Genomic DNA, 72,089 nt, shown 5'->3' with positions numbered 1-72,089 from the left:
AGATGTATGTTCATGTGTCAATCCCATTCTCTCCCTGTTAAGCAGACCTATCAGAAATACCTGGAACCTTTGAATAATTCAGGAAAATAGTCAGAGCTATGCACACAAATATTTACATGTGCAAATGTTACAGTGTAATTTGTGATAGAAACAAAACAATTAAACACCCTGCAGTGAGGGGATCAGTTGAATAAATTATGGTAGAGCCAAATAATGAACTAGCAGGCAATGATTTAAAATTATATTGATAATTAATGTGCAAAATACAGGCAATATATTCACTTAACAAAGCAGATTGAAAAAGTATGTCATCATTGAATGTGTGTGCACAAAGAGGAGAGAGGCTAGAGTAAAACATTACATTTTTGACATTTATTCCACAGTGATCGTCCTTGTATTTGCTTGAATTTTCCATTTACTCCTAAGGAACATTTACCATGTTTACATTTAAAGTATGTTTATATGTATGCTTACATATCACATATCAACATATGACATGGCTGTAGAAGAAGTTTCAGACAGCAGAGTATCCTAGCAGGAACCTTTTGGAGTCAGGCAGATCTGTCTGAAATCAAGACTGCCAATTTCTAGCTTTTAGAGCTTAGGTTTTAAAGAAAGATAATTTACCTTTCTTTGCATTTGTTTATTCAAAATGAGGATAAATGGGAACTACCTTATATGATTTTTGTGAGCTAAAATGTAAAGCATTTAGTATATCATGAGTGCTCAAATGAGGGAACTATTTTTATTATTGTGAAAGGAGAAGATGACTCAGTTTTCTTCCATACAGGGGCTCTTGCAGATGTGATTTTGTGACTCAGAGCAGAGGCTGCTGATTGGATGGTTCGACATTTTCCTGGCTTCAGGGCATGCAGCTGCGAGTGTCCTTGGGGTGAAGGCAGCTGGGCCCAGGGCAGCTCTTGCTGGGCACCACCAAAGTTGGCCTTGATGACCTTCCTTTCTTTCTGTTCTCCATGGACTGACCTGTCCTGCTCCAGAGTGTCTGTGTTTTCGTATATTAATGACATTAGTCTGGGCAAGGATGGTCATAGGTCATCCCTTCTCCTTAGGAAGAACAGGGACGTCTCTGCTCATCCTCTTTTGTCTCTCTGATGACCTCAGAATTAATTTATGACCACAAAGCACAGACAGGTATAAATACGGCGCCTCCTATGAACCCCCTGCACACACAGCATGTGTCTTGCTTCCAGTACTGATAGACGACAAGGACAACAACACAGGTTCTGGAACTTCTAAGCCCAGGCCTCACTGACACTCTTGCAGTTGGGTTTTTTTTTTTTTTTTTTTTTTAAGAAATGTTTAAATTCAAGCTCTGCCTAGTCTTTCTAGCTGTATGATTTGGGGTGAGTCACTTCCTCTCTCTGGGCCTCTGCCAATTTCAGATCTCCCACCTGAAAGGGCCTTTATGCCTCATCATGTCCAACCTCCTCATTTTTTTTTTTCTGGTGAACAAACAATCACTCCACCCCCATCCCAAGCACTCTGTGGCCTCATTGATCAGCCTTGGCTCACCCTCACCCCCTTCTCCAGAACAGTGGAGGCTTGGAGTCACAGAAGAGAGGACCTTAGGAAGGAGGAGGGAGCTGATGACTCATGGAGGGGATTTGACAGCCGCCTCCTTTGCGGAACCAGGAAATTCATTAGGATGGAGTCTCATGCCCCGAGGAATTGCATTTCTGATTTTAGTTTTCCGTTATCGACCTTTATTTTGCTAATTACAGCTATGACTATGATGTGTTGGGTCCCTGTTATAAGCAAGTGCAAGGTATACAAATGTTTTCTATCTAATTCTTATGTCAATGCTTCAAGGACATTAATGTTATCCCTATTTCCAAGATGAGGATATTGCATATTAGAGATTAGATTTAGAGATGACTGGCTGTCAGACAGCTAGTAGTGAGCTGTATAATGAAATTGGTGATTATTAAAACAGGAATAAGCTGGAAAGCTTATTAAATCTTTCTCTTTTACAAGTGAGGAGAATGAGGCTTAGAGATGATGGGGAGCAGGTTCAAGTTCACACGGCTGAATGGTATTTCAAGGACTCAGACCTCCCTGTCTCTTCCACGGCCTTCATGCAGCCTCTCCTTGCATCCACCATTGGCTCTAAGATATTTCTTGATGTCTGTGTCACTGGGCTGCCTCTGCTAGGTTCATTTTGGAAACAAGCCCTCTCTCCAGTATTTAGAGATGTCCATGGATTCAGGCATATCCATCCACAGTTGTAAGTCCTTTTGGAGAAAATCTGACTCAGCGTTTTAATACAAGATAAAAGAGTATCCCCAAAGAGCCACCTGCAGCCTGATCAAGAGTGGAAAGAGGAGGGCATAGATCCAGATGGCCTTGGTGAGAGAGAGGAACTGAGAACAGTACTAAATAGTCTCCCATTTTGTATTATCCTGGTAATTTTGGTCACCTCATTACCTGTCTTTTGGAATCACTGTCTTCTTGGTTCCTGAATAGTGTGCTTAGAACAATCCTGGGGTGATATTTACCATAGTTCAGGGTCAGACTCCATATCAAATTATATTGCATGTATAGTCAGAGTGTGTGAGTATACAGTAGGTGCTTAATAATTACTTGTTGAATAAATGAGCAAAAGAATGAGAGTCTGACTTTCATATATCCAGGTTGTGGACTCGAAGTGATCAGAGAACCAGAATGGCTCAATTCAGCAGAAGGACCACAGACTGATGCCAAACAGATGTGACTTCACATGCTGGGGTTGACAGACTGATGCCAAACAGACGTGACTTCACATGCTGGTGTTAACGTGTATTCATGACATTTGAGACTCAGTTCTCTTTTTTCTAAAAGAGGATGGCAAGTTCTTACCTGTGTGGTTGTTGGGAGGATTAAAATTTTGGGCCTAGTGCCTAACAAAGTACTGAGCAAATGTTAGCTATTGCTGATGCTGTCCTACTGTAACTGTGAGTTTTAACTTATGAAGATGATGGCAGTGATAAAGTCTGGCCAATAGTCCTGGGCTGAGTGGGCCAAGTCCATCAGACGGGCAAAGGCTGGGGCCAGGGATGCAAGGAGCTCCAGCGGACCCTTTCCAGGCGTTTAGCCTTCGATTCTAGGAAATGCAATAAAGTAAGCCCAGGACAGATGCTGGCGTCGGGCTGCCGTAGGTGAGCAGACGAGTCATCCTGGCTTAGAGGGATGTGGAGGGTGGATTCCACTGGGCTATAAAATCTATGAGTAGAAAGAGGCGTGGGCTGGTTTTGTTGCCTTTTCTAAATTGTGCTGTTTGCACTGAGTTCTGTTTCAGTGAATCCTGAGAGAGCCTCTGTCTAGAGACCAGAGTGAGACGATGGAGGAGGTGGGAGGTAGAGGCCCCGCGGCCGCCTCTTCCTGGGCCTGCAGCGCCCTCTTGTGGCTCAGAGCCCGAGCATCCACTCCAGGATTCTGCAGGTGCCGCTGCAGAAGGGGGTGCTCCTGGGCTTCCCACCCTCCTAGGGGCTGTGCTGTGCTGCTTCTCTTTGGAACCCGGAGCCCTGAGAGAGAAGGAAGAGGAGGGAAGACCTCCCGTCGTGTTCCAAGATGGGCGCCTGTGATGGACCTCAGGTGTGCTAACTGGCCAGATGACCTGCAATTATCTGCCTAGGCTCTTTGAGCCTGGGTCCTCATAGCTGTGTTATGAGATGAAAGAAGGCAGACAGTGTACCTGGAAGCACCTTGTTTTCTGACACCCAGTAGTTTCACATTAAAAATTAGTTATCTTGCCTTCAATATTTTCCTTTCTCTGCTAGATAAAATTGCTAAAATCCAGAGAAGTGAGCCTTCTGTTCTTTTAATAGATGTTAGTCAAATGCTAAAGGGTGATGCATTCACCAATCTCTAAAACCTATGTCCTAGATTCAAATTTGCCTATCTTGCTGTTTGACCTGGGAAGTTACCTAAACCCTTTGTGACTCAGTGTCCTCATTGGTAAAGTTAGAATAATAGGATCTGTCTTGCAGACACCTTATGAGAATTATGTTAGTATTTGGGAAGAGTTTGAATACTACGTGGAGCTAGTATTTTTGATGTCTTCTCATTATAGTCTCATCACCATCCTTGTTGTAGTTAGTGCTGTGTGAGAGAGGGGGAGAACCTTCTAGTGGAGACTAGGAAGGGCCTGGAGATACGATGATGTTAGATCCCGAGCAGTTCCAATTTCCTTGGAGTAGAAAGCAGATAATGTTATGAGGCAAAACTGAGGAAGGGTCTGGGTACTCATGGAGTTTGGATTTTATTCTAGAGGGACCTTGAAGACTTATAAGGGAAGATGTGGGGACAAGCGTCATGTCCCACAAAAACATGCTTATGTCTGTGGTCGAAAACTCATAGGTTTGGTTGGGGGCTGCCATTACTAAGAAATTATTTCTTCAGTATTTCAGAATGCATATGGCAACAAATAAAAGTTCATATAGATTTTATGCTCCAATGTCATGCTTGTGACACTGGAGGATTTCAGCAGGCAAATAAAAGAAATTCAGCTGAGTTCTAGTGAGTAATAGTCGACTCAGCAGCAGACAATTTCAGATTGCACAAGTAGGAATCCATTGTCTTGTATGGTTTTCTTCCATTTTCACCAGAGCCATAAACCTGATAGGGGATGAGCATAGTGAGAGAAGTCTGAGCTGAAAAAGTAGCCAAGGCTATCCTGTGTCCCACAGGGTGCTGCTTCCCTATGGCTTTTCTGGATGCTCCCAAACAGAATGTCAGCTACCCTCTGCAGCACAGATGGTACCTGTGCATTCAGCAGAGAACCAGATGCTCTGTGCAGTGCTCACTAGGCAGGTGAGCAAGTCAGGAGCCAATGAGATGCTAGAGAAAGCAAGCCCAAGACCCACATAAAGGAAAGTATTACAACACACTGGTTTCTATCAATCAACTGAGGGTATGCGGTGGCTCCCGACAGGGCCTCGAACAAGTACTGTTCTAAGTATTTGTTCTAAATGCAGGCCCACTGAGGCCCCTTTAAAACTTCCTTGTCTTATTCCCAAGAGTTGTTCAATGTCTTCAAGTCAGAGGCAAGCGGAGCCTTCCCACTCTTCCCTGGACCTTGAGGCAGGTGACCTTTCAGAGATTGTGTGACTCCAGTAAAGCCATTGGCATAAATATTGAGAAGCCTCGGGTTCCCATCTGGCTTAGCCCTGCCAAAAAAACCCCATTCCTCACAGTGAGCCAGGGACCTGCATTTCCCATGGTGCCCAGTGCCTTTGTTAGTTTTATTTTCCATGCTAAGTGGTTGTAGCAGGAAGGCAAAAGCGATTTATAATCTCCAGACATATTACTGATTGGAGAGATACTTATTGAATATCCACTGTGTGTCAAACTGTTGTTACATGCTGCATGGGAAGATAAGTTCTATTAATTATTTGGTATAAAAAATCTCCATGCTCTGCACCTGAGGCTACAAACAGTAAAAAGGAACTGGTCTTCATTCTTGCCTGGAAAGACCTCCTCCTGGTCTAGCAGAGGGCATATACAGTGACCAGATAACTGTAATTAAATGAATGTAACAGTGTAGGTGCCCTCTGTATTATCTAGGCTACCTCTATGGAAGCCCAAAGGCAACTAAGTCCCCTTGGAGAAGAGGATGCAGGTACAGAATGCTTCTTGAAAGAGGCAACATTTGAGCTCAGAATTTAATTCAGGGTTTCTCAATCTCAGTGGTATTGACATTTTTGGCTGGATAATTCTTTGCTGTGGGGGCTGTCCTGTGCTTTCTTGGCCTCTACCAAATTGTGAAAATCAAAAGTGTCTCCATACACTGCCAAATATCCCTGGAGGCAGGGCAAAAGTCCCAGTCCCTCACTCGAGAACCACTGACTTAGCTCAAGGAAGGCTGGCGGGAAACTGTCTGGAGAACTTGAGAACCTTGGCTTTGGTTGCAGGTAGTAAGGTGTTCCATCAGGCTTTTTCCAGAAGAACTGTGCTTTAGAAAGGTCATCCCATTGCTGTGTGACAGACAGGGCAGAGGCAGTAGCTAGTGGCATTGTCTCCATGCCACTCGCCTTCTAATTAGACAGGAGACCTTGGGCCAGCCACTGGTCTGATCCTGCTCCAGGCAGCCTACTTACAAAACAGCTGCCGTGATGCCTCTGGTCTTCCTGCAGGCCCTACGGGGAGAGGTGCGATCTATGATAATAACTTCTCCTCCTATAGGGAGAACAGCCCATGAGCTAAGGGACTTTGAATCAGAACCTGGATCTTTCTGATGTTTTTCAGTGTAAGGCTACTCGAAATTCTGAGATTCAAAGATGTTTTGGAGCCAGAAGTGGACAGGGGAGGTCATCTGGTCCATGATTAGTGGGTGAGTCTGATAAGTAAATATTTTCCTCCAAGATCCTCTGTACTTCCACAGTGAATGGGTGGGCTCCATACACTGTTAGAGGATTTATCCTTTGCTGGGTGATGGTACAGGTGAAATAGATGGTGCGGAGTGGACAACAGGCACATTGTATTCCACTCATTCTTTCTGAATGCAGATAATGGAGGCAGTATCAATAACAGGACAAAGACTCGTGGGTCACAAGGAATTGGTTGGCCAACACCGTCCACCTTCCACTTTTTTTTTTTTTTTTGAGACAGAGTTTTACTCTTGTTGCCCAGGCTGGAGTGCAATGGCATGATCTCGGCTCACTGCAACCTCTGCCTCCCAGGTTCTAGCAATTCTCCTGTCTCAACCTTCCAAGTAACTGGGATTACAGGTGCCCACAATCATGCCCGGCTAGTGTTTGTATTTTTTAGTAGAGATAGGGTTTCACCATGTTGGCCAGGCTGGTCCTGAACTCCTGATCTCAAGTAATCCTCCTGCCTCAGCCTCCCAAAGTGCTGGGATTACAGGCGTGAGCCACTGCGCCCAGCCCACCTTCCACTCTTAATCACTGCACTGGCCAACACAGGCTTTTTCTCCTTCCTCTGAGACATTTTCTAGTTCTGATGAAGTTATTCACCTGTGAAGTCAGTTTTGAAATAAAACCATGGTTCTTAACTAAAGCATCAAAATCACCTAGAGCACTTGTTTAACACACAGATTGCTGGGCTCCAGCCCCAGAATTTCATGCCAGGTGATGTTGGCGCTGCTGGTCTGGGTATTTTAAGCAGCCTGTTTAGTGTATCATGCGGCATCTGCCTCTGAAAGTATAGATAATATAGTGTGTGGGCAAATACTTCTTGGAAGTTTCATACATACCACTTACCCCAATCCTGGTTGCTCACGGCTGGCACCCCCATCTCCTATTCTTAGCCTGTGCATTAATGTGCATTATTTATGGTTATAGAATTGGATAACTGAGTGACTTCTATTTTTACAATAATTAAAGGGTTTGGGAGAAAATGAGTTTAGCTGTTTATGTGCCCTCAAACAGCCTTGTAGGTTAGGGCCAAAATGATGAGAGAACAAATAAAAGTGCTGTCGGCTTTGTCCATGGTGCTGAAGGACACACTGGAGAAGGTCCGAGTTCATAGGATTGCATAGCCCCAGACAGAGCTGGGATAGGAGTCTGTACTTTTCCTCCAGCTCCAACATGCAGGTACTTGAAAAGTCTAATGGACCAAGGAGAGAAAAGAGGAAAGGGATTCGGCATATACCCCAGGATGCAGCAGGCTCAGTTTTTCAGCTTCAAAGCCAATGTACGCAATGAAAAAAAAAAAAAAAAGTGCAGGACAGAGATGACCCAGAGCTCCCAGGACTGAGGCCAGCACATGGTCATTGGCCATTGCTCCCTACTGTGGAGGTCCCTCTGCTTCTGTCATTGTTGTCAGATTGCTGAACTGGGAAGGAAGGATATTCAATCCTGTGGAGTCTGAACACAATAGGTCTGTTCAAACCTAACTGGGTTATCTGTAAAACCATGACCCAACCTCATAATCCTTGGCTTCCTTGGCAATTATGACAGTCCCTGTCTCTGAGAGTTAAAGTGAGGATTAAACAATACAAAGGACTGTAACATGTGAAAATACTCAGGAAACCGTAGCTGTATTTCCTGTTACTCCAATGAACTACTAAAAGTTTCGTGCACAAAGTGGCATCCTTTGCACCTTCTGAGTCAATGCCGTATTCCCAGAGGTTGTTCCACAGCCAACAGTGTCAAAGCTCTTAGAGTCACCCTAAATGATTTCTCTTTAATGACCACAACTTCTTGATATAGTATAGAGCTTCTCAAACTACAATATGTATTCAGATCACATTTGTATCCCATTAAAGTGCCTTTGCTAAAGTATGGTCCACGGATCAGGAGCATTGGCATCACCTGAGTGTTAAAAATACAGAATCTTGGGTTACACCCCAGACCATATCAAATTAGAATCCCTCAACATGTGATTTGTATGCACATTAAAGAACGCAAAGCACTGGCCCAGAGAATACTGTCAGATACTATGCTGCTGTTGGGATGTTTAATCATTCTTTGGTTCATGCTTTGTCGTATCTTCTTTCCTCTATGATCGTTTACTTTCTAATAGAAAATTCTAGCTATTTGCCCTTACCATCAGGAATAAGTGCTAAGACATGTATTTAATCCTTGTAGCAACTCCATGAGGTAGATGTTGCATTCTATAGAAGAGTAAATTGAGGATTAGTAAACTATGTGACCTTGTGCAAGCAACATTAATGTTCAAATGGCAGGGCCAGGATTTGACCCCAGACCTTTCCTGCTGCCAATGATGTGCATTCATGCTTTGTTACACAGCACATACCAAGTGAAGGGCCTTAACCTCTGTACAGATAACCACCCAGATGGCCTACTTTGTATCTTCTTCCAAACAGAAAAAACAAATTCTAGCATAATAATTACATACTAACAATCTCTGAACATTCAGTTATGAGAACTGATGTCTAACTGAAGGAGACTGACATGGTTTGGCCATGTCCCCACCCAAATTTCCACATGTTGTGGGAGGGACTCTGTGGGAGGTAATTGAATCATGGGGGCAGGTCTTTCCTGTGCTGTTTTTGTGATAGTGAATAAGTCTCACAAGATATGATGGCTTTATAAGGCAGAGTTTCCCCGCACAAGCTCTCTCTCTTTGCCTGCTGCCATCCACGTAAGATGCAACTTGCTCCTCCTTGCCTTCTGCCATGCTTGTGAGGCCTCCCCAGCCACGTAGAACTGTAAGTCCATGTCCACTAAACCGCTTTCTTGTATAAATTGTCCAGTCTCATGTATGTCTTTATCAGTAGCATGAAAATGGGTTAATACAGAAACCAAGTCTCCACCTAGCTCTTCTCTCTTGCCTGTGATGTATCTGTGGGCATAGATAGTCCGTGGAACCCCAGGTACTGAGAAGTGGGGTGAATGGTGAAGTTCTTGATCTGAGCCCTCCATGGGGCAGGGAGAGCATTTAGATGGGATCTCAGAATGAGAGGGCATCTGGAAAGGTCAGCAGTATGGACAGGAAGGCAGCGAAGTTCTAAACATGGACCATAGCTGGCTGTGAGACACTGATGAAGAGGCTATGAGCATCTCTCTGCCTTTCTAAGATATTTCTCTGATCCCTTCAACTCTCTGGTTTACAATCCTTCAAAGGCTTCTCATTCCCGAATGGCTAAAATCCATCTCCCTTGCCTGATGTCTGAATGTCGCTTGCCTCTCCAAATCCTTCCTACCCTGTCCTTTGACACCAGCTGTACAGAGCCCTAGTGGCCCCGAAAGGTGCCCAGCTATTCCTCACCTTTGCTCATAGTGCCTTGGACACCTCTCTCAACCTTGGCTTCCTGCCCAACTTGTTTGCACGTGCACCACCTCCTCTGGGAGCCCTGTCCTCTGTACTCACAGCATACCCTGCCCATGTGTCTATTGCCATCACTGCACACAGGATTACATATATATCCACATATTACAGATATGGGCTCCTCACTAGACTGAGCTCCTTGAAGACAAACACAGCAGAGCCAAAAACAGCGGATATGGCACATGCTTCTTTTTGTTGATATACAATTTCAGAAGAATTGGGAATAAATTCTATTCATTTTCAGGAGAATAAACAGACTCAAAAGAGAAGTGTGACTTCTCCCAGATTATCCAGGTCTGAGCTGGGACTGAACCCAGTCCTCCCAGCTTCAGAAGTGATATAGTCACTGGTTCCACGTGTAGCTGCCCATTAGAGCTGATAGACTTTGTCCCATACCCTCATGAATTTGCTCTGTCCATGACCTGCTGGATGGACATGGGCCTCAGGGGATGGAGTAGGATGGGCCTGGGAATCTGCATTTTCAGGTTGCCATGAATCAACTTCCAGGTGATTTTGCCAGGTTAACACTATGTCAGGTTAGAAAACTTTGGGTTATGCCATTGTTCATTGTTTATAATCATTTCAGATCCTGATGTTGAGTTCAAGTAGAGAACATGGATAGCAAACCATTGGGGTGATCCATAGAGTGATGTTGACATTAGTTGTCCCTGAGGTGATATTAACACATAAACATCTTGGTCAGGTGGACTATTCTTGAGAACACAGTTTGGATGAGGGTAGGAAGAAATTCCTTTAAGTATCAATATCTCATTATGACTTGAACACTGAATTTTGGCAGTCTTGTGTTTACCTGAAGAGCAGGACTGGCTAGTCATGTAAAAGATTCAGAATGAGATGTCACATTCTGAAAACAATAGAATTAAGCTACAAATCAATAACAGGTCTAGAATATTTTTACATGTTTGGAAGCTAAAAAAAGTATCTAAACAACCCATGAGTCTAAAAATAACTGAAAAGGGATATTTAAAAATAGAAACTGAATGAAAATGAAAACACAGCATATCAAATATCCATGTGTGTATCTCTATTTGTGGGATAGGTGTGGGAACTGTAACAAACTACTTCTGTTTGTTTCAGCTCAGTCTCAGTTTCTTCTCAATTTTAGGCAGAGTGCAGAAGTTGAGGGTATGCATGTATTACATTCCTTAAACAGACTTCAGTTCATTTAATCCTAGTTTCTCCATCTGTAAAGTGAATGCAGTAATAGGGCCATTTCACTGACTGCTCTGACCATTAGAAAGGCAGGGCCTGATACACAGTAAGCATTTTATGGCATTAGTGAATTCATACATTACATATTTCAAAGATGAGATGAACAAAGTGACTTGCTCAGGCTTACAGAAATTACTGGAAAGGGGTATAAGCTTAATCTTTGGAGTCTTTGATTACGTGGTGCTGTGCCAGGAGCTGGAAGGAATCATGACTGACTTTGAACTGTGTACCCTGAGCCCCTTCTGGGGTGATGTGACCTAGCAAGGAAGACTGACAGCTGAGGTCTGGGTGCCCTCCTTCTCTCTCCCAGCTTTGTTTATGTGCTTCTCCCTGTGACTTTCTTTGAACCAAAGTATTGACTTAAAAAAAAAAAGAAAGAAAGAAAAAAAGAAAAAAAAGAAAGCAAAGCACCTCTTAACCCAAACACCTTTTTACACTTAGGAAACAGAGCCAGAGAGGACAGCCCTCCCCAAGGCAGACATAGAATTCCAGCAGAGTCGTGTTTATAACATTGAGGCCCTATTTGCCCACTATGTTTTTCACTGCACTAACATTCCCATAGCTTTTATTGATAGTTCTTATTGATGGATTCTTTTCTCTCATTTTGGCATTTAATGTCCTCCTGGGAGGAAACAATATGCTCTGTTTCTATCCTCCTTTCTCAAGGGAAGCTCAAGGGAAGCTCAGGGGCAGGAGAACATTGGCCAGAGTCCTCTGTCTATGCAGGAATGGTCATTTCCAGAGCCAAGACAGGGGCTAATGGCCTCTGAGCTCCCTCTCCCTATGGTCTCAGAGAGGTTATATAATTTCCCCAAAGTTACACCATGAATACATGGAGAGAGTGGAGTTCGAATGAAATGTGTGACTGTGAACCTGTGCTCCCCTGGCCTCTCCTTCTGAGCTTGGCAACCTCTGGCAACAAGGGTGAGTGCCAGCAGAGAAAACACCTGCTGGGAAGCTCAGATCCAGGGCTTGCAGAAAACCCTTGCAGGGCAGGCCCGGGCACTGATCATGATTCCTCACATTCTTTCAGGGCTGAGGGTTTCTTGAGACTTCCAGACCACTGATGGCCATGGGATTCTGCAGCAGAGCAGGTGTGTCCAGCATAGGTTACCCGGGCCCTGTGTGGCTGTGGTCCCAGCTCATTTTGTGCAGAGGTTGCCAGGAGAGCCAGAGAACTGAGGCTGCTCAGCTAGTTCAGCCTGGAGGTCAGCATTTCTGAGAATGGCCTGCCTTTGACAATCATCTGGGCAGCTTTGGCCATCAGATGAATCCCACGGAGAACCTACTTCAAGCGGGCAGTAAGTGAGGACCATGCGTCCTATCCTACTTCTCAGAAAACTGTGGGCACGTCTCATCGCCTGCATGTGGGTTTTTCTCTGTCTTTGGAAACAGAAGCTGCCTATATACAAGTTACTCTGCAAATTGTTCTTTGCATTTAGCAGATCACTGCCATCCTTTCAAGTTCGTACAGATAAAGAGAATGGGTTGGATGTAACAGAGGTCTTGATACAGGGCAAACAAGCAAACCCCGAAACAGACTTGTGTGCACACCCATGCATGTATCCTTATGTAATCCTACTTTTCTGAAAGCAGGAACCCTGTTCAGCACTTTTAACAGGTAAGCTAGTTAGCTTTCCTAAAAGGTTACAGTAATCAATGGCCCCAGAGAAGCTTCTGAGCAGTCGATGGGATCCCCAGGGCCTGCTGCATTCTACTTGGATCCTTGGTCACAATTTCCTCTACAGTCAACTCTGCCCCAGGAAAAGGTAAGTAACAGGATTAGAGGATGCAGAGACCAAGTCCAGCAGGTACCCAGCACAACAGGAAGGCTGAGGTGGGCAGGGGACAAGAAGAAATAGGAAACAGTACCTGTATCCCACTGTGGCTCAGAGACAAGTCTTTGGCTACTTGAGATGGGCAAACCTGGTGTGAATTCCCAGGCAAGACATGACATGGGCTCTGATGTGTGGGGGTTGGGGGGTTGGGGGATTGGGGCAGGGATGAAGAGACTAGGGTAGGACGTGGTGGGAAGGCTAGCTGCATATTTGGTCATCAATAGTGTTCTTTCACTGGTATCCCTCATCTCCACCCCGCATACCCATTGCTGTTGGAAGCAGGCCCCCCAAAATCTGGCCATAAACTGGCCCCAAAACTGGTCATAAACAAAATCTCTGCAGCCCTATAACATGTTCATAATGGCCCTAACACCCACGCTGGAAGGTTGCGGGTTTATGGGAATGAGGGCAAGGAATACCTGGCCCACCCAGAGCAGAAAGCCAATTAAAGGCATTCTTAAGCCACAAACAATAGCATGAGTGATCTGTGCCTTAAGGACATGCTCCTGCTGCAGTTAACTAGCCCAATCTATTCCTTTAATTCGGCCCATCCCTTTGTTTCCCATAAGGGATACTTTTAGTTAATTTAATATCTATAGAAACAATGCTAATGACTGGTTTGCTGTTAATAAATATGTGGGTAAATCTCTGTTTGGGGCTTTCAGCTCTGAAGGCTGTGAGACCCCTGATTTCCCACCTCACACCTCTATATTTCTGTGTGTGTGTCTTTAATTCCTCCAGTGCCACTGGGTTAGGGTCTCCCTGACTGAGCTGGTCTCGGCACATTGCTAATCTTTTTCTCAATTGACCTTTGTTACTGAGGCCTGAATGACCATCTGGGCTTCTAAGAGCCACCAGACCTGTTAGCAATTCTGAAGTAAAAGGGCTTCTCTGGGGAAGACAGTCTAAGGAGGAATCCTGGGAGAGATAGCATTCATAGCTGACAGAAAACTGCATCCTTCTAGAAGCCCTTTTATGGAACTACCCCCCGGGGATCCTCTCTTTGGCAAACATCACACTGCATTGCTGTGCTAGACACAGACTGGAAGGAGCATGAGCATACCCCAAGAATGTGTTCAAATGCATCTTCCTGGGGCCCACCCCTTCAGAGAGTCCAAAGTGTTGTGAGCTACGTGGTTTGGGAGTCTGCATGTTAGCCAGCACTCCAGGTGAGTCTGTTGTGGGAGGCTCAAGAAACATACTGAGAAAATCTGATGTAACTGGTCAGCTCTTTAGGAAGCAGGAATGGTGTTCCCCTGCCCCTCGTGGTGTGCGTATGATAGGAGAACCAAGCAGAGAACCTACTTGGGATGGGCTTCCACATACACAGTGCTATCTCCAAAACAGGAATTTAGGTGGTGGTGATATAGCTTGGACGTGTGTTCCCTCCAAATCTCATGCTGAAATGGAATCCCTGGTGTTGGAGGTGGGGCCTGGTGGGAGGTGTTTTGTTCATGGGAGTGGATCCCTCATGAATAGCTTGGTGCTCTCCTTGAAGTCATGAGTTTTTGTTCTGTTACTTCACAAGAGCTGGTGGTTTAAAGATCCTGGAACCTCCCTTCTTTTTTTCTTGCTCCCTCTCTCTTGCCAGGTGATGTGCCTGCTCCCCCCTTCACCTTCCACCATAAGTGGAAGCTTTCTGAGGCCTCACCGGAAGCAGAAGCCAGCACTATGCTTCTTGCACAGCCTGCACAACTGTGAGCCCATTAAACCTCTCTTCTTTATAAGTTACCCAGCCTCAGGTATTCCTCTGTAGCAATGCAAGTGGACTAATATGTGTGGTTAAGTTAAAGCAAAGCAACCAGCAATGCTACTCTGTGGTCAGGCCTCTCATCTGTGTGTTTGCCAAATGTGTATAAGGAAGGCAGAAGCACATTTATATACAGATTCCTCAGTTTGGAATGTTTAATACCCCAGGGTCCAGCTCTCCACACTGGGCTTCAGTTACCCTGGAGACATGCTGCTCAAACACCAAATCACACTGGATAACTCTTTGTCTGGGTCTTAACCTAGGAAGTTGCCTTCTGGATCCCTGGTTAAATATTTTAAGCAGAGTGGATCTCAGACACAGTAGAAATGTGCATTTGTAGAGCTCACATCAGATTCGTAAGAATTGACTGAAACCCTGGTGGCTTGTGCTGGGGGATAAATGCGATGTGTTTGTGCAAGGAATGGAGGCTTCCCTTACCCCTCACCTCCAAACCCCCCTCCAACAATGTCACAGTCATCTGAAAGTCCTCTCCTATCTTCAAGGGCCATTGTAGACACTGGGGAGGTGGAGGTAGAGCGGCATAATTCGTGCTCTCAGGAGCTCAATTTGAACAAAGACACGTTTAAAATCACTCATAATCCAACCTGATAAATGCAGGGATCAGGGGTATGTGGTTGAGAAGCCCTGCTGGCAAGGAACAGGCTGTGGCCAGCGGACATTTCAGAGATGACGGGATGAAATCAGACATTATAAATATCTGAGACACCCAGGGGTAGTAGGCCTCCCAAAATACCAGGCTGTAATTCTCGGGACTTGTAAATGTTGCTCAGTGTGGAAGAAGAGGCTCTGCAGATGTGATTAAGTTAATCTAGAGATGGGGAGATTGTCCTTGATTAGCTAGGGTCCTAAATCTAATTACAAGTGTCTTTATAAGAGAGAGGCAGAAGGAGATTTGATATGGACAGAAGACAAGGTGATGTAAAAACGGAGCAGAGATTGGAGTGACTCAGAGTGATGTGGCTACCAGCAAAGGAGTGTCTGGAGCCACCAGAAACTGGAAGAATGAGCTGTTGTCTGGAACCTCTGGGAAGAGTATGGCTCTGTTCATAACTCAGTTTTCTGGGGCTAAAATCGAGCCAGGACTTCTGGCACCCAGAACTGTAAGAGAACTTTGTTGTCTTAAGCCACTACGTTTGTGGCAATGTATTAAAGAAGCCATGGAAAATTAATACACTGGCCAATTCACGTAGGGGTAGAAAGGGGACAGGTCATATTCCAGGCAAAGCGGGACACAGGCCACAGAGCAATTTGGAGGAACTACAGATAATCATTGGTGGCTGGAAAATGTGGGTGACCAGAGCAAGGGGAAGGGGAAACGAGTTGGGGAAGATGTTCAAGGTCAGATTAGCAACTGCACACACTTGCACGTGAACACAAATGCTTTCTCCAGCAGCCCCAAGCAAGGTTGTTCTCCTGACTCATTTCTCCTCTATGTCATCCATACTCTTGGTCTCCGTGGGAGATGAAACACAGCCATAAACTCTTCCCATGGAGTGGTGGCATCTAGTCTCCCACCCCGCGAATCTGGGTGGCCTTTTCATTTGCTCTTCTGTTGTGTTAGAAGCAACACAGGCCTCAGAAGGTCTTTCATGTTCCACTTGGCCTTCTTAGAATGTTGCCATTACTTCACAGAGAAGCCTGGTCTGACTTACTTCTTAAGGGTGATGGATCACATGGTGACAGAGGCCCAGCCACCCTTGTCCAGCTGAATCCAGCTCACCTCTGACCTTCCAGCTGAATGTGCAAGCCTAGGCAAGACTGGAGGAATTGACAAGGCAATCCATAGAAAGTGGGATAAGAATGAGCTATTATTTTAAGCCTCTAACTTTTGGGGCAGTTTGTTATGCATAAACAGAAAAGCTTCTATGCCCCCAACCCCGTCAGATTCTGGTCTTTGAGATTCTGTAACAACCCATCACTCCCTGAGTCTCCCCTCAGTTTGTTTTGTGGCTGGACTCTAACCCCAGTTCCTTCTAATCTATTGTGGACTTGGGATCTTGCCCTACTTTTGGATCTATGAAAGATTTTCTAATGCAGCGTGTTCTTCCAGGGATAATTGGTAGTAAAAATTCTGAGCTTCAGCACAGTTCCCACCTCCTGCAATGTTTCCCAAACACAGGTTTTGAAGGGTATTTACACCAAGAAGCTGTGCAAACTTACATGTGATCAAGTTAGAACATCCAGCCTCATTTACTGTGCCATTAATATGTGCCCAGTGTGAGATAATTTGTCACTCCTGTCTCACTTGAATATCATAAGGATTGTCTGGGTAAGACATTATCATCCCCAATTACCCAAGGCTTAGGAAGATTAAGGAACTTCCACACAGGCATTATAGCTAGTAAGAGGGGCTGAGCCTGAATTTGAATGAAGAAGGATCTGATTACAAAGCTCAGTGCTTTTGAACTAAGCTGCCCCAAATGACCAATGCAATACTTAATAGATATTATTGAATGGCTGAATAAATGAATGAATGCATACTTGGATAACCCTCCAACTCAACTCTGAGCTCCCTTCACCTGCTGTGAAAAGCCTGGGGAATGTTGCCGACACTGAGGCTGTGAGCAGAAAATGGCCTGTGGTGCAGCATGTCTAGGGCAGTGTATTAAACTGTTTTCATGCCACTGATAAAGACATACCTGAGACTGGGAAGAAAAAGAGGTTTAATTGGATTTACAGTTCCACACGGCTGGGGAGGCCTCAGAATCATGGCGGGAGGCAAAAGATACTTCTTACATGGCAGGGCAAGAGAAAATGAGGAAGAAGAAAAAGCGGAAAGCCCTGATAAACCCATCAGCTCTCATGAAACTTATTCACTATCATGAGAAGAGCATGGGAAACACCAGCCCTCATGATTCATTTACCTCCCCTCTTCCCCTGGGTTCCTCCCACAATACGTGGGAATTCTAGAAAATACAATTCAAGGTGAGATTTGGGTGGGGACCCAGCCAAACCATATCAGGCAGGGAAGCTGCCCACTGAGTGTTAATTCCTCTTTGTCTCTGATCCTTATGCTGCATTTGGCTATTGACAAAGGTGTTTAAGCTGGAGCAGAATTGTACTCAGTGATACGAGAACTTGAAGCTCCCAGAGATGCAGGCACCATCTCTTGAAGCCAACAGGCAGGCCTGAACAGGCCCTTTCCCCTTTAACACCCCCTCCTCTTCCCATAAAGAAAGCAGAAGAGCTAGGACACTGTGTGGAGGGAGTGCACCACAGCAGGTCCCTCCACAGCTCTCCTGCAGATTGAGCGCACCAAGAGCCTGGCCTGTTGGCACCTGCCTGGGACGAGCTGTGACTCTAAGCCCGGGCTGCAATGGCCACTTGTCAGAGCATCTCACTGTGTTCCTTTTGCATCACAGATGAGGGGGGATGTGTCCTCTTGAGCCCATGAACTTAGGTCTAGGTGGAGTTCCCCAAGCCATTGCTCTATTTTGGAGCATGGATTCAGCACACCTGAGCAGAGACCGCCATGAAGGAATTTTATGAGGATCTGGGGGTGAGAGTCTGCGGGAACTTCTGTAACTTTCTCCAGGAAAGATGGGAACAGTGTTTCCAGACCTCAGAGCCACGTGTTGAGCATGCCCTGGACCATCTCTGTGCAGACTTATTTGACATGGACGAAGCACTTAACTTTTCTGGGCCTCAGTTTGCTCAATTCTTTTTGTTTGTTTGTTTTTTGTTGTGTTTTGAGATGGAGTCTTGCTCTGTCACTCAGACTGGAGTGCAGTGGTGCAATCTTAGCTCACTGCAACCTCCGCCTCCCAGGTTCAAGTGATTCTCCTGCCTCAGCCTCCCAAGTAGCTGGGACTACGGGCATGCGCCACCACACCTGGCTAATTTTTCTATTTTTAGCAGAGACAGGGTTTTACCATATTGGCCAGGCTGGTTTTGAACTCTTGACCTCATGATCTGCCTGCCTCGTACTCCCAAAGTGCTCTGATTACAAGCATGAGCACCCAGTTTGCTCAGGTTTTTTTTTTTTTTTTTTTTTTTTTGAGATGGAGTCTTGCTCTGTTGCCCAGGCTAGAGTGCAGTGGTGTGATCTTGACTCACTGCAACCTCCGCCTCCCAGGTTCAAGTGATTCTGCTGCCTCAGCCTCCTGAGTAGGAGGGATTACAGGTACCTGGGATTACAGGTACCTACCACTGGAGCCCGGCTGATTTTGAGATGGAGTCTTCGCTTTGTCACCCAGCCTGGAAGGCTGGAGTGCAGTGACGTGATCTTGGCTCACTGCAAGCTCCGCCTCCCGGGTTCAAGCCGTTCTCCTACCTCAGCCTCCCAAGTATCTGGGACTACAGGCACCGGCCACCCTGCCCAGCTAATTTCATTTTGTATTTTTAGTAGAGACGGGATTTCACCGTGTCAGCCAGGATGGTCTTGATCCCCTGATTTCATGATCCACCCACCTCGGCCTCCCAAAATGCTGGGATTACAGGCGTGAGCCACTGAGCCTGGCCTAATTTTTGTATTTTTAGTAGAGATGGGGTTTCACCATCTTGGCCAGGCCGGTGCAGTTCTTAAAACAGCAGGCCAAGTGCAGAGTAGAAGCTCAGGAAAGGCCTGTGGTCCTGGGTTTTCCTGGCTACTGACTCATAGAAGCAGCCAGGTGGTTACTGCAACAGCCTTGTCCATCCTCTAAGCCATCTACTGGGCTCTCTAGCCAGGGCAGGGCAGCTCTGGACAAGTTTGCTGTGGGTGCAGACAAGTCAGGCTGCTCGGTTGTAGATGAGGAGTCTCAGACCAGAATTTGTCACCCAGGTGGCTGTCTACTCAAGAGACTTAAGAAGATAGCACAAAATTGCCACTACAACTCATTCTCTTAGCTCAATGACACTTTAGGTGATCCAACTGTGGTTTGCATGAAAGGTTAACTGGAGACCAAACAACATTCTGGAACCATTATCATTTTGGTCAGCATCGGGCAGTAAGAATTCCACCTAGTGACTAGACAGGGTTATTTAGGGATCAAACCATATTGCCTTCCCTAAGGATTCAGGCTAGAGAGGGTTCTGGATTTTCTTTCTTAGCTAATGCAATGGTGAAGAAATATTTAACGTATTTTAATCAGGCTATATATTGTAGATGCTATTAATTTCATAAAAGAGGGTCCATTTCCTATATCCAATGTTAATTTGCATAACATTTAGTATTGACTAAAGGGTTACCAAGTACCCACACTGGAGGTGTGATTCCTGGTTGGAATGCTACTTGACCATCTGGAATGTAAAGTCCTTAAGGTAATGATCTCCCCTTGGGCCATTGCTTTAATTAGCCAGCACACACATTTATATTACTTTGTGGTAAGGTATTATACATAAGTTACCTATCAACATCCAATGATAGTAATATCTGCTTCATTTGGTTGTGAACATGAAGCGTAGCAATGCTTTCTATCACCCCTGGTTAATAAATAACCAAACCGTGTTTGAGAGATGAAGCAACTCGCTGTGGACACATAGTTAATAAGTTATAGAATGGGAGTTAAAATGCAGTTCATCCATTTGAACTGTCATTGAACTTGGAGTCTGTTAAGGAGGATGGAGAGGTGACACTCTCACTATATTGTGAGTGATCTTGGGTGAGTCCCTTGCCCCCTTTCCATGATAGTGCCTGCAACGGTACAGAGGTTGAGAAATTGTTGCTGTGACAGGGTGTGTGTAGGTTCAGTGGAGGCAGCAACGCTCTATGAATGCTAAGGTGATAGGCACATGTTCCATGAGGGTCGCGGTGGGGATTTTCTATTTCTCGAGTGATCTGTTGCTCTCTTAGCTCTTTTAGCAAGCACGAAACAGGTGTGAAAGATCAGCCAGTTGTCTAAAAAATACTCTCTGTAGCTCAAGGAAGTGCAGTGAAATTATTTTCTTTCAAACATGATCTTCTAGCTGTCTGCGGAGGGGGCTCTTCATAGAGCCAAGTTGTAGCCAGGATGTAGGTCGTCCTCCTTGCGTAGCAAACCCTACACCTCTTCTCAGGAGAAGGATATATAGTCATTGACCTTTTCAGATGTTTCTCCAGGGAGTGGAGAAACCCTCAATTAGCCTTCCATCAATATATATCTCTGAATTTAATTAAAAGTATTTTTACCACATTAAAGTGATACAGCTGTACCTTAGATACTTGAAAACCAGATAACAGTAAGTAAAACATTTCCCCCCCACTACATCAAAATGCTTATATTTTGTGGCCTTAGGACTTTATTTCCATTCTTACATAGATAAAATCATGCCGGTTTTTTTTTTTTTTTTTGAGACAGTCTTGCTCTGTCACCCAGGCTGGAGTGCAGTGGTGCAATCTTGGCTCACTGCAACCTCCACCTCCTAGGTTCAAGTGATTTTCGTGTCTCAGCCTCCTCAGTAGCTGGAATTACAGGTGTGCACCACCATGCCTGGTTAAGTTTTTGTATTTTTAGTAGAGACGGGGTTTTCGTCATGTTGCCCAGGCTGGTCTCGAACTCCTGAGCTCAGGTGCTCTACCTGCCTCAGCCTCCCAAAGTGCTGTATGTTTAATTTTCTATCCTGTTTTTTTTTCTGCTTTGTCCATGGTATATTTTCCATGTTGCTCTAGAGTTTTCCAAACTTGTTTAGAAACAGTAGCCAGAGTCCATTGATTGTATCCAGGATAATTTATATATCCACTTCCCTTTTAAGGCTCTTCCTAGCTTTTTTTCTTATTAAGAATAATGCTTCAGGGAATATATTTATGCATAGAGGTTGCTTTTCTTTCTCAGATATAGAATTATATCCTTGGGCTCAGTTCCCAGAAGTGAGTTATTGGCTCAAAAATATGAGTTTCTGTGGCTCTGAAAGCACATTGCCAAATCACTTTCCAAAGTGTTCATTACAATTAAGAGAGTCAGAGAGAGAATTTTACCCCAACCTCACCAGTAATAGTGTTTTTTCTTTTTACTATGGTTAAGAAGCCAAACACTTATTTTATTGGATTTGAGTTTGTTTTCAGTGAGATTTGCCATTTATGTATAAATACTTCCTAGTTATAACTAGCATAACTATTATATATAGTTTCTGTACATCCTATGTGCTTTACATGGGGATCCTTTAAGTATCATTTGGCATAACTGAAGATTCAGGCACAAAGAGGTCTGAGTTGATTGCACAGATGTGGGACACATGGCATAGGGAAGGGGTTTGAGACTCCTTCTCTGGAGCGAGCAGAATTTGGGGAACTGACCAGCTACAGAGGGGCAAGAGAAGGGCTGAGACACAGGGTCCACAAAGTGTGTTGCACTTAATTGCAATTCACATCCCCAGTGACAAAGCCTGGAATGAACATTTAGATAGAGGCCACCCTCTGAAGCTGCAGTCTCATCCCCTAACCAGGGTGCATGTCAGAGACATAGTCATTCCGCCTATGCGTACAGGGGTGCATGCTGGCCTCGAGAGGACCCTAAACGACAGGCTGGAGGGTTTGAACTTGATCCTGCAGGCAAAGTGGAGACACTAATTTCTGTGGAAGAAGCATGGCCAGAACCTGACCATGATACAGTCACTGGAGCAGGGAGATTGGTGGATGCAGCAGTGATTTATGCAGGATGGGATGAGGCCTGGGAAAGCAGAGTAAGGGACAAGACATGCTTTTCTGTGTGAAGGAAAGAGTAAGATGTGTCGTTAGCGTATGTCTTTCCCCCAGGAAAGAGCTGCTGTCATGCCCCATCCTCAGGCAGGCTTCCCTGGGACAGGGAACTTTGCAAAAGCCTAACTGTCTCCTGAATTGCATCTCCAGTGCCCATCACAGTGCCTGGCACACAATAGCTCATTATGGAATGTTAAATAACTGGATCAGAAAGTCAATAAATAAGTGTAGAGAAGGGAAGGAGAGGAAGAGGAAGATGGACACAGATTGAAACAGAAAAATGAGAGTGATGTCATGTGAGGCTAAAGGCAAGGGAAATAAATATAGCAGAGTATACTGTGTAGAATTAATAGAAATGACAGTAAAAACCGGGTCAGGAGACCTGAGTATTAGAGTCCATTTGACCAATAGTCAACCCCAGCAGAGTAGTCCCTGCCTCCATCTCTGAGCCTCAGCTTTCTCTTTTGTAAAGGAAGGAAGTTGTGTTACAAGATTGTTATGGAATCATTGATTCTAACATCCTATGACTGATAAGAACCCGAGTTTTTATGCAGGCAAAGTTCTGTTTGTATTGTGGTGTAGTAAAATTTCATACAAACTGGAGTTTTAGTACTTTTAAGTGTGGTATGTTGTGTATATGTTGGCCTCAGACTTCACTGATTCAGGTCCCTGTTATTTCACTTAATGACTACTGTCTTTTCTCCTTTCCATCATTCCCTTCCAAATGGTAGTCTCCTCAAATCATTCCCCATAAGGAGAATAAGAACTTCTTGGAAGTAAAAATGATTGCTGGCCTGGAGTAGGAAATATTCCAGTTGAGCCTGGAGGAGTTGGTACCAGAATTCAAAGAAGCTATCACAGACCAATTGGCCATGTCAAAGGGTATACTGTCAACACGAAGGAGCTCCCTTTGTACAAAGATGTAATTTTTAAAGCATGTGATTATCAACTACAAAACCCTCAATAATTATTAATTCATAATGATACATACACAAAAATGCAAAGACAGAAAACCAATCAAAAACAAATATAACCCATTAGGAATCATTAGATTCTCAGGCATTAAAAGTTAAAAGAAAAAATGAAGCATGCTTTCTACCATTCCTGAATAAATGGTGTTTCAGAGTAACCAAATAGTCCTAGCTGATGAGCAAATATTTTTTACGAAGATTTCAAATAGTAAGTTCTAAAGGAAAGGTAGAATCAAACAATTGTATCAAGCAATAAGTCACCTGTTGAACCATTAGATGGTACATTGCTAAGAAATTTTACATTGAAGAATCAGGCAGCCCCAGCTGAACCCCTTATCAGTGTAATTTTTAGATACTATGTGCCTCCTGGTATGTTAGCAAGTGAAGCACCTAGGACCACTTATCAAGTCTATATGCAAGGAACTTAAACCCCCATACAATGAAACCCTAGAGAGGCAGAGTTCAGCAAACTATATAGCCTGTTGGCCAAATTCCGACTGTGGTCTGTGTTTCTATGGCCTGCACAGTAAGAATTGTTTTTACATTTTTAAGGGTTGTGAGTAAAATCAGAGTATGTTTCAGAGACCATATGTGGCCTCCAAAGCCTGACACATTTACTATCTGACCGTTTAGAGAAAGTTTGCTAACCCCTGATTTTTACAAGAAATATGTGGAGAGATTATGAGAAGACGATCAATGACAGCACACAGCATCAAATAGACTAACCCAGAATGTGAGAGGTATTACGGAACAATTAGCCTTGCTTCTACAAGTCTGTAGCATAAACATTGGGATGGGGAGCTGGATTGCTCTAGACTGAATGTTACGTGGATGTTTGTTTCCTGATTTAAAGAAATATAAAATGTAGCTTTAAAATTAATCTTTTAAATTGATAAGTCGTTGTAAAAATGCACAGGGTACAATGATATTTGGATATATGTAAATAATGGAGAATGGTTAAATCAAGCTAATTATCATATACATCCCCTCATTCGCATTTGTTGGAAATGTATTCTTAGCTATTTGGAAATATACATTATTGGCTATATCACCCTGCTCTGCAATAAATCAAAACTTATCATCCCTGTCTATCTGAAACTTTGTGCTCTTTGATCAGCAACTCCTCATTCCCTCCTTACCCCATGCTCCCAGCCTCTGGTAACCATTTTACTTCTACTGACAAGTTTAACTTTTTTAGTTTTCACATATAAATGAGATTATACAGGATTTGTGTCTGGCTTGTTACACTTAACATAATGACTTCCAGTTCCATTCATGTTGTTGCAAATAACAGAATTATTTATATAGCTGAATATTCCATTGTGTGTGTGTATATATATGCACCATATTTTCTTCATTCATTGATGGACACTTAGAGGTTGATTTCACATAGTGGCTATTGTAAGTAGTGCTGCAATTAGTATAGGAGTGCAGATATTCTTTTGAGATACAGATTTTAATTTCTTTGGATATATACCCAGAAGTGAGATTGTTGGATCATACTACAGTTCTATTTTTAGTTTTTTGAGGAGCTACTGTTTTCCATGATGGCTCTAATAATTACTTAATGTACAAGAGTTCTTTTCCACATCCTCACCCACACTTGACAAAACAAACATGTAGTCATTATAATTTAATAAGTGATTGTATTGCATATTGCACATGAAGAAAATCTTCATTTTTTAGAGTTCCATGCTGATGCTTGTAGAGATAAGTGATATGATGTTTTGAATTTGCTTGAAAATATTTAAATGAAACAAGAAATGAAAGGAATAGATGGGGGGCATGAAACAAATGTGACAAAATATTGATAATCATTGTTGAATTTGGGAGGTTTAAAGGTATAAAGTTTTCATAAAATAAAAGTGAGACAAAGTAGTATAATTATTATTCTTGTATCTAACAAATTAGAAATTCGTGTTGTGATGGTTAATTGTGTGTATCAACTTGACTGGGCCTTAGGATGCCCAGATATTTGATCAAACATTATTCCTGTTTTTTTCAGTGAGTGTATTTCTGGAAGAGATTAGCATTTGATTTGGTGGACAGAGTAAAACAGATCACCTTCCCCAATGCACCTTCCTCAATCTGTTGAATACAATGAAAATATGGAGGATGTTTGGATTTACCCTTGCTGCCTGATCTCTTTAGCCAAGACATAGATGTCATGCCCTCGGTGCTCCTGGCTCTCATACCTTCAGATGCAGACTAGAATATACACCCTGTTGGCTCTCCAGCTCTCAGGCCTTCAAACTACATCACTGGCTTTCTTGGGTCTTGGGCTTGCATGTGGCAGATTATGGGATTTCTCAACTCCACAATCATAAGCCAATACCATTATATATGTATTTCATCCTATTGGTTTTGTTTCTCTGGAGAACCCTAACAGAAGTGCATATCCATTCTGAGAGCACCCTGTATTATGCACTGGGGATACAATAGTGAATAACAAAGGCATGGTCTACATCTTCATGTTGACAAGCATGAACAGTAAATGAATAAATCGTTAACATTCTATAAAAAGAACAGATGTGATAGTTTTCTGAAAAATAGCAGGGCAGGGATAAAGGAAGGGCTTTCCCAGGAAAATAACACTGAAGCTCAGCTCTGAAGGAATAAAGAACAGAGGAAAAAAGTACTCACAGCAATCAGAACAGGCAGTGCAGAGAGTTTGAGGGTGGAAGAGGTAGGTTTGAGAAACTGAAAGAAGTTTCTGGTGGTTGGAAGTACAGATACAAGGCTTTTTGTTTTGCATTAACAAAGTTTTATGGAGTTTTGAAAATAGACTTTACTTTTTCAGAGAAGTTTTAGATCCACAGCAAAATGGAGTGAAAGGTACAGAGACTTTTCATACACCCTCTGCCCCTACACATGCACAACCTTTTCTCTACCAGCACCCCTAGCAAAAGGGTACATTTGTTATAACTGATGGATCCAAAGTCCACAGTTTACATGAGGATCCATTCCTGGTGTTGTGCATCCTGCAGATTTGCCTAAGTGTATAATGACATATACTCACCATTACAGTATCATATAGAATAGCTTCACTGCTGAATGCATTAGTTTTGTCCTCAGTCCTCTCACTCTTTTCCTTACCTTCATCTAATCCTCCTCCCTCACCCAGGATGAAAGAAGTCCTCCAAATGGGCAAAGCTTCATAGGCTGCACCTAGTTATCCACTTGTGTAAAGACACAAGTAGTCCAAGGTGATAACTATGATTCATGTGCACTCACAGCTGACATGGCCAGACATGGAAAGACAAACACTAAGATTTTAAATAAGAAATTTTGAAAGAGATATGAAGTTTTTACATATGTGAATAGCTAGTAGTAGGAAAGATATCTTGGTAGTAGTTTGAATACATGTACCCACTAAATCTCATGTTGAATTGTAATCCCCAGTATTGGAGGTGGGGCCTGGTGGGAGGTATTGGGTCATGGGGCCAGATGCCTCATGGCCTGGTGCTGTCCTCATGCATTCGAGAGATCTGGTTGTTTAGAAGTGTGTGGCACCCTCCCCCCATACTTGTTCTTTTGCTCCTGCATTCACCATGGGACATGCAAGCTTCCACGTTACCTTCTGCCACGTGTAAAAGCTCCCTGAGGCCTCCAATGAAACCAAGGAGACACTGGTGCCATGTTCTCTGTACAGCCTTCAGAATCAATTAAACCTCTTTTCTTTATAAATTACATAGTCTCAGATATTCCTTTATAGCTATGCAAGAGTGGCCTCAAATACTTGGTATCATCTGCTACCTCAACCAGAGATTATACTTTACAGATAAGGTGCTAAACAACTAATTAGACCAAACAACTTGCCCAGTTGATATAAGCTAGGCTCACATTGGTTACCTAATTGTTGACACTCTTCAACACATGAATCCAACAACCATGGCGACAGGAAGGAAGTTATACAGATGGGGCAAATAGCCTGGTCTCTCATTTACCAAGATTATTCTGAACCTCGACTGCCCTACAGAGACCAAAACATAGCCCCTGAAGTGGGTGATTTACTCAAGGAGATCAACTTGCAGCTAAATTGAGTATACCAGGATCCTTCCATGATAAAAAAAGACAGTTACCTATTCTGATGGAAGACATATTCTGGGTATGGGTTTGCTTTTCCTATATGTTTTAGCCAGAATTCCTACCCAAGGCCTTATTGAATATTTGATCCCCTGGCTTGTGGTCCCACATAATATATCTCATTAGATCAGGGTACCCATTTTATGTAACATGAGGAGTTGTGATCATAAGATATACAAGTCATATAACAAACTATTATCTTATGACCACCAAGTTATGACTGTTATGTTATACACTGTTATAACAGTATGTTATATGACATATATATCTTATGATCACCAGCAAACTGCAGGCACAGCCAAAGCCTTAGCTGAGAGGCAGTATTTTAAGAAAATTCAGCACCAGCCTCCAGAATGCAGGAGGTATATTGAATCACAGACATTATGGTGCCATCTTCCCATTAGGAAAAAATATATAGGTCCTGAAATAAAGAGGCAGATGCCAGCAGGGCCTCACACAACTCCAAGTGACCCACTTGGAAAATTTGTCTCCTGACCCTATAACTCTGGGCTTTGCAGGATTAGATGTTCTGATCCCCAGTGGAAAGTAATTTCACTAACAGGTATAGCAAGTATTCTGCTGAACTATAAGCCATAGCTTCCATCTGGGAACTGCAGGCTGCTTATGTCCAGGGACAAGAAAGCAAAAAAAGTGACCATTGTAGTAGAAGTCTTGATCATCATTAGGAGGAGATAGGGTTGCTGCAATGCAAAGGCAGCAGGCAGAAATATTGTTAGCGCCTGAGTAATCCATTTGGCTACCTCTTGGAGCTCCCTTTACTGAATTGTGATGGTAAATGGATGATATGGTTTGGCTGTGTCCCCCTCAAATCTCATCTTGAATTTCCATATGTTGTGGGAGGGACCCTGTGGGAGGTAATTGAATCATGGGTGCAGGTCTTTCCCATGCTGTTCTCATGATAGTGAATAAGTCTCATGAGATTTGATGTTTCTATAAGGTGGGGTTTCCTTGCACAAGCTCTCTTTTTGCCTGCTGCCATCCATGTAAGATGTGACTTGCTCTTCCTTGCCTTCCACCATGACTGTGAGGCTTCCCCAGCCATGTGGAACTGTAAGTCCATTAAACCCTTTTTCTTGTATAAATTACTCAGTCTTGGTTATGTCTTTATCAGCACCATGAAAACAGACTAATACAATGGACAAGTGCAGCAAGCCAATTCAAATCCCCCAGGGATGAGAGTTTGGGTCACTCTACCAGGTGAGCCACCAAGATGAGCAGAGGTACCAGGTGAAAGCAATGAGGGTCTAGAATGAATAGTGGAGGAAGGAAACAATGATTATCAGTTGTGGGCCCAACATTAGTTCCCATGGTGGAGGTTGTATTTTATCCTACTGATAAGATTTGGTTGGGGACACACAGCCAAACCATATCTTGAGTTATAATCCCCATGTGTTGAGGGAGGGACCTGGTGGGAGGTGATTCGATCATGGGGGCGGTTCCCCCATGCTGTTTTTTTGATAGTGAGGGAGTTCTCACAAGATCTGATGGTTTAAAAGTGGCAGTTTCTCCTGCCGCCTTGTGAAGGTGTCCGCTTTTGCTTCCGCCACGATTGCAAGTTCCCTGAGGCCTCCCCAGCCATGCAGAACTATGAGTCAATTAAACCTCTTTTATTTATAAATTGCCCAGTCTCAGGTAATATCTTTATAGCAGTGTAAAAATTGACCAATATACCTACTGACCTTTGTTTTCTAAGTTTCTTCTATGAAGACAGGCCCGTCAGAATTGTCAAACAGTTGTTCGCTGAATTTGCATGAAAAACTATCGCAAGGACGAAAAACCAAACACCGCATGTTCTCACTCATAGGTGGGAATTGAACAATGAGAACACATGGACACAGGAAGGGGAACATCACACACCAGGGACTGTTGTGGGGTGGGGGCAGTGGGGAGGGATAGCATTAGGAGATATACCTAATATTAAATGACGAGTTAATGGGTGCAGCACACCAACATGGCACATGTATACATATGTAACTAACCTGCACGTTGTGCACATGTACCCTAAAACTTAAAGTATAATAAAAAAAAAAAGAAAAATATTGTTTCCCCCTTCCCTTGTTCCACCCCAGCCCCTGCACTCTAAGTTGCCTAGGTGTCAGGAAATGCACTAAGAAGCTTTCACATACTCAGTAATTTCCTGATTTCTTTCTCTACCTGTTCTTGCTTCCTTCTTTTCCAGAGGTGCCAACCCTCAGAATGGTTTCTAATAAGGATTTCACACATTAAACTCCACCCAAGAGTCGGCTTCATAGATAACCCAATCTGAAAGAGGTTTGTCCAATGGCGTTAGAGTGCATAGCACGTAGAATCATATGCCCATCATTATAACCTATGGTTACACTATAGAAACTCGATGGTTTAATGGTATAGTTGTATATTTTTTAACCTATGGCTACACTTTAGGAACGCGATGGTTTAATGGTATAGTTATGTATTTATAAGTTACTTGTGAGATAGGCACATAATCCCCCCTTTGATCTATGAGGAAACTGAACTCAAAGCTGAAGTAAATTGTTTAGCAATTGAAAACCAGCATCTGAAAATTGCACATGCGTGAATGGCTGTTAGCTAATAATCAACTTAACTGTAAAGTTTTACCAATCATAAATCTGACTCACGAGTTACTTCCTTTGATCTGTATAAAAATGCAATGAGGCAAGCAAGACTTTGTCCTTCAATCCTATGAAAATGAGGAAATTGCAGCTCGTTCTCGTCCTGTCCTGTTCCTCCTCCAGTTCCTTTTCTACCTCCTGACGGCCTACAGTTTTTGCAAAATGATTGATCAGAATGTTGTAATTCTAAAACCCTACCAGATTCTTAGTGAACTAAAAACATCTCATCACACTGTTCATATATTTTTAATTATTTTACTAAGGGATGAATGAATTAGTTATTTAAAGGTTCTGAACCTCAACATCATTGCATGTAAAATTTGCACATTTGAAAGCACTATTCACATGCATTTGCAATAAAAAACTGGTAATAAAAGGGACATTTCTAAGTATTCTGGAATTCCTAAGCAGACTCGATCTTCAGGATAACATGGGGTGAGGGATAAGAAGGCACAATAGTGTGTCCAATATAATGAGTGGGTAATGAGGCAGACCTGTGTTTGAGCACAAGCGCGTTCCTTTCATCCAGAGTCATAGGCAGGCACTTGAGGAAAGACTCAGTGCCCTGGGCCTAGAAGGTAGTTTAGAAGATGCAAGTGAGCAAGAGGAATGGTGCCCAGCGAAGATGAGTGAGACCAGGGCAACATCACATCTGCTCAGAGTGGCTTGCTGCAGAGTTCAGGTGAAGGTAAGTGTCAAGCCCAAACTAGTTACCAGCATATGCTCAAAATGCAGGATAAGGGAAAAGGCTGTTCCGACTCTTTCTGGAAGCAGACAGGGTGTACATTATAAATAAGTAGTCTGTATGTGCTGAAAAATCTCAGCTTAGTAATGAGGACTGGAAGCTGTTAAACATCCTTCCAAATTCCCTCCCATTTCGCCTCCAGAGGAATAATTATTCTTTCTCCTTGTAGGTATTTTAAATGCTGCATTTTATGGTACTATTTTAAAAACAGCTTTTAAACCTGAAGACTAATGCATGATATGCCTGCAAACTTGTGTTGGGATCTTCATGTTTTCCACCTATTCATGAACAGGGGAATGTGGTGGTAAATCCAAAAATAGGTTTCACTTGAAGTCATACGGCAATTTCAAATTTCTTGTTACTGTTATGTGTATGTTTGTGTATATGTGCATGTGTGTTTAAATACACTCCTTAACCACTTTCTCTCATTTGACTTTCATCTTGCCTTGCTATTTAGAAAACAAATGAATATATCATAAATAATGGACAGACGAAAATGTGAAATAGATGGAACTTATTTTCCTGGAATAGTATTAAGGGTAGAAATGTTCCTGTTAATTCCTTTTGAAAATGAAAAAATATCCTAGAGGTTACAAAATATAGAAAAACAACATACTTTACAGCTAAGCTATTCAGGTCTCCCTCATTTTAAAGGAGAAGAGACAGACGCAGAAGTTTGGGATGACTTACCCAGAGCTACCCAGGGATGATTTTACAGGTAAGGGGATAGGTTCAGCTGTCTCCATATGAATGAAGTGGGAAAGCACACATTCAACTATTGGGCTGCACAGTTTTGTATTGTGTCAAGATACTTCCTCCATAGCTAACTGATCACTATGAAAATATGCCCCCTAGAGAAGAGGAAGAAAATAATTTCAGGAAACAACTCTGACCTCAACATTCACCAGCACGGTGACTTTGAGTGAGTTACTTAGTTTAGCTTTCCTGCACCCAGTTTCCTCATCTCTGAAATGTAACTGATAAAACGCTGTCTTACTCACAAGGGAGTGAGTTCATCGATGTGTATTGGACCCTTCCCTTTCCCACTCTGAGAAAAGAGAGGCCCCAGTGTGAAAACTTGAGATGTGCCATATGCAGTTAGGGCAATGGTGTTTTCAGGTCCCGCTTGCATGAAGATGAATATCCACAATGGCCAAAGTAAAATGGTCCAGGAGAATGTGACATGGGTTTTCAACTTCTAGCACATGTCTGTCATTGGCAATGGTCACTCCGGGGAGATGTAAACTCCCAGGCACTTCCAGCTGATTTAGACCTCAGTAGCCCAAGAGCATTTACTTTGAGAAAGTCCATCCTTACAAATATGGTGATTCACTTTGTCTTTTTACAGGCCAGTCTGGGGAATTAACCAGAGGTATAATGGGCCCAGCAACTCCCTACACGCATGCTAATTTCTTCCATTGCACAAGGAGACTTGATTATGACCATGCTGGCTAAAGGGAATGTCATTTTTGTATACTCTATTGGGCTTTTTCTAGTTTAATTACTTCTCTATTAGTCAGAACTAGTTTGAGCATTGTGTCAGCTGCTAACTACGTCCATTTTGATTACGCATTTGGAAACTGGGGAAATGACTAAGAAGACTGTTGGACCGTTTGAATCTATTACTTATCAGAGCTGGGTCAGAACTCTATTTGTCATCTTACCTTCGTAATGCCTTATTTTCTCTGCGAGGGCTTTGTGACCCCTAGAACTGTGCCAGCTCAGATCTATATCCAAAACCTCTATAAATAAATGCTCCTTCCCATTGCCCAGTTATTCATAAAATGACCATAGAATCCTTTGGGGGAAAGGACTGAGAAAATCACCATAACAAGTGATTTATTCAGGTTTTAGTTAGATCCTAACTATGGGTATCATGGCATTGCTAGATCCATCCTCAAGGTGAACTTGTCCCTCCTTCCACTGATGTGTCCTCAGACTGAACTGGCTTAGTTCTGAAGAATTGAGAGAGATCACAATTTTGCATTTGCCTCTACCCAAGCTCCCTTTTTCTCTTAATGCATGTGTATTTTACACATATATGCACTAATACACAAATGATTCCTTTGTTGGCTGCCTACATATCTTACCCTTATGAATGCTATGGTCTATTGTCCATCAACAAACACCTCTGAGGTAAATTGGGTAAAGATCCTAGCTTGTCATTGTGGCCTTGTTATCTAATATGGTGATTATATAAGCCTTGTTACTGATAGTTAATTGCTGTCTCTCCCAGCCTCTGCTGTTCTGTCATCCCATCAGCCTACTGACACTAGGGGACCCAGGTCTGTAACGTCATCTCTCAGCATCAGCCTCCACCTGGAGATGCTGAGTTTCTCAACAATGTCAGTTGTTTCCCCACCGGGACGTTTCATTTAATTGAGAACAGTATTCTTTATTTCCCCTAGAGAACTGTAATCAGTTAATGGGTTTTCCAGTTGGATATAGCAGACCCATTCTTGTGTGCCTTCTTGGCAGAGCCTTTTGATCACTGCCTTAAAACTTTGCGACAGTTCTCGCGTCTCTGCCTCATTCCATGTGAGACATCTTTTTCTTCCCCTCAAAGCTTACATAATCCCTTCCAGCAGTGATTTAGAACTGTCTGTCCCCCAGAACGCTTGGTCAACACATTAAGTCCCAAGCCCTGGGAGGGTGCTTTATGGTACTACTCATTCTTGTTCTGCTTCATAGTTTACCCGGATCTGGGCTGGTGCCTTGAAGATCGACTCCCAGGCATACTAGTTCTGGATAATATGTTTTGGTCAGATCTTGCATCTTCTTTGGTAAGTAATTCTGTTATTCTTTTACCGTTGCCCCCATTGCATTATCATAAGCACAGAGAGTATATGTTGATCTAGAGTTCAGGAGAAGTAGGGCATATATTGTGGAGGGCAAATATTATGTTGACAAGGTATCTGCCTCAATTGAACTTCTGTTTGGACACCGGTAACTGGATGAGGGCTGATTTCTTCTAGTAGGGTGAGTAGCCAGTTTTTCATGCCTGGAGGCCTGAGGGGATCTGGATTTTTAAAGAAGTATTATGCACATCCACCCACAAGCTCTCATCACGAGTTTCAAGGTACCATTCTTTCCCCATAAGGACCTTGACTTTGGCCGAGGAAACTTTCCCAGAGAGCAAACACAGTTCTCTCTGAAGATCTATTATCCATAAAATTATGTCCTGGGCCTGGTCTTCAATAGTCCACCCCTGCCACAAGAAATATGTTTAAGATGTGGTCATGATGGCTTTCTGAAATTTGCACTACATCTTAAATTTGTCATTGGATGATTTCAGTCTGTCACTTTCTGTGTTCAGTTTTTCTATTTTTCACTATGGTCCTTTTCATTTCCCCTACATCTTCTAAGTGCCAAAAATAAACAAGTCAGCACAAATCTAAGTCTATCTCACCCCAGTTTTCCATGGATGAAAGCTTTAGTTATAATGTTACCATTTAGTAGGAGCATTCAACACTGTTTACCGTTATTGATGGGGTCCATTTTGCCACCTGTTCAATGAGTGATCTGGGTCCTGAATTCCCTTCCTAGAATTTGTTTCCTAGAACCACTTTTACCTTCTCTTTTCCATCAGATTCCCTGTGATGAAGGTTTGTGTGCAAATGTCTCATTAAGTGTGCAAGTTGGTAATGAAGTGGAGAAAACAGGATGGCAAAGGGGAAGAATCCAAGTAAAATTAAGATTTCAGATAAGGTCCTGTGGAGACTGGCTTCTGCTGATTCACTGCATTCCAGAGCTTCTTGGTGTAATCTCAGACTCTTACCTGAGACAAAGGACCTGGGGACCCATGTTCCTGGACCCATCAGTCATTAGCTACGGGAAGCCTGTGGGGATATAAACTCATGGGTATTTTCAGTTTGAGGCAGAGTGGCCCTGAAAACCTAAGGGAAATTTAAGATATAACTGCATGTTGAAGAAAAAAAATCCAAAGCTGGAGATGAGGCACACAGACAACGTAAAACCTATCTGACTCCCAACAGGGTATGCTATATGAAGTTATGGATTTTACAGTCCTTTCAGAAATAGAAGGAGGGGCTCAGGTCAGCTATCCTTTTTAGAACAGTTTTTTACTTAACTGAATTATTACAAAGATGGTACAGGGGGTTCCTATATAATCTACATACAGTTTCCCCCTTTAACATCTTATATCAGTAGGGTACTGTCATAGTTCATTTGTACTGCTGAAACACAGCTCTGTAAAACGCTACAGACTGGATAATTCATAAACAACATTTTCTCAGCTATGCAGGCTGTAAGTACTAGATCTGGATGAAGTTCAAGATCAAGTCACCAGCAGTCTGTCTGGTGAGGAATCCCAGTCTGTCTTCACGATGGCACCTCATTTCTACATCCTGTGGTAGGGATAGTATGGTTTGGATTTGTGTCCCCACCCAAATTTCATGTCGAACTGTAATCACCAATGTTGAGGTACTTTTCAATTGTCCTAGCTTTGGCCTTTGTGGGAGCTGATTGGATCATGGGGTTTGAGTTCTCATGAATAGTTTAGCACCATCCTCCCTTAGTACTGTATCATGAGCTACCATGAGATCTGCTTGTTTAAAAGTGTGTAGCACCTCCCCCCCCCCTCTCTTTCACCTGCTTCAGCCATGTAAGATGTGCCTGTGTGATGGTTAATGTTGAGTGTCAACTTGATGGGATTGAAGGATGCAAAATATTGTTCCTGGGTATATGTGTGAGGGTGCCGGCATAGGAGACTAACATTTGAGTCAGTGGACTGGGGGAGGCAGACCCACCCTGAGTCGGCACCATCTAATCAGCTGCCAGTGCAGCTAGGGTAAAAGCAGGCAGAGGAACGTGGAAGGGCTAGACTGGCTGAGTCTTCCCGCTCTCATCTTTCTCCCGTGCTGGATGCTTCCTGCCTTAGAACAATAGACTCCAGGTTCTTCAGCTTTGGGACTCTTGGACCTACATCAGTGTTTGTCAGGGGCTCTCATGCCTTCGGCCACAGACTGAAGAGTGCACTGTCAGCTTTCCTACTTTCGAGGTTTTGGGACTCAGACTGGCTTCCTTGCTCCTCAGCTTGCAGACGGCCTGTTGTGGGACTTCACCTTGTGATCATCTAAGTCAATACTCCTTAATAAACTCCTGCTCATATATCTGTCCTGTTAGTCCTGTCTCTTTCGCTCTAGCGAACCCTAATAGAGCCTGCTTCCCCTTTGCCTTCTGCTATGATTGTAAGTTTCCTGAGGCCTCCCCAGAAGCCAAGCAGATGTCACAATTACGCTTCCTGTACAGCCTATGGAACTGTGAGACAGTTAAACCTCTTCTTTATAAGTTACTTAGTCTAAGGTATTTCTTTGCAGCAGTGCAAGAATGGACTAACACAGGGAACAACACTGTCTTCACATGGCAGAAGGGCAAGATAACCCAACACTGCATAAGTCCTCTTTCATAAGGTCCCTAATCCCATTTATGAAGGAGGAGCCCTTACGTACTCATCACCTCTTAAAGCCTGCACCTTCTTAATGCTATCACATTGGCCATTAAGTTTCAACATCTGAATTTGAGAGAACACATTTCAACATCTGAATTTGAGGGAACACAATCAAAATGTAGCGGGTATATTTGTTTTGAATATTAGCCACTTATCAGAAGTGTGTTTGTAAATATTCTCAATCCATGGGTTGTCTCATTTCCTTTGCTGTGCGGAAGTTCATTTGATATAATTTGTCTGTTTTTGCTTTTGTTGCCTGCATTTTTGAAATTCTATCTAAGAAATCATTTCCCAGACCAATGTCGTGGAGATTTTTCCTTATGTTTTCTTCTCATAGTTTTGTAGTTTCAGGTCTTACATTTAAGTCTGTAATCCATGTTAATTTTTGTACATGGTATAATAAGGGTATTATTTCATCCTTCTGCATGTGAATATCCAGTTGTCAAACACCATTTCTTAAAGGGATTGTCCTGTACCCATTTTATATTTGATACCTTTGTCAGAAATAAATTGAATATAAATGTAATTTGAAAGTTTTTTCCAGGCTCTCTGGTTCTGTTCTATTGGTCTATGTGTCTGTTTTTAGGTCAGCACCATGCTGTCTTTAACATACTGCAAAACTATAATATTCAAGACAGGTAGTGTGAGGCCGCCAGCTTTGTTCTTTTTGCTCAGAATTGCTTTGGCTATGGTGGGAGACACTCCTATTGTTCCATACCTGTTTTAGGATTGTCTTATTTCTTTGAATAATGACATTGGAATTTTGATGGGGATTATGCTGAATCCCTGGATTGCTTTGAGTGGTATGGACATTTTAATAGTATGAATTCTTCCAATATGAACTCAGGGTCTCTTTCATTTGTATCTAACTTCTTTCAATATCTTGTAGTTTTCAGCGTACAGGTTCTTACTTGCTTAATTTTGAGTACATTCTTAGCTGTCGTAAGTGGGATGGTCTTCCTGATTTTTCAGATAGTGTTAGAAACATGTCTAATTTTTGTAAGTTCATTTTGTATCCTGCCACTTTCCTGAAGTCATTTATTGGTTCTAATAAGTTTTTAGTGATGTGTTTAGGATTTTCTACATGTATCAGATCATCTGCATACAGGGACAATTTAACTTCTGTTCTAATTGAAATATTTTACTTTCTTTTTACCTAATTGCTCTGGCTAGGGCTTCTAGTACTATGTTAAATAGAGGTATCCAAATGGCCATCCTTGTCTTGCTCCAGGATCTTAGAGGAGAAGCTTTCAGCTTTTCACCATACAGTATGTCAGCTGTGGCTTTGCCACATGGCCTTTATTGTGTTGTGGTTCATTTCTTCTGTACCTAGTTTGAGATGCCTCATTACAAGGCAGTTTTGTCAAATGCTTTTTCTGCATCTATCGATATGGTCTTATGGTTTGTCTGTTCTGTTAATGTGGTTTCACATTTATGAGTTTACACATACTGAACCACTCTTGCATCCCTGTGATAAGCCCCACTCGATTGTGAGTGCTTTTAATGTGCTCTTGAATTTGGTTTGCTAGTGTTTTGAGGATTTTTGCATTATGTTCTTCAGGGATGTTAGTCTAACGTGTCCTTGTCAGCTTTGGTATCAGGGCAATGCTGGCTTCATAAAGTGCATTTGGAAGTATTACCTTCACTTGAATTTTTAGAAATGTTGGGGAAGGACTGGTAACCATTCTTTAAATGTTTGGTAGAATTCAGCACATCCATCAGGTCCTGGGCTTTTCTTTGATGGGAGACCTTACTACTGGTTCAATCTTACTCATTATTGGAATGTTCAGATTTTTTCTTTGTGCCTTAATCTGGGTAGGCAGTATGTGTCTAGGGGTTTATCCACTTTCTAGGTGATCTACTTGGTACATAATTGTTCATAGTAGGCTCTTATGATTCTCTGAATTTGTTATCAGAAATTCAAAAGAACTGATTTTTCAAATCTGAGTCTTAGGTAATGGCTTATTTTTGAAAAAACTCTTATTGATATTCTCTCTTTCTAGTCTATTTTGTTTACTTCTGCTATGGTCTTTATTTCTTTTTTTTTTTTTTAACTAACTTTGGGCTTAATTTGTTCTAGTCCCTTGTGTAATGTTAGGTTTTTTGAGATCTTTGATAGAGGCATTTATTGCTATAAATGCTCAGAATGGCTTTTTCTGCATCTGATACCTTTAGGAATATTATACACCACTTTGTCTCAAGACATTTAAACTTTAATTGCTTCATTGACCCATTGATTGCTCAGCAACATGTTTAATTTGTATATATTTGTAAGTTTTCTGAATTTCTAGTTTAATACTGTGCTCAGAAAAGATACGTAACATGATTTTCAATCTTACGGTTTTTCTTCTATAGTTTCTGCAACTTCCAGTTGACTTGAGCGTATACTCCCATCTTAAAGTTTCTAAAACTTGCTTTGTAACCTACCATATAATCTATCTTGGAGAAAATTCTGTTTGTGCTTTTGAAAAATGCATTTTTGGGTTAATTGTTCTGTGAATGTCTTGCTAGGCTTAGTTCATCTAAAGTGTAGTTGAAGTCTGATGTTTTCTGATTTTTCTCTCTGGATGATCAATCTATTGCTAAAAGTAGGGTATTAAATTTTCCTACTATTTTAGAGTCTATCTCTCCCTTCAATTCTATTAGTATCTGCTTTACATGTTTATGTGCTCCTAGTTGGATTCATATGTATTTATACTTGTTATATCTTGATGAATTGACCCCTTTATTAATGAATGACTTGTCTAATTTTAAAGTTTCTGACTTTTAGCTTACCTGATAAGTATAGCTACTCCTGCTGTCTTTTGGTTTCCAGTTGCATTTGTGTTGGGAACATTCAATATCCTTCTGGTATCTATCTATAGTATCCTTGAAGCTATAAGTTAACTATAGTCATTCTACAGTGGTATAGAACACTAGAATGTATTCCTCCTTTCAAGCTGTGATTGTGTATACTTTAATAGATCTTTCCCTATTTTTCCCTTTCCTATTCTCAGCCTCAGAATATCACTGAGTTTCTACTGTTGACTTGAGAGGTAAACTTTAAGCTTCCATGTATGAGTCAGAACATGTGTTTTACTTTCTGCTCATAGCTTATTTCACTTAATATCCTCCAGTTCCATCCATGTTGCCATGAATAATAGGATTTTAATTGCTGAGTAGTATTCCATTGTACTTTATCCACATTTTTCTTATTGTCTGTTGGACACCTAGTTTGACTATCTTGGCTATTGGGAATAGTGCTGCCATAAATATAGGGGTGCAGATGTCTTTTTTGATGTAATGATTTCAATTCCTTTGGGTAACTACCCAGTAGAATTACTGGATCACAGGGTAGTTATATATATTTTTAACTTTGAGGAACCTCCATACTGTTCTCTGTGGTGACTGTACTAGTTTACATTCCCACCAATGTGTACAGCGTTCCCTTTTCTTCACATTCTTACCAGCATTTTTGTCTTTTTCATAATAGCCATCTTAACTATGGTAAGAAGATGTTTCATTGTGGTTTGTATTTACCTCATGATTAGTGATGTTGAAATATTTTGTTGGCCATTTATATCTTCTTGAGAAGATACCTGTTCAGATTGTCTTTAGATTTTTGCTGTTGAGTTTCTTGTATATTTTGGTTATTAATCCCCTATTGGATGAATAGTTTGCAAATACTTTATCCCATTCTGTAAGTTACCTTGTCACTTTCTTTTGCTGTGCAGAAACATTTTAGTTCTATATAATTCCATTTGTCTATTTTTGATGCCTGTACATTTTAGGTCTTGTGTTTTTCAGACAAGTGCACTGAAGTGTTTTCCCTATGTTTTCTAGTAGCTTTATAGTCTGGGCCTTATATTTAGTTTGATACATTTTGTGTTAATTTTTGTATATGGTGAGATAAGGGGTCTCATTTCATTCTTCTGCAAATGGATATCCAGTTGTCCCAGCACCATTTATTGAAGAGACTGTCCTCTTCCCAGTGAGTGTTCTTTGTACTTTTGTCCAAATCAGTTGGCTGTAAATAAGTGAATTTCTGAGTTCTCTAATTCATTGGTACATAAGTCTGTTAATGCCAGTGTCATGCTGTTTGGTTATGGTAACTTTGTGGTATAATTTGAAGTCAGGTGTATTAGTCTGTTCTCATGCTAGTAAAGATATACTCAAGACTAGGTAATTTATAAAGGAAAAGGTCTAACGGACACACAGTTCCATATGGCTGGGGAGGCCTCACAATCATGGTAGAAGGTGAATGAGGAGCAAAGTCATGTCTTACATGGTGGCAGGCAAGAGAGCCTGTATAGGGGAATTGCCCTTTACCAAAACCATCAGATCTCATGAGACTTATTCACTATCACGAGAAAAGCAAGGTGAAAATCCACCTCCATGATTCAATTACCTCCCACCGAATCCCTCCCACAATATGTGGGGATTATGGGAGCTACAACTTAAGATGAGATTTGGGTGGGGACATAGCCAAACCATGTCATTCCTCCCTGGTCCCTCCCAAATCTCATGTTCTCACATTTCTAAACCAATCAGGCCTTCGCAATAGTTCCCCCAAAGTCTTAACTCATTTCAGCATTAACTCAAAAGTCCACAGCCCAAATTTTCATCTAAGACAAGGCAAGTCCCTCCTGCATGAGCCTATAAAATCAAAAGCAAGTTAGTTACCTCCTAGATACAATGTGGGTAAAGGCATTGGGTAAATGCATCCATTCCAAATGGGAGAGATTGGTCAAAACAAAGGGGCTACAGGCCCCAGATGAGTCTGAAATCCAATGGGGCAGTTGAATCTTAAAGCTCCTAAGTGATCTCCTTTGATTCTGTGTCTCACATCCAAGGTCATACTGATGCAAGAGATGGGGCTCCCATGGTCTTAGGCAGCTCTGCTCCTGTGGCTTTTCAGGGTACAGCCCCACTCTTGGCTGCTTTCATGGACTGGGATTGTCTGCAGCTTTTCCAGGAGCACGGTGCAAGCTGTTGGTGAATCTACCATTCTGGGGTCTTGGGGATGGTGGCCCTCTTCTCACAGCTCCACTAGGCAGTGCCTCAGTGGGGACTCTGTGGGATCTCTGACCCCACATTTCTCTTCTACACTGCCTTAGCAGTTCTCCATGAGGATTCTGCCTCTGCCCCAAACTTCTGCCTGGACATCCATGTGTTTCCAGACATCCTCTGAAATCTAGGTGAAGGTTCCCAAATCTCAATTCTCGACTTCTGTGCACCCATAGGCCCAACACCACATGTAAGCCACCAAGGCTTGGGGCTTACATTCTTTGAAGCAGTGGCCTGAGCTGTATGTTGGCACCTTTTAGCCATGGCCAGAGCTGAAGCAGCCGGGACACAGGGCACCATGTCCCGAGGCTGCATAGAGCAGTGGGGCCCTGGGGCCAGCCCAGGAAACCATATTTCCCTCCTAGGCTTCCAGGCCTGTGATGGGAGGGGCTGCTGTGAAGTTCTCTGACATGCCCCAGAGACATATTCCCCATTGTCTTGGTAATTAACATTTGGCTCCTCATTACTTATGCAGATTCCTGCAGCCAGCTTGAATTTCTCCCTAGAAAATGGAGTTCTCTTTTCTATAGCATCATCAGGCTGCACATTTTCCAAACTTTTATGCTCTGCTGCCTCTTGAATGCTTTGGTGCTTAGAAATTTCTTCCAGATACCCCAACTCATCTCTCTCAAAGCTCCACAGATCTCTAGGGCAGGAGCAAAATGCCACCAGTCTCTTTGCTAAAACACAGCAAGATTCACCTTTATTCCAGTTCCCAACAAGTTCCTCATCTCCATCTGAGAGGAGCAGCATTTGGTCAAAGCCATTCAACAAGCCTCTAGGAAGTTCCAAACTTTCCCACAACCTCCCATCTTCTGAACCCTCTAAAACTCTAGGAAGTTCCAAACTTTGCCACATTTTCCTGCCTTCTTCTGAGCCCTCCAGACTGTTCCAACCTCTTCCTGTTACCCAGTTCTAAAGTCACTTCCACATTTTCAGGTATCTTTACAGCAGCACCCCCCACCCTGCCCTACCTAGTACCAATTTACTATATTAATCTGTTCTTATGCTGCTAATAAAGACACACTCGAGACTGGGTAATTTATAAAGGAAAAAGGTTTAATTTGCTCACAGTTCCACATGGCTGGGGAGGCCTCACAATCATGGCAGAAGGTGAATGAGGAGCAAAGTCATGTCTTACACATAGAGGTAGGCAAGAGGAACTGCCCTTTATAAGACCATCAGATCTCATGGGAATATTCACTATCATGAGAACAGCATGGGAAAAACCCACACCCATGATTCAATTACCTCCCACAACATAGGGAGATTATGGGAGCTACAATCCAAAATGAGATTTGGGTGGGTACACAGCCAAACCATATCATCAGGTAATGTGATGTCTCTCACTTGGTTATTTTTGCTTAGCATTGCTTTGGCTATCTGGATCTTTTTTTGTTCCATGTAAATTTTAGAATTTTTGTATTTCTGTGATGACTTCTGCACAAAGGTTACAATTAACAGAGTGAAGAGACAACCTATAGAACATGCTCAGACTAACCAACTCAACAGATTAACCACCAGGATGTATTAGAAACTGAAGCAAAATATCTGAATAGACATTTCTCAAGAGACAAATGACCAAAGGGAATATCAAGAATACTTGACAACACTAGGCAGAAAGGCAAATCAAACCATCACATATCATCTCACTGTAGTTAAAATGCCTTATTAAAAAAAGGTGCTGGCAAGAATGTGGAAAAAGGGGGAATACTTGTATACTGTTGGTGGGAATATAAATTGGTAGAGCCACTATGGAAACAACATGCAAGTTCTTTCAAAAGCTACAATCAGAACTACCAAATGATTCAGCAATCCCATTGCTGGGTATATATTCAAAAGAAAGGAAATCTGTATTGTGAAGAGATAGCTGCTCTCTTATGTTTATTGCAGCACTATTCACAATAGCCAACATATAGGATCAACTAGGTATCCAACAACAGATGAATAAATATGGGATATATACACAGTGGAATACCACACAGCCATTAAATAATTAAATCCTGTAATTCATGACAACATGGATGGAACTAGACATTGTGTTACAGTGAAATAAGCCAGGCAGGACTTGAAATCTCCCCCAGAACAGAAAATACATGAGGTGATGAATACCCTAAATGTTCTGACTTGATTATAGCCTATGCATGTAACACAATTTCACATGTACTCCACAAGTATATATAAACACAAGGTATCAAAAAATTTTTAAAGACAAATAGTTTACGTCATCCCTCATGTTAGAGCTAAAAAAGTTGATCTTATGGAGATAGAGAGTAAAATGAAAGTGACTAGGGATTGGGAGGAGTAGTGGAGAGGTGGGCATGAAGATGGCCTGATTAAATGGGTACAAAATGCAATTAGAAGGAATAGGATCTTGAGAGGAGAAAGGAAGAAACCAGTTAGGCAGGCAGTTAGGGTGGGTGCTTGGTTGAATTCTTCCAAAGGAACAGCCTGCAGAGACAAGGGAACTTGCACGGGGTGCTTGCCTGAGACATACCCACAACCACACAGATAAGAAAGGCTACACAGGTGACTTGTATAGACATGCCCACAGTGGAATATTCCATCCCCTGGCACATGTGCAGTAAGGGGAACAAAGCAATATGGAGTAACTCAAGCAAAGGGCCTGCATGTGCATTAGGAGGATGGGGTGAAGCTACCAGAAATTCATGCCTTATGCAGATAAGATGTACAGCCCTTATGGCTTTCTTATAAAAGCCTTTGCATTCAACTGTAAACACAGCAACCCTCTTCTGTGTCCCCTCTCTGCAGCAGACAGCTTTCTTCTTTTGCTTATTAAAACTTCCACTCCAACTTCACCCTTGGTGTCCACGTTCCTTAACTTTCTTGGACCTGAGTCAAAGAACTTCAGGTGATACCTGGGGTTACGAAAGACTGCTACATTGTGATGCATTGGTGAGACTAACAATCTAGCATTTAGTAGCACAATAGGGCAGCTATTAGTCAGTTTATTTTTAAAAATCGAATAGTGGAGTTGGAATGTTTCTAACACAAAGAAATAATATTTGAGGTGATGCCTTATTTGATTATATATTGTATATTTTATCAAAATCACATGTACCTTATTATGAGAGAAGAGAGAGACCCTCTCATATTGTTTTACATTGTTTTATACTCAGTTAAAAACAACAAGGAAGTAAAACCAAAGACAGGAAGCCCAGCGCCGGGCCTGAAACCAGGCCTGGGACTGCCTGGCCTAAACCCAGTAGTTAAAAATCAACTTATGACTTAGAAACTGATGTTATTCATAGATTCCAGACATTGTATAGAAGAACATTGTGAAACTCCCTGCCCTGTTCTGTTTCTCCCTGACCACCGGTGCATGCAGCCCCTGTCATGTACCCCTTGCTTGCTCAAATCAATCATGACCCTTTCATGTGAAATCTTTAGTGTTGTGAGCCCTTAAAAGGGACAGAAATTGTGCACTCGAGGAGCTCGGATTTTGAGACAGTAGCTGGCTGATGCTCCCAGCTGAATAAAGCCCATCCTTCTACAACTCGCTGTCTGAGAGGTTTTGTCTGTGGCTCGTCCTGCTACAATTAATGTATACAACTATTGTACATCTACATGAACCCAGCTTTAGCCAGGTGTTCTGTAACAGAAGAGCTTGTTTGCTTGTATATAAAAGAATACACTGACCAAGAACTTTGAGAATGGGCTGGTCAGCCTAAGAAGAACAGCCTGATGGCACCTGCGGAAGGCCACAAGACATTGACCAAGAAAGCAATGATTAACTGACAACCATTTCACAGAAATGCTTTGTTCATTGTTTGTCCCTCCCTTAATTTCCCTTAAGAATCCCAGATCCAGTTTGGGAGGCTGAAAATATTAAGGATATGTCATCCTGTGGTGAAAGAAGGGTGACAACATGAGAATAAGGCTAAACTCATTTTCATAACAAACTTACTCTCAGTGACAAACACACTCCCACAATTATGACATTCATCTATTCATGAGGGCAGAGCCCTAATATCCTCTTAAAGGTCCTACCTCTCACACTGAAGTTTGTTTCCAACACATGAATCTTGGGAAACACATTCAAACTGTTACTGGAAGGCTGTGAATATGAGTTGTCCAGGTCCCTTGGCATTTTGAACAAAGAATTGGACAAAATGCACAAAGGAGTGAGACACAGGAACAAAGCAGGAATTTATTAAAGGGAGAAAGCACTCCACAGGGTGGGAGTGGGCCCGAGCAAACGGCTCAAGGGCCTAGTTACAAAGTTTTCTGGGTTTTAAGTACTCCTTTTGAGGTTCCTATCTGTTACCCCTCATATGAAGGATTTGGTCTGTGGCTGAAGGCTAAGGTGAATTTAATTCAAGGCTGAGGTGAATTGGCACTCTCTGCAGATGAAGGGATGGTCCCTGCTTGGCCCAAGGCCACTCTAAGGCACTCTTCCTTTCCACTTGAGACATGGTGGAAGTGAGAGGGCTGCAGGGAGAGACTAGCCTTTGATCCTTTGTTCTTCCACCCTAGGGAGATGGAGTTTCTCCTTTTGGTTTAGGCTTTAGGAAGTTTGGGTTAATTGGCCTGAGGTTCCCTGCTTCCAGACCCAGGTGTCCTGTAACAGAAGAGCTTGTTTACTTGTATATTATTGCTTTGCTTGAGTTTGTAGATTATATTAAAAAGCAGCCTCAGGAAAATAGGACCTTCAGAGATAAAATACATGGACCAAGAACTTTGGGAATGGGCTGATCAGCCTGAGAAGAACAGCCTGATGGCTCCTGCAGAAGGCCACAAGACATTAACCAAGAAAGCAATGATTAACTGACAACCATGTCACAGAAATGCTTTGGTCATTGTTTGTCCTCCCTTAGTTTCCCTTAAGAACCCCAGATCCAGACATACAACTTGGAGAGGTAGTCTTTAAACACAAGTTCACTGCCTCCTCTGGATTGCTGGCATCTTGAATACAGCTAACTTTCCTTTTCAAAAGCTTCTCTCAATTTTGGCTTTCAAGAGATGTGTGGCCTGTACCTTAGTTACACTTTCAAGTTTTTGAGTATTTGTTAAAGCAACAGCTCCACTCCTTGGTACCTGTCTTTTGTCTGTTTTGCATTGCTGTAACAAAATATTACAGACTGGGTAGTTTATAAAGAAAAATTTCAGTTTTGGAGACTGGCAAATTCAATATCAACATGCCACCATCTGGTGAGAGCCTTGTTGCATCAACTTAAGCAAAGGGCAAGTGACTGCAAGATGGAGCAAGAGAGGGACAAGCTCACTCTTGCAATCACTAACCCATTCTCAAGATATTGACAATGCATTCATGATGGCAGAGCCATCCTAGCACCTATCATGATCCTATCACCTCTTGAAGATCCTATCTCTCAACACTGCTACGTTAGGGATTAAGTTTAACACATGAACTTTGAGGGATACAAACCATAGCAACATTGTTGGTTTTATGGTTTCTCATGAGAAATTTGTTTCTCTAAGTCATTCTTCCCAGTTTTTGTTTCGGTATCATTTGGTTCTCCTAACCTCCTCTCCTCTCCTCTGGCCCCTTCCACCCTGGCTTCTGTCAATATTTCTTCTGTGTCGCTGGTTTCTCGCAGTTGTAACATGATATGCCTATATGTAGCTTTTAGGTGTATATTTATTATGTTTGGTGTTGAGCTTTCTGGTTTTTGTATTTTTTGGAACTCTTTAAGCCATTAAGTATTCCTTCTGTTCTAAATATTCTAGCTAGACACACACACACACACACACACACACCACATCTTATGGAAGTTGTCCCACTGTTCTTGGATGTAATGTTCTATTTTTTTCTCTTTGCATTTTAGTTTGGGAAGTTTCTATTGACCTATATTCAAGCTTATTGATTTTCCTGGCTGCCTCAAGTCAACTGATGAGCTCAAAGACATTCTCTGTTATTTTGATTTTGAGCATTTCCTTCTGATTCTTAGAGTTTCCATTTCTCAACTTATATTACCCATCTGTTCTTACATTTGTCTTTTTATTAGAGCCCATATTAGTCTGCTTGAGCTTCCAGAACAAAATTCCATAGACAGGGTGGCTTGAACAATAGAAATTTACTTTCTCTCAGTTCTAGAGGCTGGAAAGTCCAAGAGAGAAGTTCCAGACAACTTCTGGTGGAGGCTCTTCTTCCTAGCTTGTAGAGAGCTGCTTTGTCCTCATATGGTCTTTCTTCTGAGCCTTCTTGGGGAGAAAAGGAAAATGTAAACTCTTTAGTGTCTTTTCTCATGAGACACTAATCCCATTGAGTCAGGGTGCACCCTCATGACCGCATTTCACCATGAGTCTAGGCCATATCTCCACAGATAGCCAATCTGAGGGTTATTCTAGCTTCAATATGTGAATTTCAAGGAGAGAAACAAACTTACAATTAATAAAGCTCTTAAAATATTCAGCTATTTTAAGATTTCTTTGATAATTCTAACATTTGTGTCACAGGATTCAAATCTGGATCTGATGCTTGTTTTTTCTTCTTTTCAGACTTGACCACTGGGCCTGGCTTGTCTCTTTGTTACTCTTTAAAGCTGGATATGGTATTTCAGGTCATAGGAACTAAGGTACATGGATCTCTAGTATGAGGACTTATGTTAATCTGGCTAGCATTTGACCTTTAGTATTTCATGTGGCTACAGGTGCCAGAGGCTTCAGATTCCCCTAATGTCCTTGTTTTTATTCTTTGACCTTGGGCTTTCCTACTTATTCTTGCTCATGACAGCCTGTCTTGAAGCTCTTTCAGCTCTAATCCATTGTTACTTTGGTGGGGCTCTGTTGATGTGGTGCTAAGATACAGAAGAGGGAGAATGCTGTACAATCTTCCAATTCAATTTCAGTTGTTTAGTGGGTTTCTCTGACCTGTGACCTCCACAAGTTTTTCTTCTTGTATAGCTCTCCAACCTTGGGTGAGACAGGACAGATGGAGGGGCCTGGAGGAGAGGCATACCCTTCCCCATGGCTCTGGAGAGAAGACCTTTGTTATGGGGAAGGCTGTGGATTTATTTCAATGGATTACTCTTCCAGCCCATTGCCAGAGCCAAGGAGGGAATCTTTCTTGGTTCCTGAGAACCTGGTGGGGTTCCTGGAGGTGAAGCCCCCTAAAGTAAGGGGGCCTCCTAAGACTGTAGCCCCCCAAGAGTTTGTCCCTTATGCTAGTCCATACTCAGTTCCCAGCAGTTTATTAAAATTACCACTTAAGAACTCCTACCAGTTTTTGGCTCCAGCAGCTTCTACTTAAAATAGAAAGGCTTTAACCTTTCTGGATTTGTCTGTCTCTCCAAATTTCAGGGTGGCGGTTGCACTGCAAGCTTCACTCTTGAAAAGGTATCAAATACCTGTCATTGATATTTAGCTTTTTCTTATAAAGATAAAAGCACGAAATTCAAGATCTTTACATTTTGGAGCTGAAAGCAGAAGTCACAGATGTTCTTTGTAATTTAGATCCCCACGAAAGCAGAGCCAAGGACAAGTCCTCCAGTACACATGGCTGATGTGTAAGATGATCTCAGGGAACAGGGATAGTGAGTGAATGAGACAGGCAGAGACACCGCAAGTTTACAACATCAATGCCACTGCCATAGGCAATAGGTGCTGGATATTCTACTGTGATAAACAATGCTGGAAAAGAGAAATCTTAATACACAGTTTTTCAAATCCAGAGATTAATTGATCTAGTCATCCTTCCATAAGCATAAATACATTTCTATTTCTATATTTGTCTTGGGTCTGAAAATGACAAATATTGATGCCTGCTCTGTTATAAGCATCTTCACATATGCTCTCTCATCCTATTGAGTATGCAAGAGAATGTGTTATCTACCTCGAACAAATGAGGCTATGATTTCAGAGCAGCCAAGTGACTTGCTCAAAGCAACACAAGCTGTAAGAGAACAAAGCCAGGGTTTGGGCCTGTGCCCTTCTCGCCATAGACTCCATAGGCTAAAGTGATGCTTCCCAGAGCTGCATAAAACAGTCTCTCCTGGTAGTCCCCAAAGCCAAGCTATGGCATATGTTTGTTTAATCTGGTCACATGTATCTCAGAAAATCCTAACTAGAATTGAGCTTCTCTGATCCCTCCTTTCCCCAAGACAGAAATTTTCCTAATTCATCCACATAGTCATTTACAAATACCCATCCACAAGGGAGATATCTTTGTCACAGAGATACATCATAGTCTCATTAAGTAGGGACCCAAAAATTCCTCCCTCTAAAGTCCGAGTCTGGCTTTCAGACATGGGTTTGAGTCATTCCAATGTGAGATACGAACTATGATTTTGTTGCTCAGAACTTGCTTTTGGAATGTGACATTGGTCTTCTTCTATGAAATCCACTCACTCATTAACAGATCAAACAGTAGTTAGAAATGTCAGGCAGAATGTTAAAGGGGCTGAGACAGAGTGATGAGTATGTATGACTGAGTACAATATGCTCAATTCAGGAGTTTGTGCAATAAGGAAAATGTCCATAGTATCAATAAACTGATGGGAATTGAGACATTCATTTTAATGTCATCTGTATAGCCCATTGTGTAAGTCATGAGGAGGGGGTCCTGAACCCACAAGGACATCTGGATCTGGCTTTTCATGAGAACTGTCTGTGGTTCTGAAGGGGCCCTATAGGCTAGAACTTCACTGCAGAATAAAATCTAGGATATGAATATATTTTATATATGGATATTTGAAGGAATTTTGTTTTCCAATGGGAATCCATTTTCAAACATATCACCAAACTATCCATGAAACCTTGATATAAATGTGGGCCATCTATCAGAAGGTACGGAACTAATGTTCTTTAGGACAGGAGCAATACGTGTTTATCTTCAAACCCTTGGTACTTCACACATACTGGAAATTCAGCACGGGCTTATGGGTTCATGGCTCCATTATGTGAAAAAGTCCCAGAAATCATTACAGTGAGACATCATTGTAGTGTGAGCTCTTAAGAAGCATGAAATGGAATGTACTTAAGGTTGAGAACTAGAGGTTCTGTGTTCGAGATCCAGTCATACCCACCAGAAAATGTCTTTGAATACAATACAGTTGATCCTTTTTGAACTATGCTGGTCTTGATTATATGCAGGTTTACAATCAAATATGAATTGGAATTATCATATTAGGAGCTGGGCACAGTGGCTCATGCCTGTAACCCCAGTGACTTGGGAGGCTGTTGCTTGAGGCCAGGAGTTTCAGAACAACCTTGGCAACATAGTGAGACCAATCCAGAAATAAAAATCAATAGCCAGGTATGGTGGCACATGCCTGTAGTCCTAGCTACTCAGGAGGCTGAGGCAGAAGGATTGCTTGAGCCCACAAGTTCAAGGCTGCAGTGAGCCACGGTTATACCACTGCACTCCAGCCTGGGTGACAGAGGCGGCCTTGTCTCTTAAAAACACAAGACAATATTTGCAGGGTGCCAAGTCCATAGATACAGAGGTCTGGCTTTTATACATACATGGGTTCTGCAGGGTGACTTCCATACTTGAGCATGTAAAGACTGAGATATCCAAATGTCCTGGAATCAATCTGCCACATATACTGAAGGACAACTGTATCTTGTTACCCTCATTTTTAGCTTCAACACTGCAACCATTACTAATTACTACCCACTCAACTATTACTAATTACTACTCAGCATCGTGACAATTGCATAAATTACAATAATACAGCCACATATTGTCTACTTTTCAGTGCCCTGCAATACCTAGTTCAGGTTCTTTCACAAAGTAGGAGCTCCCTAAGTATCTATTGGTTTGAATTATGAAGTGCTGGTATCAGTTACCTCTGAGAATGAAACATCCTGATCTTGTATTTGGCAAACCCAGGAAGAAAAATGCAAACCATCCTCTTAATGGAAGCTTTGTGCAGCAGTCTGCATTAAGATTCTGGAGAAGAGGAAGCCTGCATCTTTCATTCTGTACCCAAATTGAAACACTCCATTATAGGCAAGGGAGCTGTGGTGGTTTCATCAGCTGGAACATAATAAAGGAGGGCCAGCTGTGTGATCCAGCATGAGGTGTCTCCTGATGCTCAAAGGAAGCTTGCTCATGCAAACTCTTCCCACATTGTGTCTTGAGCTCAACAGAACTCATTTCATGGGGAGGAGGAAACTAAACTTCATTCATGACTGCATAACATTTATTCAGTTGTTCTTGATGTTATGGAGAAAAAAATCCCATCTGATTTTAATTTCAATTCTGCCACTTCCTAGCTATGTGAACTTTGGAAGTGTATTTCACTTGTAAAGCCCTACTTGTCTATTCATGTTTACCGGAAGCATTAGAGGTATTGTATGAACAGCACCTTGTACAATGGTTGTCACATACATAGTAAGAAGTCAATTATTTAAACTAGCACCAAAACTTGACTTCAATTTCTTCATCTGTTATCATTAAAACCTTTCAAAAACTTAAGGACAAAGTCTATAGTTAGAACTGTGGATTGTGCTAATCTAATTGCATTCTCATGTATTTAAGTGATTATAATTTGGAATATTAGATCAGGCTGCTGTAAGTAGGTTCAGGTTGTATTTCAAGATTTTTTATACTATCCTTAAAACCATTAGAAGCATGTTATCCCCATCCCCCTTTATAGAGAGCTGAGGCTTAAGAAATATAAGGCAAATTGCACAAATTTACATAGCTCTTACATGGCCAGAGTAATTTTAATTAGGTCTGATTCTCAGTCCATATACCTGCAACTGCACTTTATTTTCCTCTTGGGGCAAAGATAGCTTTAACTGAAATTGATCTTCAGACAATTTATTTCATTTGAACAAACCATCAGACATGTAAATTTAAGCCATTTCTCAGCCAGTAAGCTATACAGAAAGGGCATCAGGCTGAGAGTTAAAGACATCCAAAAATCAAGCTGATATTTATGTAAGCTTTATGCAAGATACATGTGTAAGCAGCCTACTTCTCAATGACCCTATGTGTAAAATAAGAACAATATTCGTCTTGGATTTGAAAGGATCTAATTAGATCTAGCAGATGTGTTTTAAGAATAAGTGTTTCAAAGATGAAAAGAAAGGAGATGCTATTCCTTTCCTTCCCCTCCCTTTTTTCCCCACAAAGCAGTGGGGGTGGCATTTATGGATTCATTGTTAGTATATATTGACCTGTTAGATTAGGGTAAAATACATGGTTGATGACTGAAATCCTTTTTACCCTTCTCACCTTCCCAGTGTCTGCAGGAGCCAGAACAGGCACAGACCTCCTGGTTTGGAGTGTAGCTCTCTAAGTATGTGTAGTGTCTTTCCTTCCTGATGCTCCAACTAACCCTAATTAGGCCCCATTTCAGCAACTCATAGGAGATGGCTGCAGCCTCATGAGTCTGAAAGGAATGTTGGAAGCAGGAAGAGGGTTTAAATTCAGCCGACATGTATTAAGGAAGCTACTATTCCCATAAGAAAACCACAGTTTAGCCGAGCTGACAGGCATGTAAGTAGGTAACCATGGCAACTCAATGCCAAGAGATCTAGAATTCTGTAGAAGTGTTACTGTGGACTTATGTAAACCAAAAGGGTTAGGACAGACATTTGATCACAGTTCAGATACTCAAGATAAACTAGAACACCTGGTCTCATAGCCATCTTTAACTTCCGGTGAGCTTTATTCTTTGGTTCTCAGGATCTATTCTACCTCCTAAGGCCATTTTAAAGTTAAGAACAGATATAGAAGTCTGTTCTCTTGCCAGAATTCCATTTAGTATCCTGCTGAGGCATTGAAATAGTGGCCGTTAGGTCCAAGATAATGTTTAATGGACACCCTTTTAACTATGCAGAATATAGCTCCAAAACAATTGTTGATTCACAATCGCTCTTGGGTATCAGTTTAAGTTTGCCGACTCTAGCAAAAATGGTTTTATACCAGTCTTAGGAGTCCACAGGCCCAGCAACTCTCCAGTCAGATGCCTTGTTCTTCTAGTCCTCTGAATATCTGCACATGTTTTTGCTTTGTAACAAATCCTTTACCTACAGTGTCCAATTAAGCTGCCCCTTAACTTTCAGGTTTCAACTGAAGAATCACCTTCCCTATGCCTCAATGCACCTTGCAGGTGGGTGGGTATTTGAAGGATTTCAGACTATACTGTGACTGTTCTGTTACTTGTGTGTCTGTTCCTCCTGTATAAACTATGAACACCTTAAAAGAGGATCATGTTTGTGTTCACAGTAGGGGCTCAATCACTGCTTAATGAAAGATGAATGATCCTGAGAAACTGCTTTGAAGTGCTTTGATCTAGAGTCAAACTTATCCCAGCCTACTTCCCCAAAGGTTTGCAGCCTGAGTCACTCAATCCTGAAGCATCACCAACATCATTTTTATGCCTAGTGTGGGAGAGTGGAAAAAAAATGTCAAGGTGTCAGAAGACTTTGGTTCGGCTTGTGATTCACCAACAGGCTACAAAGAGCCATGGTTTTATCATTCCTGAATTTCATCCTTATCTGAGGAACATGCTACAGTCCACTGGAAAAACTGATTTGAGTGTCAGAGTTGAGTATGAAGAATATTTAGGGTGGCTGGCACATAGCCTGTGACATAGGAGGCACTGCATAAACAGCTCAAATTTAAATTCACAGGCTAGGATCCCATTAGTAAGGTTATAAGCTTTTTATATAGACATGAGTGTGTTTCTATTTTATTGTGAAAGGAATTTTCATAATTAAGACATCTTTGGCAAAAATTTAATGGCATGATGCGTGCAGTGCTAAGAACTTATTAGATCGCAAAATAGCTTCTGTTAGATGCTTATCTTATGTTGAGGATTAACCTAAATATGCCACATGAATAATCTCTAAGTTGTCATAGTATCATAAAGCAATTAGCCCATTTTTACAGGTCAGGTGTCAGATTCAGAAAGATTAAGAATTTTGTTCCAGGCAACACAGCCAGTACATGAGAGGTGAGGTTGATGCTGAATTATGCTTTTTCCTACAGCACTTTTTCTCCTCATTGATTCAGCACAAGTCCATGGGTCACAAGAGCTTTGAAAGACACCTCTGATGGGCTTCAGGATTATTATTGGAATGGAAGACTTAACTTAGATTATGGTTTCAGAAACAACCTGGCCCAGGCATGAGTATCTGCTGAAAGGTTTTTGAGTAAATATTGTCAAAATGTCTGCTACCCAAAGTGGTCTACAGATTCAGTGAAATCCCTATCAAGATAGCAATAAGAGGCTGTTCTATAAAGACTTTGGCACCATATTCCACATTTATCTTAACTCTGTAGCTTGACAAAGAACTACAGAAACTATGAGTAAACAGCCCAGATTATTTTCCCAGGCAGGACAGGATCATCCTAGACCTTAGGATCTTATGTAAGTCTTATACTGAGGAAATTAAGGATAAAGGTTCACATCCACACTGACCACTGACCTGTTCTAGGCAATGGGATGTCACTTTTCTCATGTCCTCTCACATAAAGTTTTGTTGGCCTTTCATATGCCATTTCAGCAAAGGAAGTGCCAAGTGCTGTCCCTCCCAACTCACGCCCAATGTCGGAGCAACTGGTGCATGTTTCACTTCAGGCAGATGTGACCCCATCTGTCCCACTCCTTTCTAAACATTCCCTTTCCTCAAGTTGTCTGCAATTCCCTCATCTTTGTTCCTATATAGTCATGAAAGAGGCTCCACACTCACATTTTTTCCATCACAAAGAAGTACATCCCAGCTGACTTTAAAGCTGGCCCCAAGGATCCCTGAGCCTAAAGACCTGACCACCATGTCGACTTGGGTGATTCCAAAAAGGGAAGTGTAAGATTCAACCCTCCACTGCTCATTTTGCCACAGGAAACCAATATACCCAATTTGTCTGGATAAAGGATACTTTGGAAAATTTACATCAAAACAAAATTTTCAAAATCCACTGGATGTCAGCATTTTTACAAGCACTTTGTGTAAACATAGTTAGGAAATAGCTGTGGAAATCCTTCCTCTGCAACCAGAGTTTGTCTATGATGCAGTCAGTACAGATACGAAGAGCCATGTTTATATCATGGGGCACGCCTGCTTTTTTCTCCTGAGTCTCAGTTTTGGAAATAAACCAGGTTCTACCAACCTGTGCTTGTAACATACTTAAAAGAACCTTGACATAAAACTAAAAGCATTTTTCCTCACGTCTCTAAACATTTTCCCCTGGACACAAAGTTGGTTTCTGCCTGTTCCATCCCCGATCTTTCACTTCGACACTGAGATATCAGGAAGCAAACATGAAGCAACATGGAGGACAGGCCTGGGTGCCCATCACTGGGCCACTTGCGAGGCTAGAACCAGCCATGGTGAGTATCCACAGAAGGGTGAGTGCCTGCTGCCTGTCAAGATTTTAACATTCATAATGGATACTTGAGCTCGATCCACAGCCATCTTGATTGTCCCAGACTTGATCTCCATGAGAACATTCAATGGGTGACTACCCAAATCCTTTCACGTCAGGAAAAATCTTTTTCATCCTGTCCCATCACTTATTTGGCTTGATAGAACTTAGGTGAGAACAAACCAATTCTTCAATTTGGTCAAAAAAAATCCAAGCTCGATAGATAGTCCTTGAATCCTGTCCTCTCTTCCCGTCAACTTTATTACTTGGCTAAATAGGTCCTAGGTTAGAACAAACTATTTCTTCACAGGAGCTCTGGTTTTGTTGTAGGATTGAAGGAGACATTTTTAGCGTGTGTAATAGCTTTGAAAGTGAAATCTGGAGCAAATCTCATGGGCTTCTCCACAGAGCACATTCTAGAGCTCAGAAGTATAAAGAGAATTCCTTAAGATATCACTTAATACCTGTTACCTGTGCTCAGAGTGCATGCTGCTGACTATAAATAAGCACATAGGAGTGGAAAGATTAGGCAACATGTGACATGCTTTGTGCACATTAAGCCTTTAGAGAAACTATGGAATTTTTCTGGACATGGTATCCACACATCTGTTGAAAGTCAGGAAATCCTCAGTGGTATCTCAGTTGATTCATCTTCCCATTGGTCTCATGGGATACACGAGGCCTTTCTCCAGCATCCCCTTTCCTAACAATTCTGTTTAAGTTTCAGAGAATAGACCCAAGATGAGGAAAATTCTTACTTTCCCACCTCAAGCCCTGGAATACTCTTCCTATCCAAGACTCACTCTTGTTAATCCAGTTCAACTTATTATACAGTCCTCCATGAACACCTGCTTTCCATGACTCAGAGGCTTAATGTTCTAAATGTTAATGGGGGAGGGAATGTGTTCTGGAACACTTCTATAAACAAAGCCATTTCTGTATTTCTAGTTTTTAAAGAAAGCAGTTTGATCAAACCACCCTGAGAACATTAGTGCCAACATTCAGATTCTAACAGAAGACTTCATTCATTCTGGACATGCATTTTACCTGCCATGCACCTACCTGGGCTCCTATGTCTTTGAATTCAGAATGACTAGAATGTGTGAATATATGCACACAGGCATTCCTGTAACTCTTCTACTCCCCTTGTTATTAGCTCATACTTAGAAATCCCTAGATATTTGATGTTAAGAGTCAAGGATACCCATATGCCAGTGCATAGAAGGCCACACTAGAGGAAGCAGATGATATTGTCCAAAGTTCATGAAGGTTATAGATTAATTTACACATTGAAGAGAAATGGGAACTTCACAGTTTACCTAAGATGAATGTACCATCGCTACTTCTAGAATGATGAGGGATTTCACAGAAAAATGTTTCTGGGAATCAGTAAAAATTTTTTTTCTAGGCCAGAGACTACCCATTCCTGTATTTCTACTTTTTGCCTTCAGGTCAACCTACCTGCATGTTAGTGTGCATGAAACCTCAACTATGTAGTGATCCCATATGGCCAATGAAACTTTCCTTGTTGTCTTGAAAGTAGAGGGGTTTTTCAACAGGTCACCCCATATACAACCTCTAAGCGAACTAGAAAAGGTGGTATCAGCTCAATCTGGCTCTTGGCTTCACTTTATTTTAACCAAGAAGGTGCCATCAGGTCTCTGTAGGAATCATCCCTTATTTATGTCTTAGTTCAATTTAATATTGCTATAAAGGACTAACCTGAGGCCAGGTAATAAAGGAAGAAAAATAGATATGAAAAGAACAGAAATTGATTGCTGGCAAGATGGCCAAATAGGAATAGCTCCAGACTGCAACTCCCAGTGAGACTGATTCAGAAGGCAGGGTGATTTCTGCATTTCCAACTGAGGTACGCAGTTCATCCCATTGGGACTGATTGGACAGTGGGTACAGCTCATGGTGGGTGAGCCTAAGCAGGGTGGGACATCATCTCACCTGGGAAGTGCAAGGGGTTGAGGAATTCCCTGCCCTAGCCAAGGGAAGCCAGGAGGGACTGAACAGTACACTCCAGCCAAGATACTGTGCTTTCCCTATGGTCTTCACAACCCACAGACCAGGAGATTCCCTCCAGTGCCTATGCCACCAGGGTCCTGGGTTTCAAGCACAAAGCTGGGCAGCCCTTTGGGCAGACACTGAGTTCACTGCAGGAGTTTTTTGTTTTTTTTTTCTTTCCATACCCCAGTGGTACCTTGAATGCCAGTGAGACAGAACCATTTACTCCCCTGGAAAGGGGGCTGAAGCCAGGGGGCCAAGTGGTCTGGCTCAGTGGGTCCCACCCCCATGGAGCCCAGCAAGTTGAGAACCACTGGCTTGAAATTCTCGCTGCCAGCACAGCAGTCTGAGGTCGACCTGGGATGCTTGAGCTTGGTGGAGGGAGGGGCATCCACCATTGCTGAGGCTTGAGTAGGTGGGTTTACCCTCACAGTGTAAACAAAGCAGGCAGGAAGTTTGAACTGGGTGGAACCCACCACAGCTCAGGAAGCCCATCATGGCCAGACTGCCTCGCTAGATTCCTCCTCTCTGGGCAGGGAATCTCAAAAACAAGGCAGCAGCCCCAGTCAGGGGCTTATAGATAAACCCCCCCCATTTCCCTGGGACACAGCACCTGGGGGAAGGGATGGCTGTGGCCACAGCTTCAGCAGACATAAACATCCCTGCCTGATGGCTCTGAAGAGAGAAGCGGATCTCCCAGCACAGCGTTCAGCTCTGCTAAGGGTCAGACTGTCTCCTCAAATGGGTCCCTGACACCCATGTCTCCTGACTGGGAGATACCTCCCAGAAGGGGCCAACAGACACCTCATACAGGAAAGCTCTGGCTGGCAGCTGGCAGTGGCCCCTCTGGGATGAAGCTTCCAGAGGAAGGAACAGGCAGCAGTCTTTGCTGTTCTGCAGCCTCCGCTGGTGATACCCAGGCAAACAGGGTCTGGTGTGGACCTCCAGCAAACTCCAGCAGACCTGCAGCAGAGGGTCCTGACTGTTAGAAGGAAAACAAAGGACTAGCATCAACATCAATAAAAAGGATGTCCACTCAGAGACCCCATCAGAAGGTCACCAACATCAAACACCAAAGGTAGATACATCCACAAAGATGGGGAGAAACTGGGGCAAAAAGGCTGAAAATTCCAAAAACCAGATTGCCACTCCTCCTCCAAAGGATCACAACTCCTCGCTAGCAAGGGAACAAAACTGGATGGAGAATGAGTTTGATGAATTGACAGAAGTAGGCTTCAGAAAGTGGGTAAGAAACTCCTCTGAGCAAAAGGAACATGTCCTAACCCAATGCAAGGAAGCTAAGAACCTTGAAAAAAGGTTAGATGAATTGCTAACTAGAATAACCAGTTTAGAGAAGAACATAAATGACCTAATGGAGCTGAAAAACACAGCATGGGAACTTGTGAAGCATACACAAGTATCAATAGCCAAATCGATCAAGCAGAAGAAAGGATATCAGGATTGAAGATCAACTTAATGAAATAAAGCATGAAGACAAGATTAGAGAAAAAGGAATGAACAAAGCCTCCAAGAAATATGGGACTATGTGAAATGACCAAATCTACATTTGATTGGTGTACCTGAAAGTGACGGGGAGAATGGAACCAAGTTGGAAAACACTCTTCAGGATATTAAGGAGAACTTCCCCAACCTAGCAAGGCAGGCCAACCTTCAAATTCAGGAAATACAGAGACCACCACAAAGATAGTCCTTGAGAAGAGCAACCACAAGACACAATCGTCAGATTCACCAAGGTTGATATGAAGGAACAAACATTAAGGGCAGCCAGAGAGAAAGGCTGGGTTACCCACAAAGGGAGGCCCATCAGATTGACAGTGGATCTCTCTGCAGAAACCCTACAAGCCAGAAGAGAGTGGAGGCCAATATTCAACATTTTTAAAGAAAAGAATGTTCAACCCAGAATTTCATATCCAGCCAAACTAAGCTTCATAAGTGAAGGAGAAAAAAAATCCTTTACAGACAAGCAAATGCTAAGATTTTGTCACTAGTGAGATTTTGTCACTACCAGGCCTGACTTGCAAGAGCTCCTAAAGGAAGCACCAAGCATGAAAAGGAACAACCGCTACCAGCCACTGCAAAAACATACCAAATTGTAAAGGCCACTGACACTATGAAGAAACTGCATCGACTAACGGGCAAAATAACCAGCTAACATCATAATGACAAGATCAAATTCACGCGTAACAATATTAACCTTAAATGTAAGCTGGCTAAATGCCCCAATTAAAACAGACTGGCAAATTGGATGGAGTCAAGACCCATCAGTGTGCTGTATTCAGGAAACCCACCTCATGTGCAGAGATGCACATAGGCTCAAAATAAAGGGATGGAGGAATATTTACCAAGCAAAAAAAAAAAAAAAAAAAAAAAAAAAAGCAGGGGTTGCAATCCTAGTCTCATAACACAGACTTTAAACCAACAAAGATCAAAAGAGATAAAGGTATTATGTAATAGTAAAGGGATCAATGCAACAAGAACAGCCCACTTTGGGAGGCCATGGCAGGCAGATCATGAGATCGAGACCATCCTGTCTAACATGTTGAAACCCTGTCTCTACTAAAAATACCATGCCAGGTGTGGTGGCAGGCGCCTGTAGTCCCAGCTACTCAGGAGGCTGAGGCAGGAGAATGGCGTGAACCCGGGAGGCAGAGCTTGCAGTGAGCCAAGATCTCACCATTGCACTCCAGCCTGGGTGACAGAGAAAGACTCCATTTCAAAAAATAATAATAAAATAAATAAAAAAAAACCCAAACAAGAGCTAACTATCCTAAATATATATGCATCTAATACAGGAGCACCTAGATTCATAAAGCAAGTTCTTAGACACCTACAAAGAGACTTAGACTCCCACACAATAATAGTGGGAGACTTTAATAGCCCACTGTCAATATTAGATCAATGAGACAGAAAACTAACAAAGCTATTCAGGACTTGAACTCAGCTCTGGACCAAGCAGACCTAATAGACATCTACAGAACTCTCCACCCCAAATCAACAGAATATACATTCTTCTCAGCACATCACACTTATTCTAAAATTGACCACATAATTGGAAGTAAAACACTCCTCAGCAAATGCAAAAGAACACAAATCATAACAAACCACAGTGCAATCAAATTAGAACTCAGGATTAAGAAACTCATTCAAAACAACACAACTGCATGGAAACTGAACAACCTGTTCCTGAATGACTACTGGGTAAATAATGAAATTAAGGCAGAAATAAGTAAGTTCTTTGAAACCAATGAGAACAAAGACACAATGTACCAGAATCTCTGGGACACATTTAAAGCAGTGTGTAGAGGGAAATTTATAGCATTAAATGCCCACAAGAGAAAGCAGGAAAGATCTAAAATTGACACTAACATCAAAATTAAAAGAACTAAAGAAGCAAGAGCAAACAAATTCAAAAGCTAGCAGAAGACAAATAACTAAGATCAGAGAAGAACTGAAGGAGATGGAGACAGGATAATCCCTTTAAAAAAAAGTTTAATGAATCCAGGAGCCAGTTTTTTGAAAAGATCAACAAAATAGACTGCTAGCCAAATTAAAAAAAAAAATCAAATAGATGCAATAAAAAATGATAAAGGGGATATCACCACTGATGCCACAGAAATACGTATTACCATCAGAAAATACTATAAACACCTCTATGCAAATAAACTAGAAAATCTAGAAGAATTGGATAAATTCTTGGACACATACACCCTCCCAAGTCTAAACCAGGAAGAAGTTGAATCCCCGAATAGATCAATAACAAGTTCTGAAATTGAGGCAATAATAGTCTGCCAACCAAAAAATGTCCAGGACCAAACAGATTCAAAGCCAAATTCTACCAGAAGTAAAAGAGGGGCTGGTATCCTTCCTTCTGAAACTATTCCAAACATAGAAAAAGAGGGACTTCTCCTTAACTCATTTTATGAGGCCAGCATCATCCTGATACAAAACCTGGCAGAGGCACAACAAAAAAAGAAAATTTCAGGCTAATATCCCTGATAAACATCGATGCAAAAATCCTCAATAAAATACTGGCAAACCGAATTCAGCAGCACATCAAAAAGTTGATCCACCACAATCAAGTCGGCTTCATCCCTGGGATGCAAGGCTGGTTCAACATATGCAAATCAATAAACATAATCCATCACATAAACAGAACCAACGACAAAAACCACATGATTATCTCAATAGATGCAGAACAGGCCTTTGACAAAATTCAACAGCCCTTCATCCTACAAACTCTTAATAAAGTAGGTATTGATGGAATGTATCTCAAAATAAGAGCTGTTTATGACAAACCCACCGCCAATATCACACTGAATGGGCAAAAATTGGAAGCGTTCTCTTTGAAAACCAGCACAAGACAAGGATGCCCTCTTTCACCACTCCTATTCAACATAGTATTGGAAGTTCTGGCCAGGGCAATCAGGCAAAAGAAAGAAATAAAGGGTATTAAAATAGGAAAAGAGGAAGTCAAATTGTCTGTTTGCAGACGACATGATTGTATATTTAGAAAACCCCATCATCTTGGCCCAAAATCTCCTTAAGCTGATAAGCAACTTCAGCAAAGTCTCAGGATACAAAATCAATGTACAAAAATCACAAACATTCCTATACACCATTAACAGAGAAATAGAGCCAAATCATGAGTGAATTCCCATTCACGATTGTTACAAAGAGAATAAAATATCTAGGAATACAACTTACAAGGGATGTGAAGGACCTCTTCAAGGAGAAGAACAAACCACTTCTCAAGGAAACGAGAGAGGACACAAATAAATGGAAGAACTTTCCATGCTCATGGAGAGGAAGAATCAGTATTGTGAAAATGGCCATACTGCCCAAAGTAATTTATAGATTCAATGCTATCCCCATCAAGCTACTATTGACTTTCTTCACAGAGTTAGAAAAAACTACTTTAAATTTCATATGGAACCATAAAAGAGCCTGCATAGCCAAGACAATCCTAAGTTAAAAGAACAAAGCTGGAGGCATCACACTACCTGACTTCAAACTGTACTACAAGGCTACAGTAGCCAAAACAGCATGGTACTGGTACCAAAACAGATATAGACCAATGGAACAGAACAGAGGCCTCAGAAATAATACCCCACATCTACAACCATCTGATCTTTGACAAACCTGACAAAAACAAGAAATGGGGGAAGGATTCCCTATTTAATAAATGGTGTTGGGAAAACTGGCTAGCCATATGCACAAAACTGAAACTAGACCCCTTCCTTACACTTTATACAAAAATCAACTCAAGATGGATGGAAGACTTAAACATAAAACCATAAAAACCCTAGAAGAAAACCTAGGCAATACCATTCAGGACATAGGAATGGACAAACACTTCATGACTAAAACATCAAAAGCAATGGCAACAAAAGCCAAAATTGACAAATGGTATCTAATTAAACTAAAGCTTCTGCACAGCAAAAGAAACTGTCATCAGAGTGAACAGGCAACCTACAGAGTGGGAGAAAATCTTTGCAATCTATCCATTTGACAAAGGGTTAATATCCAGAATCTACAAATAACTTAAATTTACAAGAAAAAAGCAAACAACCCCATCAAAAACTGGGTGAAGGATATGAACAGACACTTCTCAAAAGATGACATTTATGCAGTCAACAAACATATGAAAAAAAGCTCATCATCACTGGTCATTAGAGAAATGCAAATCAAAACCACAATGAGATACCGTCTGACACCAGTTAGAATGGTGATCGTTAGAAAGTCAGGAAACAACAGATGCTGGAGAGGATGTGGAGAAATAGGAACGATTTTACACTGTTGGTGGAAGCACGAATTAGTTCAATCATTGTGAAAGACAGCATGGCGATTCCTCAAGGATCTAGAATTAGAAATGCCATTTGACCCAGCAATCTCATTACCCATTTATAATACCCAAAGGATTATAAATCATTCTACTATAAAGACACATGCACATGTATGTTTATTGTGGCACTATTCCCAATAGCAGAAGACTTGGAACCAACCCAAATGCCCATCAATGATATATTGGATAAAGAAAATGTGGCACATATACACCATGGAATACTAGGCAGCCATAAAAAAGGATGAGTTCATGTCCTTTTCAGGGACATGGATGAAGCTGAAAACCATCCTTCTCAGCAAACTAACACAAGAAGAGAAAACCAAACACTGCATGTTCTCACTCATAAGTGGGAGTTGAACAATGAGAACACATGGACACAGGGAGGGGAACATCACACACTGGGGCCTGTCAGGGGGGCAGGGGGCTAGGGGAGGATAGCATTAGGAGAAATACCTATTGTAGACGACGGGTTGATGGGTGTAGCAAACCACCATGGCACGTGTATACCTATGTAACAAACCTGCACATTCTACACATGTACCCCAGAACTTTATATACATATATATACAAATACATATATATATAAAGCTTTTTCTCCCTTTATCCATATGTAAACATGCACATATATGTAAAAGCATGGAGAAAGATGTTTTTGAAAATGTAAAAAAAAAAAAACAAAAACAAATTGTGGGCATACTCTAGCCTAAAAGATGCACTATTGGAGTATCTGAAGAGAGAAGAGGCAGGAAACTCTGAAATATTGGCCACGGTTTTTCCATATTTGAAGAGAACTGTAAGTCAACATGCAGAGAATTAACCTCAGAAGCACAAAATATGCATCTTAATCACACAGGAATAAGTTAACTGAATCAGTAAAATGAATCATTTAGAGACTTAAAAGTCCTTCTTACCCAATAGTCAAATAACTAGTTTAGTGTATCAATCGAGCATCCCATGGCAGATGATATTTTGGTTCTATTAACAAACAAGACCAAGCAGACAGTCTTGCTATTTCCCAGGCAAGTGGCAAAGGTAAACTCACCACTTATGAGCACCACAGGTTTATAAGATTTCTGTGGAAGGTAAGTTGTCTTTCCAGGGACTAAGAGCTTATGTCTTCCTTCAACCTTCAACATCACTCCACAGCCTTCAGTTTTATAAATCCTTTCCTTTAATGGAATCTGTAGGTTGCAGAACTATCTTATTAACCCCTTGGTTGAAGTGAGTCGCAATATGGGGTTTTAAACAGCTTGTTGTCTGGCTAGAAGTCTTAGACCACTGTCCACACAGCTACCCTTCTCTGCCTCAAGTCTCTGCCATGAATGAGCTGAGAACAGGGCTTATCAGCATAAAGCAACTTTCATGCTTCCCAGGCTGACCCAAGGACACTTAATACCCAGCCCGCCATTAAGCCACAAAACAACGTTCTTGGCAACATCAGATGACACAGATGCTACATTTTTTAAGGATAATTATGCCCTGCCTGGAAACTGTTGAACAGCAGTTTAACAGTTAGGTAAATATTCTGTCAGGTAAATATTCTTTCCAGCATGGCAAGAAGCCTTTTCTCAGAGGAATCTCAAGCCTGGGGCCCATTTTTTCCCCAGACGAACTCCGGCCTAACACTTCCTTAATCTCTGCTGGTTCCTTTAACTGCTGTGTCTTGTCTTCATTCCATTTATCATCCAGGTACTTAAGTGCTGAGTAAGCTTCAGACAAACCAACTTCAGAATAACTGGTTGTCAAGAACAAGGATGAAGGGGACCAAGTGAAATATATGGTTCTTTTCTTTACAACCCATTAAGGAGGCACTTTGTTATGCCATCTTGCTCTCAAAAGCGGCACATTTGAAGACAACTAAAGCTATTTTGAGAATGTGTCCAGAAAGCAAGGATTGACCAGATCATGGAGGACTCCCTTTAGCTTCTGGTCATATCCTGTGTGAGATCTAAGAGATGGTTTCAGAAGGTTTTTAAAGATTACATTAACATTTTTGTTATGGTGAACTCTGCATGACATAAAATTCACCTCAACCATTCAAGTGTACTACTCAGTGGCACACTTAATGTTGTACAACTATTGCCACTATCCATTTCCAAAAGCTTTATCATCGTGATGGAAACTCTCTGCCCATTAAACTCCTTATTCCCGGCTTCAGAACATATTGTACAATAAAGAAACATGCCCCTCTGGCTTCAGGAATAAGAGCTCAGATGGAGCAGAGACAGGTGAACCTCTCCTACCCTTAGGTATTTGAAGGGAAGAGATGCTGCCAACACAGTCTTAGCTTCTCCAGCTAGCTGAGGCAAATAAAACAGTTACTTCAAGAGCCCAGCACTCAGACACAGTTGAGATAACTTCTACTGCCACTCTCCATTGTGGGATGAGCATCATATACATGCTCAACTGTAGTGGTGGGGTTAGATGTGGAAACTCAGAAGACACTCTTGGCTTTAGCCAAATATAAATCTAGGACAGGAAGGACATCATCTCCATTATCTTCATCTTATTAGAGGACCCAAAAGCTTTTCCAATTCACAGCTTTCTTTGACCTCACACACACACAGGCCAGGTAGAATATCCACACGTGAATTAAATGCACGTGGGTCACCTTGAAACAGAAGTTCTGGGCTCCATGTCTCACTGGTCTTTTACTGCTTTCTATCCATTTAGTCACAATTTCACAACACCTGCCTATTACCTTTTAACTAACTCCCTCAGTCAATGGAGAGTCCCACACAAAGGCTATTCTATAACAATATTCCACCTTTATCTTGACTTTGTAGCTTGGCAAAGACAGACACAGAAAGTGAGGAGACAATGCAGGTTGTCTTCCTAGACAGGCTTGGGTCAGCCCATACCTGATGAGGGTCTTTTGTAATGAAGAAACTCCAAGGTTAAGGAAAAAAAAAAAAAAAGTCACATCTGTACTGACCTGTCCTGGACAATGGAATGACACTCTGTCTTTTCTCACCTATCGAGTCTTAATAGCCTGGTGTATGTCAGCAAAAGTTGCCAAGTTCTACCTCTCCCAACCTATGTCCAGTGGCAGAGCAGTTGGTGCACATTTTGGACTAGGTAGCTATGACCTGCCACCCTTCCATTCCTTCTTAAGTTTTACCTCTTCCAATTTGTCTTCCTTTCTTCTTCCTGGCCCCAATGTAGTCGTTAAGAAGTCCCTGCTCTGACCTCATTCATCTCATTGCACAACAGCACATCTGGAGCTCAGGATTGAGCTGCCCCTGAGAAGCCTTGAGCCTGCAGGCCTGACCATGCAAACCTGGCTACAACAGAAAGGGAACTGCAGGATTCAATCCTGACCTGCTAATAGGAGACAAACATATCCAATTTGTCTAAAGGATATTTAAGAAATTGTGGTTTAGTGCACCAAGATGTTAAATGGGATATCAGCATTTTTGCAAGCACTGTCATGGGAACATAATTAGGCAAGTACTTATTTATGAGAATCCTTCTTCTGCAACCAAAAATTCAGTAGATGATACAATGTCTTTCAGGGTGCCTGCTTTATCTCTCCTGAATGTCTGGTTTTAGAAGAATGAAGTCTATTGACCTGTGCTGGTAATCTGCATTTATGTGAACCTTGATATAAAACTGACTGTACCTTCTCATCTGTATAAGATGACTTTCCTCCCAGATATAGAACTGCAATTTCATAAGAGCAAGATCGGTTTATTTTCACCAAGAAGGTGCCATCTGTCTGCCCAGTACTGAGCTCTCAGGAAATAAAGCAGCATGGAAGACAGGCCTGGTGGCTTCTCTGGGACACTTGGGAATACAATTGTTCATGGGGACAATCACAGAAAGGGGAGCTCTTGTTACTGGCCGGGATTTTGTGTTCATAATGGATGTTTAAACTCCACCCATAGCCATCTTAGTTGTCCCTGCCTTAATTAGGAAAAACCCATGCCCCATCAGAGCAATATCTAGTGGTGACTCTTCGACATCTGGAGAAGTCAAACCCCCTCCTTGACTCCTGTCACATCACTTTCATGTTGTGGCTCAACAGAACCTAGGTCAGGACAAGCCAGTTCTTCAATTCAACAAAATCAGGGCTCAGGTGAGTAAAACATTTCTTGTATATACAAATCGCTTTTGAAGAGTGAAATTAAGAATGAAAGCTCCACCTTCAATGGGGTAAGTTCTAGACTCAGAAGCTGAGAAGAGTGATAAGACATCACCATTAGTGCCAGTCACTTTTGCTTACTCATGTAGAGTGCCCGCTGCTATAAGTGTACGAGTCAAATTACACAGGAATAGAAGGTTTAGGTAATATGTGACATCACTTATGCACACTACTGGTTGCCCTTAAAGCCTGTAGAACATGTTTTGTACTCTGCAGTGAGGACATTGGTGAATCTTTGGAACCCTTGCAAATTGTAACCATTGTGTCTACATTTGCTAAGTCTAACACAGGAAAGTCTCAATCCCATCCTAGCTGACTTGTTTTCCTATCAGACTCCCGGGTATCACAAGGCAAGAATCAGTGAGTGACGTGTATATTAACTACCTGCAGCTAGATGTGGCTACTTATATATCCAAAATGCAGGATATAGCTGGATTCATCCAACCTTCATTGGAATCCTGCATACCAAAGCTGGAGGAGTTGGTCAACTGTTCATGGTTCAAGTTCATCTTTTTGAGAGAAAAATCACAGATGACCACGTTGATTGCTTTCAATTTTCTTCAAGATTTTGATTTTGCATTGATTCTCATCTCTGGAGTGATTGATGAGACACCAGAATTTAGGGATGCATGGAAGCCTGTCAAATGCAATTAGGCCTGAGTTGTTCCCTTATGTAAAAGCATCTTGTCACCCCAGTGCCAAGATAACAGCAACAGCATTTCCATGCCTGGCCGCTGCAGCATTGTATCATGTAGCAGAAGCTAGTTCAACTATGAAAAATTACAATGAAAATCCATACCAGAAGGTATTCAGGAAACATGAAAGCTGAAAGGCTTACAGAAGGAAGCTAAAGTGCTCTGGGCCAACCCACATTTACTGAGTAGTGGGAAATTCAAGTCATGTGGAATAACACGAGATGATTTAGGCAACCATGGGATCCAAGAAGAGAAGCAGGTCTTGCACAATCAATCAATGAGAAATTACTCATTAGAAAGGACTCATCACAGAGTCCTTTAGTAATGAGAAAAATAAGATACCAATGGACATTGGAATAGTGGCCATTTGGTCTTAGGTAATGGCATTTTATAGGGACCTTTTCTATGACATAGCTCTCATAGGTGACTCAGTCATGCTTGGGTGTCAGCTTTACCTTGCAGTTGACTGGAGCAGAACAGCTTCCCATTTACACAGCTGTGAATAGTCTGCTGGTCATGAAACCCTCCCATCAGATGCTTTGATCTACTCCTAAGCATTTGCACATATTCTCACAATGTTTAAACCCTTCACCTGGACTGTCCAACTGGGAACTTCCTCATTTTTAAGATTTTAAATCAAGCAAAATATTTGAGAATCCCTAAGTCCCATTTGTTACATGGCCTTCCAAAAAAATAATTGACTATTGTGATTATGCAGTCATTGAATGTCTGTGCCTATGGGCTATGAACTTCTTAAAGATCAAATTTGTGTCCACAGTCCTTGTTCACAGTAGGGGCTCCAACATTGTTTAATGAAATGAATGACCAAGAGAAATTAGAAGTGCTCTGATCTAGAGTCAGAGACCCAACCTGGCCTACTTTTCCAAAGGTTTGCACCCTAAGTCAATCAGATGGGTCAGCATCATTTTTATATATAGCGTCAGAGTGGGAAAAATGTCAAGTTATCAGATGTTGGTTCAGATTGCAACTCACCAATAGGATACTACGCCATGTTTATCATTCCTTTGAATCTCATGATACTCATCTAAAAAGCATGCTACTGCCCACTGGATGAACTGATTTGAGTACATGAAGTTGAGTGGCTAGGGTAGCTGGCACATAGCTTGTGAAATAGAAGGCATTCCATAAATGCTTTCCATCAGCTCATATAAATTTAAATTTAAAGACAGTGTAGTGTTTAATTGGTAAGGTTGTAAGCTTTTATATAGGTAAGAGGGTATGTTTTTATTATCTTGTGAAAAGAATTCTAATGGTCAGTAATGCAAATATCTACAAAGAATTGACAACATAATGGTGTAGAATGTTGAATAGAATTGTATTGAATGGAAAAATAGCTTCTATTTGTTGAATACTTATTCTGTGCTGGGTATTGACCTAAGAGGCCACATGAATCATTTTTTAGCACTCAGAATCATAAAGAGACCATTAGTCCATTTTTTACAGGTGAGATGTCAGATTCAGAATAAGAATTTAATACCAGGAAACACAGCCAGTGAATTAGAGATGTCTGATGCTGAATTATGCTCCTTCCACAGCACTCTGCTTTACCCTCAGCATTGATTCAGGGCTAGTAATCCCATGAGACATGCTACCTCAGCAAGACAGTTACAGGTTTGTCTTCAGGTTTATTATCTGAATGAGACACTTGGCTTAGATAATGGCTTTAGAGCCTGCCTGGCTGAAATATAAAAGTCTCTTTGAATTTAGAATATTGGCAAAATGTTGTCACTACTCAAAACAGATTTAATGCAATCAAATTTGTAATTGAAGTAAAAAAAATTTATCCAAGTCTCTTCTATAAGAAGGCTAACACCATTCTTAACTCTGTAGCTTGGCCAAGTAAGCTACAAAAAGTATAAGGAGACAGTCTCCAAGTCATTTTCCTAGGCAGGCCTGTGTCAGTCCTGACCTGATGAGGATGTTATCAAAATCTCATACGGAGGAAATTCCAACATTAAAGGCTCACATCTTCATTGACCTGTCCTGGACAATGGGGTATTATACTTTGTGTCTTCTCAAATATCAAGCCTTACAGGCCTAAAAAAAGTCTAATGTTGCCATGTGCTGCCACCCCTCCCCACTCATGTCCAGTGGCAGAGCACTTGGTACATTTTGGTTTAGGCTGTGACCCATTCATCCCATCCCTTGAAAAACATTACCTTCTCCCTAAGCGTCTGCAGTTCTCACATCCTGCTGCCTCTGTAGTCATGAAGAGCCTCTGGCTCCCCGATCTCAGCCTTCTCATTACACAAAAGCACATCTCAGCTGAGGGTAAAGTTGGCCCCTGAGCCTGAAGACCTGACCGCACGAGCCTGGGTGTAACCAGAAAGGGAAGTATAAGATTCAACCCTGCACTGCTAGTGTTGCCATAGAAGACAAATATCCCATTTGTTTTAATAACTTTAAAATTTTGGTTTGTATTAAATCTAAAATGCCTCCTCGTGTCATCATTTTTGTAAGCTCTTTCCAAATTCTTATTACGTGGCAAGATTTATGGGAGTCCTCCTTCCTTTGCAACCAGAAGTTCAGTCAATGGCAGTCTCCTCCAGGGGTACCTACTCTTTTTTCCTGCCAAGTGTTTCAGTTCTGGAATAAAACCAGTTTCTGCAGAGCTGTGCTGGTTGTCTGTAGTTATGTGAACCTTGGTATATAACTGATTAAAAGTACCTTCTCGTGCTTATCAAGAGATGGATTTTTTCGAACTTCAGTTCTATTTCTGGCTCTGCAATCCCTTGTTTGTCTGCCTAGCTCTGAGGTCCCTAGAAAAAAATATATATATGAGGCCCCATCAAGGTCAGGAATGGCTACCTTCTCTGGTCCACGTGGGGGGATACGACTGGCCATGATGACCATTCAAGATAGGAATGCTGATGCTAGCCAGTAGATGTAATAAAAGGAAATAAGGAACAAAACTCATGGGCTTCTACAAGTGACCACTCCTAGATATTGCAGAAGTTTATGAAGCCAAGCAGGGAAACAGCAATAGTGTAAGACACCTCCATAGGGATGGAAGCCGAATTGAGCTGATTTTCCTGCTACTGCTAGGAGAAGACTAATGTGAGGGAGTCAGGGGTAGGACTTAAAATAAATGCTTGTTGAAGCTCTCATGTCTGATTATAAAGCTTTAAGTTTTATGAAGCCAGTCACCAGTGCTAAGCCACAGAGTGCCTGCTGCTTTGAATCTAAGCACAGAAGCAGTAGCAGCACAGAGGGGTGGGAGTAGTATACCTGGCTCACATACACTACTTCGTGCCCACTGAGCCCTGTAGAACATCATTTGTACCCAGCAGTTTAAGGAACGGGTGACTCTGTACACTTCAGTGGATGTGAAGATTCCATAGATTTCCATGAAAGTCCAAACACAGGAAAACCTTTATCACACCTCAGCTGACTCTTCCACCCCTTCTCCAACATGCCCCCCACTTTTTTTTTTTTTAACATAATCCAGTTTGATTTTCCCAAATAATAGATCAAGATGGGACAGTTCTTTGCCTTTCAGCCCCCAGGCTCTGAAACATTCTTCTATCCAAGACTCACTTCTGCTGAACCCAACTCATCTAGTTATACAAAAACTTCAAGGAAATCATGGGTTTTTTTTTTTATGATCCATGACAAGCTAGTTATTAATGGGGAGGTGTTCTGGATTACTCCTTTAAGCAGGGCGATTTCCATATTTTCAGTTTCAGCTTTTGAAGATGGTTTGATCAAAACACACTGAACACTGGAGCCCAACATTCACGTTCTGACAAGATCTCTTTCACGCTGGGCATGATTCTTACCCTCCATGGTACCCAGGTCCTGCATCTTTGAATTCAGAGTCACCATAATGGGTATATGTAAGCACATTCATGCTTTCCTTCCATAACTCCATTCTCCCATAGTTTTAACTCATACTAAAAAGTCCCCAGACA

At 41.9% G+C, this 72,089-nt stretch overlaps 1 long non-coding RNA gene across 2 annotated transcripts; it reads left to right on the top strand.

The window, feature by feature from the left end:
- Nucleotides 1-52,626: 52,626 nt before the first annotated feature.
- LOC107976527 (uncharacterized) lies at nt 52,627-67,080 on the top strand. Of its 2 annotated transcripts, XR_008536970.1 has the most exons (4): nt 52,627-52,732; nt 53,138-53,184; nt 54,066-55,407; nt 66,834-67,080. It is a non-coding gene; the product is annotated as an uncharacterized LOC107976527 (long non-coding RNA). The 2 variants fall into 2 exon arrangements; XR_001720573.2 differs by lacking the exon at nt 66,834-67,080 and having other exon boundaries at nt 54,066-56,853.
- Nucleotides 67,081-72,089: the final 5,009 nt, after the last annotated feature.

The sequence above is a fragment of the Pan troglodytes genome, chromosome 7, assembly GCF_028858775.2.
Source record: "Pan troglodytes isolate AG18354 chromosome 7, NHGRI_mPanTro3-v2.0_pri, whole genome shotgun sequence".
NCBI classification, from domain to species: Eukaryota; Metazoa; Chordata; class Mammalia; order Primates; family Hominidae; genus Pan; species Pan troglodytes.
Note: the sequence above shows the minus strand (reverse complement) of the source record. Positions and strands in the feature narration are given on the sequence as shown.